Consider the following 53,345-nt stretch of genomic DNA (forward strand, 5'->3'; position numbering starts at 1 on the left):
TATATTCCACATTTTGTTTTTCTCCATAGCCTGCGGGTCTAATACACCACTTTTTATTCTGTTGATTATATGTCCATCCCTCTTTTTCTGCTACCCTAGAGACATCAATCAACGCTTGGATCTGATCTATCCATTTCTTGCCTCTGATTATGCCTTTTTTTTTTTTTTTTTTTCCTGAATTCCTTCCCATTTTTTCCTACTAAAGGCTTCTGCCTTAGTAACTCCAAACTTACTAAAAATCTTTCTCAACCCCTTAGTGGCATCTTCACCACTTCTCTCCTTTATGATAGTATAGATATCTAATTCTTCTGGTTCCGACTTTGTTTGCTTATTCCCCATTTTCTTATCCTGAGCTTTTCTTGCCCTAGGTGGCGTTTGGGTATGAGAATACCTCGTTACCTTCTTCCTAAGGAGCTAGGATGTTTAACGGCTTCTGCGTACCGTGCTGATGTAAGAAAATCCTGATTCCTACACCTATAGCAAACAACACAAATGCAACCAGACAGAGGATCAAAATACAACGTATCTTGTCCCAGGCTAATTTATCTGTCCTGGGCTCATACTATCATACACTTATCCGTCACCAGGTTTTCGTCAAAGACAGGATCAGAGATTGAACATAGGCGCGGAGGTCTCCCCGAAAGGACGCAACCACGTTGCCCAGTGGGACAGTCACTTCTTCTGTTTCAACACCCTGGGCGGCTTATAGGGCTATTCCCAACTTCCACACACCTTCTATTCACATTCACTCTCATTCAATGCCATACTCCGTGAGGTGGTCAATTCCTAAGTAGTTCAAGAACCCGAGCTATAGGTATCCTCCTGTACTAGAACTACCCGCTAAAGGACACGACACAGAAAATCTTACGGACAGTGCAGGGCAGATATAAGAGATCTAACAGTGTCTCTTACCTGGCCAGGTTTTTATTCATCTGCCGTCCATTATCCCAGATTCTCTTTTCGTTCGTATTCTGCCGGTGTTCTTGAAGGAGTACACAGACCTCGGGTCCCTGTTCAGGCGCCAGGAAATGTCGGGACCACACTCAGTCGGAGCAGCCTTTGTAAGTGGGGAATCACCAGAAATAATACACAAGACACGTCTCGTATAGTATATCACTGGGAAGCCTTTGAAGCACGCCTGCCTTCAAGGTGCTATCCCCTCTTTATATAGTTGTACAAGTAGTTTCAGTGGTTATACAAGTTTTGCTTGTTTAAACAAAGAGAGAAAAGAGAAGACAAAAGAAAACAGTTTCGGCTATGTGATAGTTTCACAACAAACAAAGCAGTACAGTTTCGCCTAAGTGGCAGTTTCACAAACAAAAAATAGGATTTCACACTATGGCTAAAATGTCCTTGAATGGACAGGTCAATATTGATCACAAATTCTTTTTGGTTCATTGAGGTAACCATTTTTGTTCCGCTCTTCACACTATATACAGGGGAGATGACATACAGGTATATACTATATACAGGAGATGACATACAGGTGTATACTATATAAGGGAGATGACAAACATGTATATACTGAGGTGAAAATGAGAGGTGTGAGGGAAAATGAAAAGGTGTGAGTGCAAAATGAGAGGTGTGAGGGAAAATTATGGAGTGATTGGAAAATGACAGATGTGAGGTCGAAATGACAAGTGTTAGGGGGAATGAGAGGAGTGAGGGGGGAAATTAGAGATGTGAGGGGAAAAATGACATAAGTGAGGTGCTAAATGAGAGGCCTGATGGGAAAATAAGAGAAGTGAGGTGCTATAACTAACCACAGATATTTACTATGCCCAGGTAACGCCGGGCTCTTCAGCTAGTATATATATATATATATATATATATATATATATATATATATATATATATATACTGTATATATATATATATATATATATATATATATATATATATATATAGGTTAGGTGACACTTACACTGTTTTTTCCCCAAAAACTCAATAACACCAAGTTTGACAACCTGTTTTGTGTCTGCACCAGCTCTTTTTCACCTATGTCCAGTTTTAAGTATGTCCTCAATATGTTTATGAGCGTCTCTCCATCCCATTATTTCATTAGCCTTGGCAGCAGCTGCCTGACACTGGTCAGTAAAGTTGAGTTTTCTGTCCACCTGTACACACAAGTATTTTTAGCGACAGTTTCACATCCTATGAAAATTGCATGAGAATATGGTCCTTGTCACACTTTACGAAGTGGAGATTTGCCTTATGAATAAACCCTCTAGGTGGGGTATTACTGTCACAATCCGGCAGCTGATACCCACAGCACCGACCATTAAGGCTATCCTGTCCTGTTGGGCCCTATATCGGGTGCATGGCCCACTTACTAAAGTTACTACAGGAAAATGTCAAAAAGTTTCTGAAATACTTTTAGCATCATCCCTTAAATGTAACCGAGAGCCGGATACCTGATATTTGTGGGCTGCTGCACTTTATATTAAGGTTGCTCGACAGGAAGTTCAGTTACCGTACTTGCTGCTTTTCTCTTTCCTCCCACCGCAGATTTCAGAGATGGAGCCTCTGCGATCAGTCCGTCCTCTGATGGTTCTGGTTCTCTTGTATCCGGGAGCTGATTCCTCCGGTAAGTGTCCTCTATGTACTATGTACGGATGGGAGGTGGTAAAACTTGTGTCTCATACGCGGGAACATTTATTGCTGTCAATTTTTCTCTTTATTATTGATAAAGTCCTTATTTTATTCTTCTAGTAAATTAGACCTTTTTTGCCCGTGTTCGTCAAACAGTTTTTGGGTAGTTTTCAGGTGAAAAACTGCTAGAAATGTCACAAAAATGCCAAAAATATCAACTTTTGCCATTTTTATGCCTTTACTGGTTTTATAAAAGTTGGTGAGAGGGGCGATGTCTTAGTTCAACTGACAAAACCATCAAACCATCAGAATTTATGTTAAAAATGTGATGTAAGTTATAACAGAAATGTTCTCCAGACCTGGACTCACAGCGGCTGAAAGATGCAAGTTCATTAAGTGGCGCTTCATTCTGAATTAATTTGTGCTTCTTACTCCGGCGCGCTCTTCTTCAAGGCTGGTATGTAGAAATCTGGTCCTAAAGGGGTTGTCCCGTCAAAACTGATAAGACTGCAGTCGCTCTGTGTGACTGCAGACTTAAGAATCCCCCAGTGAACGCACTGTTCGCTGGTGTCAGACACAAGACCAGATGGTATGTATGAGTTATACATATCCCCGGCCAGTGGGTGTGGCCTTGTTCCATACACTTGTATTGAGCCAAGGCCGCGGCCCATCTAGTGACGTGGACGGCCAGTGGGCGTGTCTGACTAGAGTGCACTGCCTCGCTGGCCAATGGGTGTGGCTGACTAGAGTGCACTGCCTCGCTGGCCAGTGGGTGTGGCTGACTAGAGTGCACTGCCTCGCTGTCCAGTGGGTGTGGCTGACTAGAGTGCACTGCCTCGCTGGCCAGTGGGTGTGGCTGACTAGAGTGCGCTGCCTCACTGGCCATTGGGTGTGGCTGACTAGAGTGCGCTGTCTCACTCCATAAACAGAGCGAGTCTACACCCACTTGTAGGGGGTATGTATAACTCATACATACCCTCTGGTCCTGGGTGTGGAACAGCCCCTCTACAGCTTATTTTAATGCTTAGCGAGTCACGACACCTCTGTATGTAAATCGATCTCCTTGATCTTTCGTGTGCGATGTCAGGCTGCGTACATGAAATTACAGACATATGCAGATCGTCACTGTCCTCACTTCTCTGGATAGTTCTGCCTTTCTGTGGTCACTGGCTTCAATTTCCTGTGGGGCTGAAGGAAGAAAGATCGACCATTGGGAGTCATTTTAATATTTGCTTCCTGTTTTTAACAGTATCATTATCACTACAGGTGGGAAAACAATGACTGATAACACCTCGCTCATAACTCAGAATCCACCATTCACAATAGGTAATGTCACAGCTCACCTCCTCCCTCTGTACAATGACTGCTAACACCTCTATATGCAGTACATAACAAAGGATCAACCATTCACAATAGGTGATGTCACAGCTCACCTCCTCCTCCTGTACAATGACTGATAACACCTCCATATACAGTAGATAACACAGGATCCACCATTCACAATAGGTGATGTCACAGCTCACCTCCTCCTCCTGTACAATGACTGATAACACCTCTATATACAGTAGATAACACAGGATCCACCATTCACAATAGGTGATGTCACAGCTCACCTCCTCCTCCTGTACAATGACTGATAACACCTCTATATACAGTAGATAACACAGGATCCACCATTCACAATAGGCGATGTCACTGCTCACCTCCTCCTCCTGTACAACGACTGATAACACCTCTATATACAGTAGATAGCATAGGATCCACAATTCACAATAGGTGATGTCACAGCTCACCTCCTCCTCCTCCTGTACAATGACTGATAACATATCTATATACAGTAGACAACACAGGATCCACCATTCACAATAGGTGATATCACAGCTCACGTCCTCCTCCTGTACAATGACTGATATCAACTCTATATACAATAGATAACACAGGATCCACCATTCACAATAGGTGATGTCACAGCTCACCTACTCCTCCTGTACAATGACTGATAACACCTCTATATACAGTACATAACAAAGAACAAAGAATCAATCATTCACATTAGGTGATGTCACAGCTCACCTCCTCCTCCTGTACAATGACTGATATCACCTCTATATACAGTAGATAACACAGGATCCACCAATCACAATAGGTGATGTCACAGCTCACCTCCTCCTCCTGTACAATGACTGATAACACCTCTATATACAGTACATAACAAAGGATCAACCATTCACAATAGGTGATGTCACAGCTCACCTCCTTCTCCTGTACAATGACTGATATCACCTCTATACACAGTAGATAACACAGGATCCACCATTCACAATAGGTGATATCACAGCTCGCCTCCTCCTCCTCCTGTACAATGACTGATAACATCTCTATACAGTAGATAACACAGGATCCACCATTCACAATAGATGATGTCACAGCTCACCTCCTCCTCCTGTAAAATGAGTGATAACACCTCTATACACAGTAGATAACACAGGATCCACCATTCACAATAGGCGATGTCACAGCTCGCCTCCTCCTCCTCCTGTACAATGACTGATAACACCTCTATATACAGTAGACATCATAGGATACAACATTCACAATAGGGGATGTCACAGCTCAACTCCTCCTCCTGCACAATGACTGATAACATCTCTATATACAGTAGATAACACAGGATCCACCATTCACAATAGGTGATGTTACAGCTCACCTCCTCCTCCTGTACAATGACTGATAACACATTTATACACAGTAGATAACACAGGATCCACCATTCACAATAGGTGATGTCACAGCTCACCTCCTCCTCCTGTACAATGACTGATAACACCTCTATATACAGTAGATAACACAGGATCCACTATTCACAATAGATGATATCACAGCTCACCTCCTCCTCCTCTTGTACAATGAATAATAACACCTCTATATACAGTAGATAATACAGGATCCATTCAGAATAGGTGATATCACAGCTCTACTCCTCCTCCTGTACAATGACTAATAACACCTCAATATACAGTAGATAGCACAGGATCCAACATTTACAATAGGCGATGACACAGCTCACCTCCTCCTCCTGTACAATGACTGATAACACCTCTATATACAGTAGGCAACACAGGATCCACCAATCACAATAGGTGATGTCACAGCTCACCTACTCCTGTAGAATGACTGATAACACCTCTATATACAATAGATAACGTAGGATCCAACATTCACAATAGCTGATATCACAGCTCACCTCCTCCTCTTGTACAATGACTGATGACACATCTATATACAGTAGATAACACAGGATCCACCATTCACAATAGGTGATGTCACAGCTCACCTCCTCCTCCTGTACAATGACTGATAACACCTCTATATACCGTAGATAACACAGGATCCACCAATCACAATAGGTGATGTCACAGCTCACTTCCTCCTCCTGTACAATGACTGATAACACCTCTATATACAGTAGATAACACAGGATCCACAATTCACAAGAGGTGATGTCACAGCTCACCTCCTCCTCCCCCTGTATAATGACTGATAACACCTCTATACACAGTAGATAACACAGGATCCACCATTCACAATAGATTATATCACAGCTCACCTACTCCTCCTGTACAATGACTGATAACACCTCTATATACAGTAGATAACACAGGATACACCATTCACAATAGGGGATGTCACAGCTCACCTCCTCCTCCTGTACAATGACTGATAACACCTCTATATACAATTGATAACACAGGATCCACCATTCACAATAGGTGATGTCACAGCTCACCTCCTCCTCCCCCTGTACAATGACTGCTAACACCTCTATATGCAGTAGATAACACAGGATACACCATTCACAATAGGCAATGTCACAGCTCACCTCCTCCTCCTGTACAATGACTGATAACACCTCTATATACAGTACATAACAAAGGATCAACCATTCACAATAGCTGATGTCACAGCTCACCTCCTCCTCCTGTACAATGACTGATATAACCTCTATACACAGTAGATAACACAGGATCCACCATTCACAATAGGTGATATCACAGCTCGCCTCCTCCTCCTCCTGTACAATGACTGATAACATCTCTATATACAGTAGATAACACAGGATCCACCATTCACAATAGGTAAAGTCACAGGTCACCTCCTCCTCCTGTACAATGACTGATAACACTTCTATATACAGTAGACAACACAGGATCCACCAATCACAATAGGTGATGTCACAGCTCACCTCCTCCTGTAGAATGACTGATAACACCTCTATATACAATAGATAACGTAGGATCCAACATTCACAACAGCTGATATCACAGCTCACCTCCTCCTCTTGTACAATGACTGATAACACCTCTATATACCGTAGATAACATAGGATCCACCAATCACAATAGGTGATGTCACAGCTCACCTCCTCCTCCTGTACAATGACTGATAACACCTCTATATACAATAGATAACGTAGGATCCAACATTCACAACAGCTGATATCACAGCTCACCTCCTCCTCTTGTACAATGACTGATGACACATCTATATACAGTAGATAACAAAGGATCCACCATTCACAATAGGTGATGCCACAGCTCACCTCCTCCTCTTGTACAATGACTGATGACACATCTATACTCAGTAGATAACACAGGATCCACCATACACAATAGGTGATATTACAGCTCGCCTCCTCCTTCCCCTGTACAATGACTGATAACATCTCTATATACAGTAGATAACACAGGATCCACCATTCACAATAGGTGATGTCACAGCTCACCTCCTTCCCCTGTACAATGACTGATAACATCTCTATATACAGTAGATAACACAGGATCCAACATTCACAATAGTTGATGTCACAGCTCGCCTCCTCCTCCTCCTGTACAATGACTGATAACACCTCTATATACAGTAGACATCATAGGATACACCATTCCAATAGGTGATGTCACAGCTCGCCTCCTCCTCCTCCTGTACAATGACTGATAACACCCCTATATACAGTAGACATCATAGGATACACCATTCACAATAAGGGATGTCACAGCTCACCTCCTCCTCCTGCACAATGACTGATAACACCTCTATATACAGTAGATAACACAGGATCCACCATTCACAATAGGTGATGTTACAGCTCACCTCCTCCTCCTGTACAATGACTGATAATACCTCTATATACAGTAGATAGCACAGGATCCACTATTCACAATAGGTGATGTCACAGCTCCCCTCCTCCTGTACAATGACTGATAACACCTCTATATACAGTAGATAACACATGATCCACCATTCACAATAGGTGATGTCACAGCTCACCTCCTCCTCCTCCTGTACAATGACTGATAATACCTCTATATACAGTAGATAACACAGGATCCACTATTCACAATAGGTGATGTCACAGCTCACCTCCTCCTGTACAATGACTGATAACACCTCTATATACAGTAGATAACACAGGATCCACCATTCACAATAGGTGATGTCACAGTTCACCTCCTCCTCCCCCTGTACAATGACTGATAAGACCTCTATATACAGTAGATAACACAGGATACACCATTCACAATAGGGGATGTCACAGCTCACCTCCTCCTCCTGCACAATGACTGATAACACCTCTATATACAGTAGATAACACAGGATCCACCATTCACAATAGGTGATGTTACAGCTCACCTCCTCCTCCTGTACAATGACTGATAACACCTCTATATACAGTAGATAACACAGGATCCACCATTCACAATAGGTGATGTCGCAGCTCACCTCCTCCTCCCCCTGTACAATGACTGATAAGACCTCTATATACAGTAGATAACACAGGATACACCATTCACAATAGGTGATGTCACAGCTCACCTCCTCCTCCTGTACAATGACTGATAACACCTCTATATACAGTAGATAACACAGGATCCACCATTCACAATAGGTGATGTCACAGCTCACCTCCTCCTCCTGTACAATGACTGATAACATCTCTATATACAGTAGATAACACAGGATCCACCATTCACAATAGGTGATGTTACAGCTCACCTCCTCCTCCTGTACAATGACTGATAAGACCTCTATATACAGTAGATAACACAGGATACACCATTCACAATAGGTGATGTCACAGCTCACCTCCTCCTCCTGTACAATGACTGATAACACCTCTATATACAGTAGATAACACAGGATCCACCATATACAATAGGTGATATTACAGCTCGCCTCCTCCTTCCCCTGTACAATGACTGATAACATCTCTATATACAGTAGATAACACAGGATCCAACATTCACAATAGTTGATGTCACAGCTCGCCTCCTCCTTCTCCTGTACAATGACTGATAACACCTCTATATACAGTAGACATCATAGGATACACCATTCCAATAGGTGATGTCACAGCTCGCCTCCTCCTCCTCCTGTACAATGACTGATAACACCCCTATATACAGTAGACATCATAGGATACACCATTCACAATAAGGGATGTCACAGCTCACCTCCTCCTCCTGCACAATGACTGATAACACCTCTATATACAGTAGATAACACAGGATCCACCATTCACAATAGGTGATGTCACAGCTCACCTCCTCCTCCTGTACAATGACTGATAACATCTCTATATACAGTAGATAACACAGGATCCAACATTCACAATAGTTGATGTCACAGCTCGCCTCCTCCTCCTCCTGTACAATGACTGATAACACCTCTATATACAGTAGACATCATAGGATACACCATTCCAATAGGTGATGTCACAGCTCGCCTCCTCCTCCTCCTGTACAATGACTGATAACACCCCTATATACAGTAGACATCATAGGATACACCATTCACAATAAGGGATGTCACAGCTTACCTCCTCCTCCTGCACAATGACTGATAACACCTCTATATACAGTAGATAACACAGGATCCACCATTCACAATAGGTGATGTTACAGCTCACCTCCTCCTCCTGTACAATGACTGATAATACCTCTATATACAGTAGATAGCACAGGATCCACTATTCACAATAGGTGATGTCACAGCTCCCCTCCTCCTGTACAATGACTGATAACACCTCTATATACAGTAGATAACACAGGATCCACCATTCACAATAGGTGGTCACAGCTCACCTCCTCCTCCTCCTGTACAATGACTGATAATACCTCTATATACAGTAGATAACACAGGATCCACTATTCACAATAGGTGATGTCACAGCTCACCTCCTCCTGTACAATGACTGATAACACCTCTATATACAGTAGATAACACAGGATCCACCATTCACAATAGGTGATGTCACAGTTCACCTCCTCCTCCCCCTGTACAATGACTGATAAGACCTCTATATACAGTAGATAACACAGGATACACCATTCACAATAGGGGATGTCACAGCTCACCTCCTCTTCCTGCACAATGACTGATAACACCTCTATATACAGTAGATAACACAGGATCCACCATTCACAATAGGTGATGTCACAGCTCACCTCCTCCTCCTCCTGTACAATGACTGATAATACCTCTATATACAGTAGATAACACAGGATCCACTATTCACAATAGGTGATGTCACAGCTCACCTCCTCCTGTACAATGACTGATAACACCTCTATATACAGTAGATAACACAGGATCCACCATTCACAATAGGTGATGTCACAGTTCACCTCCTCCTCCCCCTGTACAATGACTGATAAGACCTCTATATACAGTAGATAACACAGGATCCACCATTCACAATAGGTGATGTTACAGCTCACCTCCTCCTCCTGTACAATGACTGATAACACCTCTATATAGAGTAGATAACACAGGATCCACCATTCACAATAGGTGATGTCACAGCTCACCTCCTCCTCCCCCTGTACAATGACTGATAAGACCTCTATATACAGTAGATAACACAGGATACACCATTCACAATAGGTGATGTCACAGCTCACCTCCTCCTCCTGTACAATGACTGATAACACCTCTATATACAGTAGATAACACAGGATCCACCATTCACAATAGGTGATGTCACAGCTCACCTCCTCCTCCTGTACAATGACTGATAACATCTCTATATACAGTAGATAACACAGGATCCACCATTCACAATAGGTGATGTTACAGCTCACCTCCTCCTCCTGTACAATGACTGATAAGACCTCTATATACAGTAGATAACACAGGATCCACCATTTACAATAGGTGATGTCACAGCTCACCTCCTCCTCCTCCTGTACAATGACTGATAATACCTCTATATACAGTAGATAACACAGGATCCACTATTCACAATAGGTGATGTCACAGCTCACCTCCTCCTGTACAATGACTGATAACACCTCTATATACAGTAGATAACACAGGATCCACCATTCACAATAGGTGATGTCACAGCTCACCTACTCCCTCCTGTACAATGACTGATAACACCTCTATATACAGTAGATAACACAGGATCCACCATTCACAATAGGGGATGTCACAGCTAACCTCCTCCTCCTGTACAATGACTGATAACACCTCTATATACAGTAGATAACACAGGATCCACCATTCACAATAGGTGATGTCACAGCTCACCTCCTCCTCCCCCTGTACAATGACTGATAAGACCTCTATATACAGTAGATAACACAGGATCCACCATTCACAATAGGGGATGTCACAGCTCACCTCCTCCTCCTGTACAATGACTGATAACACCTCTATGTAGAGTAGATAACACAGGATCCACCATTCACAATAGGTGATGTCACAGTTCACCTCCTCCTCCCCCTGTACAATGACTGATAAGACCTCTATATACAGTAGATAACACAGGATACACCATTCACAATAGGTGATGTCACAGCTCACCTCCTCCTCCTGTACAATGACTGATAACACCTCTATATATAGTAGATAACACAGGATCCACCATTCACAATAGGTGATGTCACAGCTCACCTCCTCCTCCTGTACAATGACTGATAACATCTCTATATACAGTAGATAACACAGGATCCACCATTCACAATAGGTGATGTTACAGCTCACCTCCTCCTCCTGTACAATGACTGATAAGACCTCTATATACAGTAGATAACACAGGATACACCATTCACAATAGGTGATGTCACAGCTCACCTCCTCCTCCTGTACAATGACTGATAACACCTCTATATACAGTAGATAACACAGGATCCACCATACAGAATAGGTGATATTACAGCTCGCCTCCTCCTTCCCCTGTACAATGACTGATAACATCTCTATATACAGTAGATAACACAGGATCCAACATTCACAATAGTTGATGTCACAGCTCGCCTCCTCCTCCTCCTGTACAATGACTGATAACACCTCTATATGCAGTAGACATCATAGGATACACCATTCCAATAGGTGATGTCACAGCTCGCCTCCTCCTCCTCCTGTACAATGACTGATAACACCCCTATATACAGTAGACATCATAGGATACACCATTCACAATAAGGGATGTCACAGCTCACCTCCTCCTCCTGCACAATGACTGATAACACCTCTATATACAGTAGATAACACAGGATCCACCATTCACAATAGGTGATGTTACAGCTCACCTCCTCCTCCTGCACAATGACTGATAACACCTCTATATACAGTAGATAACACAGGATCCACTATTCACAATAGGTGATGTCACAGCTCCCCTCCTCCTGTACAATGACTGATAACACCTCTATATACAGTAGATAACACAGGATCCACCATTCACAATAGGTGATGTCACAGCTCACCTCCTCCTCCTCCTGTACAATGACTGATAATACCTCTATATACAGTAGATAACACAGGATCCACTATTCACAATAGGTGATGTCACAGCTCTCCTCCTCCTGTACAATGACTGATAACACCTCTATATACAGTAGATAACACAGGATCCACCATTCACAATAGGTGATGTCACAGCTCGCCTCCTCCTCCTCCTGTACAATGACTGATAACACCCCTATATACAGTAGACATCATAGGATACACCATTCACAATAAGGGATGTCACAGCTTACCTCCTCCTCCTGCACAATGACTGATAACACCTCTATATACAGTAGATAACACAGGATCCACCATTCACAATAGGTGATGTTACAGCTCACCTCCTCCTCCTGTACAATGACTGATAATACCTCTATATACAGTAGATAGCACAGGATCCACTATTCACAATAGGTGATGTCACAGCTCCCCTCCTCCTGTACAATGACTGATAACACCTCTATATACAGTAGATAACACAGGATCCACCATTCACAATAGGTGGTCACAGCTCACCTCCTCCTCCTCCTGTACAATGACTGATAATACCTCTATATACAGTAGATAACACAGGATCCACTATTCACAATAGGTGATGTCACAGCTCACCTCCTCCTGTACAATGACTGATAACACCTCTATATACAGTAGATAACACAGGATCCACCATTCACAATAGGTGATGTCACAGTTCACCTCCTCCTCCCCCTGTACAATGACTGATAAGACCTCTATATACAGTAGATAACACAGGATACACCATTCACAATAGGGGATGTCACAGCTCACCTCCTCTTCCTGCACAATGACTGATAACACCTCTATATACAGTAGATAACACAGGATCCACCATTCACAATAGGTGATGTCACAGCTCACCTCCTCCTCCTCCTGTACAATGACTGATAATACCTCTATATACAGTAGATAACACAGGATCCACTATTCACAATAGGTGATGTCACAGCTCACCTCCTCCTGTACAATGACTGATAACACCTCTATATACAGTAGATAACACAGGATCCACCATTCACAATAGGTGATGTCACAGTTCACCTCCTCCTCCCCCTGTACAATGACTGATAAGACCTCTATATACAGTAGATAACACAGGATCCACCATTCACAATAGGTGATGTTACAGCTCACCTCCTCCTCCTGTACAATGACTGATAACACCTCTATATACAGTAGATAACACAGGATCCACCATTCACAATAGGTGATGTCACAGCTCACCTCCTCCTCCTGTACAATGACTGATAACATCTCTATATACAGTAGATAACACAGGATCCACCATTCACAATAGGTGATGTTACAGCTCACCTCCTCCTCCTGTACAATGACTGATAAGACCTCTATATACAGTAGATAACACAGGATCCACCATTTACAATAGGTGATGTCACAGCTCACCTCCTCCTCCTCCTGTACAATGACTGATAATACCTCTATATACAGTAGATAACACAGGATCCACTATTCACAATAGGTGATGTCACAGCTCACCTCCTCCTGTACAATGACTGATAACACCTCTATATACAGTAGATAACACAGGATCCACCATTCACAATAGGTGATGTCACAGCTCACCTACTCCCTCCTGTACAATGACTGATAACACCTCTATATACAGTAGATAACACAGGATCCACCATTCACAATAGGGGATGTCACAGCTAACCTCCTCCTCCTGTACAATGACTGATAACACCTCTATATACAGTAGATAACACAGGATCCACCATTCACAATAGGTGATGTCACAGCTCACCTCCTCCTCCCCCTGTACAATGACTGATAAGACCTCTATATACAGTAGATAACACAGGATCCACCATTCACAATAGGGGATGTCACAGCTCACCTCCTCCTCCTGTACAATGACTGATAACACCTCTATGTAGAGTAGATAACACAGGATCCACCATTCACAATAGGTGATGTCACAGTTCACCTCCTCCTCCCCCTGTACAATGACTGATAAGACCTCTATATACAGTAGATAACACAGGATACACCATTCACAATAGGTGATGTCACAGCTCACCTCCTCCTCCTGTACAATGACTGATAACACCTCTATATATAGTAGATAACACAGGATCCACCATTCACAATAGGTGATGTCACAGCTCACCTCCTCCTCCTGTACAATGACTGATAACATCTCTATATACAGTAGATAACACAGGATCCACCATTCACAATAGGTGATGTTACAGCTCACCTCCTCCTCCTGTACAATGACTGATAAGACCTCTATATACAGTAGATAACACAGGATACACCATTCACAATAGGTGATGTCACAGCTCACCTCCTCCTCCTGTACAATGACTGATAACACCTCTATATACAGTAGATAACACAGGATCCACCATACAGAATAGGTGATATTACAGCTCGCCTCCTCCTTCCCCTGTACAATGACTGATAACATCTCTATATACAGTAGATAACACAGGATCCAACATTCACAATAGTTGATGTCACAGCTCGCCTCCTCCTCCTCCTGTACAATGACTGATAACACCTCTATATGCAGTAGACATCATAGGATACACCATTCCAATAGGTGATGTCACAGCTCGCCTCCTCCTCCTCCTGTACAATGACTGATAACACCCCTATATACAGTAGACATCATAGGATACACCATTCACAATAAGGGATGTCACAGCTCACCTCCTCCTCCTGCACAATGACTGATAACACCTCTATATACAGTAGATAACACAGGATCCACCATTCACAATAGGTGATGTTACAGCTCACCTCCTCCTCCTGCACAATGACTGATAACACCTCTATATACAGTAGATAACACAGGATCCACTATTCACAATAGGTGATGTCACAGCTCCCCTCCTCCTGTACAATGACTGATAACACCTCTATATACAGTAGATAACACAGGATCCACCATTCACAATAGGTGATGTCACAGCTCACCTCCTCCTCCTCCTGTACAATGACTGATAATACCTCTATATACAGTAGATAACACAGGATCCACTATTCACAATAGGTGATGTCACAGCTCACCTCCTCCTGTACAATGACTGATAACACCTCTATATACAGTAGATAACACAGGATCCACCATTCACAATAGGTGATGTCACAGTTCACCTCCTCCTCCCCCTGTACAATGACTGATAAGACCTCTATATACAGTAGATAACACAGGATCCACCATTCACAATAGGTGATGTCACAGCTCACCTCCTCCTGTACAATGACTGATAACACCTCTATATACAGTAGATAACACAGGATACACCATTCACAATAGGGGATGTCACAGCTCACCTCCTCCTCCTGCACAATGACTGATAACACCTCTATATACAGTAGATAACACAGGATCCACCATTCACAATAGGTGATGTCACAGCTCACCTCCTCCTCCTGTACAATGACTGATAACACCTCTATATACAGTAGATAACACAGGATCCACCATTCACAATAGGTGATGTCACAGCTCACCTCCTCCTTCTCCTGTACAATGACTGATAACACCTCTATATACAGTAGATAACACAGGATCCACCATTCACAATAGGTGATGTCACAGCTCACCTCCTCCTCCTGTACAATGACTGATAACACCTCTATATACAGTAGATAACACAGGATCCACCATTCACAATAGGTGACGTTACAGCTCACCTCCTCCTCCTGTACAATGACTGATAACACCTCTATATACAGTAGATAACACAGGATCCACCATTCACAATAGGTGATGTCACAGCTCACCTCCTCCTCCCCCTGTACAATGACTGATAAGACCTCTATATACAGTAGATAACACAGGATACACCATTCACAATAGGTGATGTTACAGCTCACCTCCTCCTCCTGTACAATGACTGATAACACCTCCATATACAGTAGATAACACAGGATCCACCATTCACAATAGGTGATGTCACAGCTCACCTCCTCCTCCTGTACAATGACTGATAACACCTCTATATACAGTAGATAACACAGGATCCATCATTCACAATAGGTGATATCACAGCTCACCTCCTCCTCCTGTACAATGACTGATAACACCTCCATATACAGTAGATAACACAGGATCCACCATTCACAATAGGTGATGTCACAGCTCACCTCCTCCTCCTGTACAATGACTGATAACACCTCTATATACAGTAGATAACACAGGATCCACCATTCACAATAGGTGATGTTACAGCTCACCTCCTCCTTTGCTCTTTATAATGACATTTAATCACACAACACACTCATTAGAGGTTTCATTACCTAGTATAGGGTTTACCTATAAAGAGGTTTTCTAGTTCTTCTCCAAAAATCCATTCAAGCTTTTTTTTTTCTTCCCCACCATAATATTTTTCTCGGTCTTTTTATCTGAGAACTTTGAGTTTTGGAGACTTCCTGTGATACCTTTGCTATAAAGAGGCGCTATCTTTTGCCGGCGCCATTGAATAACTGGAGGGAGGAGTGGGGGGATTAGAAAGGCAGCAGTGCGGTGGGATGAGAGGAGCAAATAATTGGCTTAAGATCCAGCACAGGCAATTATGGAATTGCGGCAACTTGAAAACTGACACAGCAAGAAGTGTATCTTATTTGTTCCCACGCCTGGAGCTGTGGCATCTGAATGCAAGGGAGAAAGGCGCAAAAGAGCAAAAAAAAATAAATACTGTTTGGGAAACTTTAAGAAAAAACAACTAATTTTAAAAAATTAGTATTCTTTAAGGGAAGGTGATAAAGAACCACGTCTGGAAATGGAGCAATGATTTCTTTAACTTCCTAACATGACTTTCTTACTTTCAGATGTGGTGACGGTGAGAAGAGGCGATCCTGCTGTTCTGCAGTGTGAGGTTGATCCTGGAGACACGTTACTATCAGTTACATGGAAGCTTCGTCTATATGATTCATCCTGTGTGATATCATATAACATAGAGGAAGATAATAATAAGACGTCATACAGCTCCTGCAGCACAAGGATGAGAAGTGACCATTTATCACTGACCATCAATAACACTGAGATATCGGATGAAGGGACGTACGCTTGTCAAGTGGTGAATGATTTTGCCAAAATTACCCAATACTTTTTACTACAAGTATTAGGTGAGTAAGACCTGGCGCCATTCCTTATACTATAAGGCTGTCGCACATTTTTCCTTTGATAGGATCATTCCTGTACACATCGCAGAATACATCATCATCCGCTGTGTAAATAATATTCTATAACAATTCTTGTCCATGGAAACTTCCCACTGTCATGAGAATAGCGTGAGTATACTTTAGTAATGATGGGCAAACCCAAACGGCAAAATTCGGGGTCCGTACTCGATACTCAGAGTCCGAACACAGACTTTTCCAGGATGCTGTGTTCCTGTTTAGAATCAGCAGCACAAACAAAGCTTGTCAAGTATTAGCATGATTGTGATTGGCTGGCGCAGTATGTAAAAAATAAATAATTAAAAAAAAAAAGTCATGGGGTCTCCTCTATTTTTGATAACAAGCACAGGTAAAGCCGACAAATGTGGGCTGCAGCCTGCAACTGTCAGCTTTATCTCGGCAGGTTACCAAAAATACTGTAGAGGTGTCTCCATGACGTTTTTTTAAAATGATTTAAATAAATAATTTAAAAAAATGTCGTGAGGTCACCTTCATTTTTGATAACTAGCTAAGTGAAAGCAAACAGCTGGGGGCTGGTATTCTAAGGCTGGGAATGGGCCATGGATATTGGCCCTCCCCAGCCTCAAAATTGCAGCCCAAATCTGCTCCAAAAAGGCGCATCCATAAGATGCAGCAATTCTGGCACTTTGCCTGGTTCTTCCCACTTGACCTAGTGCATTGGCAAGTGGGGTAATAGTTTTGGAGTTGATGTCAGCTGTTTTACGTCCGCTGACACCAAGCCCAAGGGTTAGTAATAGAGAGGAGTCCATTAGAAACCCCCATTACTAACCTCATAATCAAAAGTAAGAAAGACACAGAAAAAAGTTCTTTAATTGAACACAACACTCCCCCACAATTACCCTCTGTGATAACACAGTATGTAATCTTAATTATCCTGATGTAAATTCAGTAATTCAGGAGGCATAGACTGTTATCTATATGGTGACTTTTGAATGTTTGTGTTTTTTCTTCAGTTGGTCAAGAACCATACACTGTTGTCATATGATTTTTAAATGTTGATTTTTTTATATATTTGAATGACCGATGTTCGCCTCTTATGTCAGCTCCTACAACTTATTGTCTGCTATCTTTGTAAGACAGTGATGCAGTGTCATTGAACCAAGGATGTTTGAGTCAGCAGAAGGTTGAGACTCTGTAATTTTGCACCATCTTGGATATTTTGCTGGGACTGTTCTATCTGTTATTTGCCGGTTTAATGGTTCAATAAAGTATTACCACACTGTTTTACTCTTACCCTGTATTGTTTAAGTAGTATTACGCCCTCAGCAAAAGGAGAGCCGGCATTAGGTGGGATGAGCCTTGGTCCATGTGGTTTCGGCTAGTGGACTAGGGCACCTGTTGACCCCCCTGTGTCTCCACACCCTCTTTTACCCATTTATTAATGTAAAAATAAAACATCACATTTACATTTATCTGTCTGCCGATAATCCATAATGCTGATGACCCATGATGATTCCCAAAACCATTTCCCCACTTGCCAATGCACTACGGCACATGACAAGAGCCAAGGCTAAGAGCCAGAATTGGTGCATCTAATGAATGCGCCATTTCTGAGGCAGCTGAAGGCTTGTGTCATTAGACTGGGAGGGGGCCAACATCTATTGCCCCTTCCAAGCCATTTAACATCAGCCTGTAGCTGTTTGTTTAGCCTTTGCTGGTTATTAAAAATAGGAAGGACCCAATGCTGTTTTATTTAAATAAATTAAAAAACAACAGTGTTTAGTTCCCACATTTTTTATAAGCAACCAAGCTAATGCAGACAGCTGGGGTCTGGTATTCTCTGGCTGGAAAGGTCCATGGATATTTGGCCCTCCTCAGCCTAAAATTAGCAGCCCTCAGCCATCCCAGAAACAGTGGAGTCCCTATTTTTAATAACCAGTAAAGGCTATGCAGACAGCTGTGATCTAATATTAATAGCCTACAAAGCTTCAGGCCCTCGGCCTCAATAATGACAAATGCACAGTCATGCCTCAGATCTGAACTGTCAATCAGGAGGGCATCGTTTCCTGGCAAGCAGGACATCAGGAGGCAGAGAAGCGGAGTGCTCCTCCAATCATGCTCAGCTGGTTAGGAAAATTAAAGGGGACTGTGTGAGCAGCAGCAGACAATAGCAGAGTTTTAGCTCCAGAACGCATGGGTGAGTCGCTCTGCGGAACAAAACCCAACTTCACCACCAATGAGTGGACCTCCATGCAGGATATGTGTGCTGTGTTGCGCTGCTTGTAATATTCGAGCAACATGACCAGCGTTGATAACACCATCCTCAACATTACGATACCACTTGTATGACTGGTGGTTAGTTCGTTACTGCCGGTCAGAGGCTGTTGTCCCCACGCTGTCACACAGATGACAACATGTGAGCAAACAGCTGTGACCAGCAGTAAAAAGTGCTGTCTGAGAGTCTGATGAGGGCACTACTTTCATCATTCTACACCTGGTCTCGCTGATAGCAGCGAGAGCAGGTGTACAATGATGGGAGTATTCACCAGTCGGCGCATGTGCATTTAATAACTAAATAAAAAAAATATATATCTGCGGGTACCTCGATTTTTGACCACCAGCACAGGCAAAACCGAAAGCCCTCTGCTGTCAGTGTTATCTTGGCAGGTTGTCAAAAATAGGGTTGTTTGCCATGTCGCTTTTTAAAATAATTTAAGTAAATAATAAAATAAATGGCTGATTATGAGGATGACGAGAGTAGTACTCTCATACCGATACCCGATACCAATACAAGTCAATGGGACTCAAGTATCGGACGGTATTCCTGATGGTTCCCAGGGTCTGAAGGAGAGGAAACTCTCCTTCAGGCCCTGGGATCCATATTAATGTGTAAAATAAAGAATTAAAATAAAAAATATTGCTATACTCACCTCTCCGACGCAGCCTGGACCTCACCGAGGGAGCCGGCAGCGTTCTGTGCTTAAAATGCGCGCTTTTACTTCCTTCCGTGACGTCACGGCTTGTGATTGGTCGCGTGCCGCCCATGTGGCCGCGACGCGACCAATCACAGCAAGCCGTGACGTAATTTTCAGGTCCTGGATGCCTAATTCTAGGCATTCAGGATTTTAAAATTGCGTTCCGGCTTGTGATTGGTCGCGTCGCGGTCACATGGGCGACGCGACCAATCACAAGCCGTGACGTCACGGGAGGCAGGAAACGCGCGCATTTTAAAATTACGTCACGGCTTGTGATTGGTTGCGTGCCGCCCATGTGACCGCGACGCGACCAATCACAGCAAGCCGTGACGTAATTTCAGGTCCTGAATGCAGAAATAGGCATTCAGGACCTGAAATTACGTCACGGCTTGCTGTGATTGGTCGCGTTGCGGCCACATGTTGTTTCGATACCGATACCCGATACCACAAAAGTATCGGATCTCGGTATCGGAATTCCGATACCCGCAAGTATCGGCCGATACCCGATACTTGCGGTATCGGAATGCTCAACACTAGTCGTAACAAAGGACCTGACCTAACCGGCCACAGACTCCAATATGCTTCCAAACAGTGTTGCGGGCACATCCCGCTACCTACAACTCTACCCAAAACCACCTGCTTTCCCCTACCCAGCTGATCGGTCTTCGAACGCCTAATCCAAAAAACGATACCACCATCCCAAAAATCAACATCTTCCGCCAGAAGACCACCCGCTTTTTCTTTGCTCGAGGAAACCAACTCCCCCAAACGCAAAGCCCAAAAAAATGCCAACGAAAATGCCAACCGAAAAAGTACTACCTCGAACTGAGAACAACAAATGTCTCCTAAGGCCTCCCCCAACCGCTGCAACATCCCAAAAGAAATGGGCCTGCATTATCAAAAGACACGTTGCCCTTTCGAAAACCTTTTAATGCCTGTCTTATCACAAAATCTTTTATCACGTCCTTCGAACCTTGCAGCTGAAAACCGAAAGCCAATCCTGCAATAAATTTGATCAACTGTGACACAGACCAACCCCATTCAACCACCTTACCTATCAGGGACAATAACGCCAGTGTCCTATTGCTGTCAGACTCGACCGAGCCGCATTGGACCAACCAACTTTCCCACATACCCCATGCTGCTGCATACTCCGACCATGTCCTGCTCGACACAGAAGCTTGGATCAACCGACCTCCCCTTCCACAACAATCTGCCACAAATGGGGGGCCCCCTGAGGAAGTGTTACGAAACGCGCGTCGGGGTTCAGGAACGGTGGCACGGACATCATACCTTATGTGAGTAATGATCCCCTTCTTTTTGATTGCCCGATTATTTGATTTATAGTGCTCTGGCTAAAGATTAAGGAAGCACCGAGCACTTTTGATATACATGCTGGATGGCAGTAAAATTAAGTTTAAGTCTCGTTTAAAGCTTCCAGATGCATTTTGTATATATATAAGGATCCATGGGCATACTAATAATAGGCTGCTATTTATTGTGAGACTGTTGTTGTCTCTCAGAGATAGGGGTGATTTATTTATATATGTACATATTGGAAATTTTTTGCTCACATATAGGTATCTAATTGATGTTATGTGTATGTATCCGTTCCTTTTCTACATTGGAGATTTTTTACTGCTAAAATTATGATTTAATATATGTTATAATTATGAATAAACATCACAATATTTAAATTCAGTGGAAATTGTGTTTTGAGTCTTGTTGCGTTGAGGCAATTTGTGATTCAATTTTGGGTTCTAGATATGGTTCAGGCAGTTTTTCTTGCTGCACAGCTCCTTCTCTCCTCCACCATTCTGCATCACCTTTGTTTGCTGCAGGCGTCAATGTAGGACCATAATATTTTTTTCAACAGTGTTGCTGACTCTAGTTTCAACTTTTATACTACTTTTAGGGTGAAATCAGTAAAAATCATCAGATATCCACACACTGTCTTTCCTCACAATAAATACATTTTTTCTTGGCTTCTAGGATATAAACTTCGATTTGACAATATCTGGATAATAATCATCACAGTTATCTTCACCGCACTCTCCGCGGGAATTCTTCTGTACCTGAAAATCAAGTGCCAGGTACTAATATTATTATACTAAGTATTGATATAATGATGGAACAACCCACAGCTCGCTATATAAATAATGTCACAGTATAGAGGGAATGCTTTAATGCTCACAGTGGTGCTTGAAAGATTGTGAACCCTACAAAATTTTGCATTTTTCTGCATAAATTTGTGCCAAAATTACATCAGATTCTAAAACTATACAAAGAGAACAAAATCAAACAAATGAGCCAATAATTGCAGACATTTTTTTTAAATGAGGAAAATAATCCAAAATCAAATGTCCATGTGTCTATGAGTGGTAAAAGTATGTGAACCTTTGCTTTCAATGTCTGATGTGACCTCTTGTGCAGCAATAACGGAATCTAAACGTTTCACGGTAATTGTTGATTAGTCCAGTACATCGACTTGTAAAGGAAAAAAAATAGACTAAGGGTATGTTCACACTTTGCAGATTTTGCTGCGGATTTTTCCGCAGCGGATTTGGAAAAACCGCATTGAAAAACCGCTGCGGATTTTCCTGCGGTTTCTTCTGCGGATTCCTATGCGGGTTTTCAACCGCACTTTCCTATTGGTGCATGTTGAAAACCGCTGCGGAATCCGCAGAAAGAAGTGACATGCTCCTTCTTTTTTCCCGCAGCAATTCTGCACGGTTTTTAAAGGGATTTTCCGCAAAGTGGGCACAGCGTTTTTTGTTTTCCATAGGGTAACATTGTACTGTACCCTGCATGGAAAACTGCTGCGGATCCGCAGCAAAATCTGTAAAGTGTGAACATGCCCATAAGGTTCAGCTGTATAAAGAGAATTGTTTGCAATTTTATAATAATGCAAATTGCATAAGTCTTTGGGCTTAAATATAGATATTTAGAAAGGGCATTTTATTTATTGGGCAACCTTTTTAAATTCCTCTGACTGTGGATTGCTGGAGTCGAAATTCTTTAGCGATGGCTTTCTAACCAGCCCTGATACAATTCCACAAATATGTGTTCTGAATTTCTCTAGTTCTTTAAATAAAACAGGTCACCCACTCACATTTGATTGAAAATATGAGACTTTAATTTAATCTTCAAACCTATCTACTAATGTCACGGGTGTGTCAGGTGCAACAGACAGTCACTCTACATCTGGCTGCAGAAGATCTTTGTGTTTGGCATTGCAAATGCCTTCTTAATCATTCTGACTGTTGGACCCAGTGCCAACCTCCCTCCGGCTCTAATTGACACACCTGGACCTTGGTGTTTATAAACTCCCAGCCTGCTTCAAGGAGTCCCTGGTGATATTCACTTTTTCCTTGTGAAGGATTGGAGCTGTTCTACCTGTGGGGGCAGCAGTTATCCCTTCTGATAGGATGCAGTGCTCTTTCCAGCCTCTAAATTGCATAGCAGGACCAATCTGTTCATTTTATTCTCTGAGTTAACATCCACTCTTTTAACTCAAACTGCTACAAAGCACCCTTTTTATATGTTACATTTATAACACTGGTGTCTTTTTATGTGACCAAGAGGCCGCTGGGTCCCATTGGGACACTGGGGGCTGGGGAAGACAGTGACCTCAGCAGCCTCATTTTTACACGTCTTTTTGCCTCTGGAACGCCTGCCAGGGCCGTGGGGTACTGGGTCTGGTACTTAAGTGGATGTGTCACGGTGGTGGCAACCCAGTCTGTGGCCCTGGGTGCCCATGTAAAAGGGATAGTCCTTAAAGGGGTTATAAATAAAGTTTGTGTTTGTGATGCCATCCGTGGTTTTCAGTCAGGGATGACCGACGCTGCTTTAAGGGGTCCTCTGGGGTGGTGTTATGGCAGCTGAGATGGTAGGGCTTCCCACAGGTGAAGCTGGGTCCCCAGGGCTCCCGGTGTATAGATGAAGATGGTGAGTAGTGCAGCAAGAAATGGAGGACACGGGTTTGCAATATCTTTACCTGGTTTACTGAAGATCTCAGGCAGCCACAGTCCAGGGCACCGAATCACAGGTACAGACAGGGACCGGCCGGCTCAGAAGCAATTTGGGACTCCCCCTTACCAGGTGGGGTTAGAAGCCTTCCCCTAGCACTGTGGTGTAGTTGCTTGCTACCCTAGGCCTCTCACAAGGTCCTCACGTGTTCACTCTGTCCTTTGTGAAGGTAGGACACTAACCTGTATGACAGGTGGCTTGAGTCTTTTACAGGGTCTCTATCACGACCCGGGCTTTATGTGCCACTGTGTCTCCAGGTGTTAGGGTGGGCAGGTGACAAGTAGTCGAGCTGTCCAGCCGGTTTCTGCTGTGAGTCTTGGAGTCCCTCACAACCTCGGTCTTCTGGCTACTGGTTTCTGCGCTCTGCAGGGAGGTAGCTCAGTCGCAGCTATTCTCCCCAGGTGATAACTTCGCCTTTACTTCTTTCCTCCTTCATGCTCTCTACAAAATGTTCTTTTCCTTTCTCTTCCTTTTCCAGGAGCTGCAGCACCCTCTTGGCTGCACGGCCCCTCTGACTTTCGCTCTCTTCAGACTGCTCCAGTCTGCTGTCTGGCACTAACTAACTCACTTTCCCTTCAGACCAGAAAATATATTTATAGGCAAGCCACCCCTTCTGGCCTGGAGTGTGCACATGTTGCATGCTTGTGATTACCTGATAAAAGAGGTCCTTCCCTGCTTCCAAGTGTGACAACACTCTCCCCGTGAGACCCTGGGGTGTCACACCTCCACACTTGCGGATCTTCTATTCTATTCATATAGAGTGTTCAGAGCTCAGACATTTCTGACATACTTTACTTTTTCACTAATATCTATTTTTGTGCACAAATCTGAATGTTGTTAACATTCTTCTCATTTTATAAAGTCTTTCTTATTACATTGAGTAAATTATATATTTTTTCTTTTTAAAGGGATAAAATATTCCTGGAGATGAAAGTAATGAAGACTGATGATAAGAAATAAGGAATTCTATTCTCTCGAGACATTAAATGATCCCGGATGATCTTTTCTTGATACTCTCATCATTACTAATTTTTCTTTAATTTCTTTACCTGTAAATTTATATTTTCTTCAGTAAAGATTTGTAAACTCTTTTAGTGACGATCATTTATAAAATTGCTGGTCAGGAATCAATGGAATTTTCGGTACAATCTTTACTGCTTGTTTCATGCTAAATTAGAGATCAGCAAATTTATTTAATTGGAACTGAATTTTACTTGAATCTTTAAAAAAATTGTTTTCCTCAGAATGTGAATTTTTTGTACTATGGTCTGCACAAATTCAGCAAAATGGTGACTGGCCAGCAAAAAGCTAAAAAAAAAAAAAGATAAAACAATTATTTCACAGCTCTCCGTTCCGGATACCTCTTCTGCTTGTTTTCCACTCTTCATTTTGGAGCACATCTTGTTACCATTGGCACTCTCTGAAACTTCACCAGGAAATCTGGCCGCAACTCGTTTCTGGACAACACCACAAGAGGGCAGGGTCATCTTGAGTCTATTTGTTGCATAATGTCGCTGCAACTTAACAATGGGCATGCACACTGACATTACGAGCGTAGTTGCACACTCTCAGCTGGGCCTTCCCTCTGCGACATAATGTCACGATATGTGTCACAACTTTACAACAGACTCTCTAGGTCTGGACTTCTGGCTGCCACTAGGCTAAAGATGACCTGTGCTTGTGCAAGGTTTCCCAAGCCTGGTCAAAGCTGGGACTTTTGGCCTAGCGTAAAGATACAGCTCACAGCAGTAAGAAAATGTGATTGAGCCAGGGAGCTAAGTGGCAGATGCCCTAAGGGCTGGTCACCTACTGACTGACTGTTCAGGACCGCCAGGTGCTTCAGCCGTCAGCCGCAAAGCAAATTAAATCAGAATGACCTCATCCATTTAGTAGAGCAGAGAAGGCAGTGTCAATGTGGAGAATGAGACATCTTGATTCCTTAATTCTTGATTTCTTAAGGCATTTTATCTAAAATTTTTCTCACATCTCTTTAATGATAACAAAAACCTGAAAAAATTCAGTGACTATTTCCCTGGTGCGGTTAAGTCTAAGTCGAATTTTTAAAAAGTAATCCAGTAACAAAACCTCTCTGAAGCAGCTGTAATGTAGCGCAAAGTTGGGTCACAATTTCTGTGTTGTGGAATTCCGGCATGCGAAGTGGGATTTCACAACCTAATGTGGCTGCTCTCGTGGTGAAAGAGTGAGATCTCACGTGATCTTGGGTTTTCCACTGATCCAGCACTGCTGCATACATTCTAAACCCCTTAATGAATGGGCTATTTTCACTTTTTTCATTTTAGTTTTTTCCTTCCCTCCTTCCAAGACCCATAACTTTTCTATTTTTCCATCCACATGACCATATGAGGGCTTGTTTATTGTAGGATGAGTTGTACTTTTCATTGATTTCATTATATAATGTACTGGAAAGCGAGAAAAAGAAATCTGCTTTTCCCGCCATTTTACCAGATTCGTAACGTTTAGAGATGAGCGAACCTTTCAAGGTTCGGGTTCGGATTCGGTGAACAGCCCGATGTTCACCGAACAGTTGGCCAAACGGTTCATCGAACATATCTGTACCCCACTGAGTTCAATGGGAGGCAAAATTAAGCGCATAGACCACACCTTCAGGGGGCCAAAAAGCTGCCAAAACAGTTCAAATTAGAGGCAAACACCTGGAAAAGTGGCATCAATAGACCCAGAGTACAAAATAGTATAAACGCTCAGCATGGACGCATAGGACAGGGCCTGGGACAGGGCTTGGAGCAGCATTTCTAACTGAAACACTGATCAGTAACAGGTGGATGAGTGATAGATGTAGGCCTAGTGCTCTGAGAGGTCTGATAAATCCAGGCAACACACATGAAGGAGACCCAACAAGGAGTACAAACATTTCCCAAAATTAGTGCCACATACCACTAAAGTGTCATCAATTTCCCCAGAGTAGAAATAGTATAATTGCGCATTTTTTAAAAAAAAGTCTGTTACTGTATAGTCTACTCGATTCCCTTTCTTTGGCATCAGCATAGCAGTATTATTATTTATTCCATGGCACTTTACAAGTGAAAAGGGGTATAAATCATAAAAACAAGGACAGTAATCTTAAACAATACAAGTCACCGACTGGTACTGGAGGAGAGAGGACACTGTCCGCTAGGGCTCACAATCTACAACAGATGGATGAAGATACAGGAGGTGAGGGTAGAGCTGCTTGAGCAGAAGTGTGGTGGAGCGATGGTTAAGGTAGGTTATAGGCTTGTTGGAAGAGGTGCATCTTCAGGTTCCTTTTGATGGTTCCAATGGTAGGCCAGAGTATGATATGTTGAGGTACAAACTTCCAGAGTAGAGGGGATCTACGGGAGAAAAGGAGTATGCGATTGTGGGAAGATCTTCTAACAATTGGAGGTTGCGTGCAGGTAAGTACCGGCAGACTATGTCACAGACGTATTGACAAGATACATTGTGGAAGGCTTTCTATGCCATGCTTAGTGTTTTGAATAGGAGTCTCTGGACAATGGGGAGCCAGTACAGGGATTGACAGAGGGAAGAAGCCGGGGAATAACGGTGTGACAGGTGGATTAGTCGGGTAGCAGAGTTTTGGATAGATTGGGTGGGTGTGAGAGTGTTAGAAGGGAGGCCACAGAGAAGGAGGTTGCACTAGGCAAAGCGAGAGATGATGAGGGTATGCACTAGTGTTTTTGCAAATTCATGGTTGAGGAATGTGCTTACTCGGGAAATATTTTTGAGTTGAAGTCATCAGGAAGTGGAAAGGGTTTGAATTTCAGATTTGAAAAATAGATCAGAAGATCGGAGTCAAGCTTGCGGGACTGGGGACAGCAGGCATCCATTGATTTTGATGGATAGGTCAGTTGGGGGTTGAATGAGATTGTGGGAAGATAATGAATTTGGTTTTATCCATTTCAACTTTTAGAAATCTAGCAGAGAAGAAAGGTGAACTAGCAGGCAGATGTGGGATTCTGGTTAGTAAGGAGGTGATATAAGGTCCAGAAAGATAGATCTGTGAGTCATTGGCATAGAGATGATACTGAAAGCCGTGAGACTCCATGAGCTGTCCCAGGCTGAATGTGTAGATGGAGAAGAGCAAGGGTCCTTGAACTGGACCCTGGGGGACACCGACAGATAGGGGTTGAGATGAGTAGGTGGTGTGTGAGTGGCAGACACTGAATGTCCTATCTGTTAAGTATGAGGAGATTAAAGATAGGGCTAAGTCTGTGATGCCAAGAGATGATAGAGTCTGTAGTGAGAGCCAAAGGTCCACTGTGTCAAGGGCAAATGCCAGGTCCAGGAGAAGGAGGAGGACAAATTAGCATCGCTTGGATTTGGCGGTTAGTAGGTTGGAAGCCAGATTGTTAGCGGTCAAAGAGGTACCAAGAGGAGAAGTGGGAAGACAGATAAAAATGGACATTTGTTCCAGTAGTTTAGAGGCATAGGGGAGAAGTTAGATGGGGCGATAGCTAGACACAGAGAATGGGTCAAGGGAGGGCTTTTTGAGGATGGGTGTGATCGAGGTATGTTTGAATCATGAGGGGAAGACACCAGTTGTTAGTGACAGGTTGAAGAGGTGGGATAGGCTTGGTATAAAGACTGTTCTAAGGTTTGGAATGAGGAGAGAATTTATTGGGTCAAGTTCACAAGTGGTGAGACGTGACTTGGAGAGTAAAGAGGAAAGTTGATCTTCCGTGATGGTGAACTTAGTTTTGGAGGAGGAGAGTTGAGTACTTATGAGGAGGGGCCATGGGGACTTTAGTTCCTCACCATTACCACATATCAGGAAAAATTGGTAAAAACTATTTATTTCAGATACCCGCCACATGTTGAAACTCAACGGTTATGTGTGAAGATGCAAGTTTTCTTTCTAGACTACATATTTGGATTTTCTAACAACTGGAGAATAATCACCACAGTGATCTTCATCGTACTCATGGGAGGACTTTTGTGTGTAAAGATCAGGTGCCAGGTAGCTGTTAGATTTTGTATTGGTATAATAATAGATATCCTATAGCTTTTTGTTTGCATAAGCTTAATCTGGCTGTACAAATACAAATATGATTGGCCAGATTGAGTCCATAGGATCATTCATACAAAGGATCCACTGACAGATTAGGATGTAGAGTAGATTAGTTGAAAGTGTCCAACCATCAGTCGCATTCGACCAGTCCTGCCATGCTCTTGTTTTCTCAGCCAAAAACAATGGAGAACATGAAACCTGACTAGTGATGAGTGAATCAAACTTGCTTTGAATTTTACAAATTCGGATTCACTAACATTGGGTTTCAATTTGTTCAAGTCCAGCAAAATTGTATTCCCTTTACACTGGCCCTCACCAAAGAGTTGTTTTCAACAATGCATCATAGGATTAATCTCATATTTTATTTTCCAAAGCTTTTTCCAGGTCCTATAAAATAAGAATTGTCTAATACTGTATTTTGTGAATTATATTTTCATCTCTTTTTAAAGGGACAAATTATTAGAACAATCAAATTTATGAAGACTGAAAAATATGGAATTACATGGTAGTGATCATCCAGGGTGTACTTTGCGTTTTATTGAACTGCTCATTATTATTGCCTGATTTTCTAAGTTTTTATTTTGCTGTATAGTTGGTATTTTTCTTCAGTTACGTTTTGAGTTTGATCATTTTTTTCAATCATTGTTGCGCAGGAAGAAATCCATTTTATATAACAATCTTTCTTTAACAATTTGCTCTGCTGGATATGAGCGGTACAATATTGGTATAAGAGCAATAGCAAAAAAAAATATCCAGCAATCCCAAAAGAAAAACTGTTAGGCCATGTTCACACGTTGCGGATTTTACCGCGGATCCGCGGCGTTTTTGACGCTGCGGATCTGCAGCAGTTTTCCATGTGGTCTACAGTACCATGTAAACCTATGGAAAACCCAATCCACTGTGCACATGCTGCGGAAAAAAAGGCGCGGAAATGGAGCGTTGTTTTTTCCGCAGCATGACAATTCTTTGTGCGGATCTGCAGCGTTTCTGCACCCATTGACTTGCATTGAGTTGAGCACATCCACAGCAATACCGCAGATGTAAAAAAGATCTGCCGTTTTGCTGCGGGGGAAATGCTGCAGATCGGGAGGAGGGAAGTGTGTGGGCGGAGTGTTGGCGGAGACCGTGCGTGTATGTGTGTGCAGGCGGGGTCTGCATGTGTGTGTGTGTGCGGGTCTGCAGGGGTCTGTGTGGGGCTGCTGGGACTCTGTGCGGGCTACCGGGGGTCTGTGCGGGTCTGCGGGGGTCTGTGCGGGGCTGTCGGGACTCTGTGTGGGCTGCCGGGGGTCTGTGCGGGGCTGCTGGGGGTCTGTGCGGGGCTGTCGGGACTCTGTGCGGGCTGCCGGGAGTCTGTGCGGGACTGCCGGGGGTTGGTGCGGGGCTGTCGTGACTCTGTGCGGGCTGCTGGGGGTCTGTGCGGGTCTGCGGGGGTCTGTGCGGGGCTGTCAGGACTCTGTGTGGGCTGCCGGGGGTCTGTGCGGGGCTGTCGGGACTCTGTGCGGGCTGCCGAAGGTCTGTGGGGGCTGCCGGGGGTCTGTGCGGGGCTGTCAGAACTCTGTGAGGGCTGCCGGGGGTCTGTGCGGGGCTGTCGGGGGTGTGTGTGCGTGTGTGTCTGTGTGCAGGCATCGTCCGATGGGACTACAAGTCCCATCCGGCTATGCCTGCTACAGTGACAGTGATTGTGAACAGAGTCAGAATAGGGGGCTACACAGGAGCGCCAAGCTGGTGATGGGAGTTTTTTAGTGCAGATAGCACGCTGCAGCTCCGGCCTGATGCCTCAGAAGAGGATAAATTTGAAAAAACTGACCGTCACATCCAAACATAGACTAAGTGTGAACAGGTGCTGAAGAGGATAAGACTGGATGAAGTAAAAATGGACCGGTCATATGGAGCGTGTGCAACACAGTTCAGCTGGTACTAAAAAGTCTTCATTTAATATTTCCACAATGCGTTTCAACGGAATAGTTATCTGTCACCTGAAGAAGACGGAACTATTCCGTTGAAACGCCGTTGTGGAAATATTAAATGAAGACTTTTTAATACCAGCTGAACTGTGTCGCTTGCGCTCCATATGACCGGTCTATTTTTACTTCATACAGTGACAGTGATTGATACATTAGCCAATGATCGGACAGTAGTAGTCCCATCATCCGGCTAATGTGTTGAATGTGAAAAAAAACAAAACACAAACATATAACAGTACATACAACATACAACATATAGCATATAACATATAAAAGCACATACAACATATAACATATAACAGTACATACAACATATAACATATAACAGCACATACAATATATAACATATAACAGTACATATAACATACAACATATAACAGTACATACAATATATAACATATAACAGTACATATAACATATAACACACAATACATACAGTACATTCATACTGTACATTACATACAACACATACATATAGACATACAGTACATACAACATAGAGTACATAAGGTACTCACCTTGTCACCTTGATCCCCAAAGCCATTGTCACCTGTAAAAAATATTTAAATAATAAACAAACACTATACTCCCTGATCCACAGATATCCAATTAAAACGAGTGCCACACGACAATCTCCCGTGGAGAGCAGCCACATCAGCTGATGCGACCACTCTCCAGGGGCTCCAGAAATACAATGATGGAAGGTATCCTTCCGCAATGTATTCCTCCGCCACTGTAAAAAATAGTCCCTAGTCTCACTTGTTACCTTACATTAGCAAGGTGACATTAACCCCTTATTACCCCATATCCCACAGCTACTCGGGAGTGGGAAGAAAGGAGCTAAGTGCCAGAATTGGCGCATCTTACAGATGCGCCATTTCAGGGGTGGCTGCGGGCTGGTATTTATAGCCAGGGGGGCAAATATCCATGGCCCCTCTCTAGGCTATGAATATCAGCCCGCAGCTGTCTGCATAGCCTTTCTGGCTATAAAATAAAGGGGGACCCCACTTCAATGTTTTGGGGGGTCCCCCTATTTTAATAGCCAGTAAAGGCTACGCAGACAGCTGTGGGCTGATATTCATAGCCTGGGAGGGGGCCATGTGTATTACCCCCTTCCCAGGCTACAAATATTGGCCCCCGGCCGTCGGCTTTTCCCTTCTGGTGCAGAAAATTGCGCAGGAGCCCACGCCATTTTTTTCCTTTTTTTTGTTTTTGTTTAATTAAACGTTAATTAATAAACATCGGCCTTACTATTATATATCTATGGATATATCCATAGATAAATTTATATATCTATAGATGGATAACTATGGCTATATCTATCTATAGATATATTTATAAATAGATATATCTATAGATACATAGATGTTTCTATCCATATATCTATCTGGCTACTTTCACACATCAGGGTTTTGGCGTCAGGCACAATGCAGTGAGTTTTAAAAAAAAACCGGATCCGTTTTTTTTCCGCTGGATCTGTTTTTTTTCATAGAGTTGTATTAGCGCCCGATTGCGCCTGATGGCCACACGTTTCATCTGTTTTTTTCCGGATCCATCAGAAAAGCTGTTTCTGGCAGACGGAGAAAACGTACAGAAGAACGGTTTTTCTGTCCGGCGAAAAAACGCACAGCGACGGATCCGGCGAAAAACATGAAACTGAGATGTGAAATGATGAATTCGGCCTCTGAATCCGTTTTTTCATGCATTTTTAACATTGAAATCATGCACATTTTCCGTTCTCTCTCTAAAAAAAAAACGATCAGTTGCATGAGTTTTTCACTATTTGCAACGGATCGTTTTTTTTTAGAGAGACAGAGAGAACGGAAAATGTGCATGATTTCAATGGAAAAAATGTATAAAAAAACGGATTCGGAGGCCAGATTCATCATTTCACATCTCAGTTTCATACGTTTTCGCCGGATCAGTCGCTGTGCGTTTTTTTCTGTCCGGTGGAAACAGTTTTTTTTACGGATCCGGCAAAAAACGGATGAAACGTGTGGCCATCAGGCACAATCCGGCGCTAATACAACTCTATGAGAAAAAAACGGATTAGGCGAAAAGAAAAACGGATCCGTTTTTTTCAAAACTCGCCGGATTATGCCTGACAGCAAAAACCTGATGTGTGAAAGTAGCCTAACTATCCATATATCTATCTACATCTATGTATCTATCTATCTAGCTATCCTTCTATTTATCTATCTATCTATCTGTCTATCTATCTATCTATCTATCTATCTATCTATCTATCTATCTGTGTGTGGGTTGGACAAATGTAAAAGAGGAGGTTGGACAACACATGACATCACAAATCTTTTTTTGTTTGTTCAATAATACATCTTTATTTAGCTTTCAAAAATGCATCAAAAACGCACCTGCGTTTTCTGCCAAGAGCTGCGGATTTAGTGCAGAAAAATCCTCAGGGAAATCTGCAACATGTGCACATATCCTTACATATCAAAACACATATAATGAAAATCAATTCAAAACATATTGAAAAGGAATTAGAAAAGGGGACATGAAAAATTAGAGGAAGAACGACGCGTTTCGAACCAGCATGGTTCTAACTCTGCTGGATACGAGCGGCACAATGTTGGTGTACGTATCAACATAGTTGTGTTGTGTGGTGATGGAATAACGCCATCATGTAATGCCCCCATATTTTACCAGCTATGTACCTAGACCAGCCTCTACCACGTGTGGTATCTTCTGAACCCCCTCTATACATGTGGATCCCAGCCTTAATGTATATTTATGTATTTTTGTGCTGAGGGGTTAATTTTATATTAGTAATATGGTTAATAGTAATATTACTTACTAACGCTAACATCTTTACTGTAAAAACTACTAATACTCACTGTATATCATTCTTATAACTGTACTGCTATACTAAAATTGTATTATTCCTTACATTATGGACACCACCAGGACTTCACAATGATCATTATTATTATTAGATTATTATTATTATTATTATAACTATTATCACTGCAATCACTAATACTGCTATTACTATGTCTCCATTCTGAGTTAGACGGTGGTACCTCTTACCGAGCACCGAGTTTGATGTCTGAGTTGGAGGTCACTCTTTAGTTATGAATAGAGATCAGCGAATTTGTTCGGAAAATGATCGCCAAATATAAATTCGGCATGAATATTCGGATTCGTGATAGTAAATCCGAGCAAAATTTCATAAAATCGGTAAAAAATTTGTAACATTCGGTAAAAGTGCGGGAAAATATTTGTGTTGCCACAAAAATGTTTTCCGCACTTTACCAATGATAATGGTGGTGTATGATGAGCGTTTGGCACGTGTTTGATGAGAGGAGGGGGTTTGCAGAGCTCAGAGGAGCGGTGTTCTTGGAAGCACAGCGGTCATTTTTTTTCCTAACTTTACGTGTGCACATTGCGGCTAGCCAATCAGGGCGCAGGAAACACCCACAATGTCCTGACACTACGGCTTGTGTCATTGGCTGCTGAAATCACATGTCCCTCTCCATATAAATAGCGGACATCTTGTTTTAGCACCATTTTGACACTTATACAGCGCAGAGAGGCTGCTCCTGACGCTGCCACTGTTAAGAGCAAGATTTCGGCTAGTTAGTTAGGCGGTTGTATATCAGTCAGATACTGTAGCTAGATAGTGTCCAGTGTGGCTGTACAATTTACCTTCCTTAATTTTTTTTTGTGGCATTACTGAGGTTCTCAGACAAAGTCAGCAGGCACATGTCCTACAAGTGTGTTGAGCACTGCTTCTATAATGCTCCATGCACGAGTATAGCATTCTAGATTATATTATTTCAGTAGCTAAATGTGAAAAAGCCTGCTGTATCCCACAATTCAGCTAGTTAGATAGGTGGTTACATATCAGTATCAGTCAGATATTGTAGGCATCTAGTGACAAGTGTGGCTGTACAATTTACCTTCCAGCACTTTTTATTTTTTTAGCCATACTAAGGTGCACAAACAAATCCAGCAGTATACGCATTGTGCACTGCTTCTATTATGATCTATGTACGAGTATAGCATTCTAATTCAAATGTACCTAGTGAAAAAATAATAAACAGCCTGCTGTATCCCACCTTGTCATTTAGTGCTGCGGTGAAATAAAACTGTCTGCAGACCTAAGGCACATTAAAAAAGTTATAATTTTTTCTGTTGCTAAATGTGAAACAAAATACTGAATAATTCTACCAATCCAAAATATTGATTTGCCAGCAAGGTAGTCGTGGTAATGAATAATAATAAAAATTAACTTTTAATGATAATATTATTAAAAATCTAGTTAAAGACAAGAACAACAAACCGACATAAACAACTGGAAGACACCCAATAAACCCAATTAATTACTGGTAAGTATGGGCATAAAATATTGCTTAATCAAATCCTAATTATCCCTTGGAGGATAACTTGATCTATACTTGATTATCTCTAAGCAATATAAGAAAAGTGCTCTTTTTATCATGCTGATTCTCACTGAACCATGTGTAAATCATACCAGATGTCTACAAATAACTACAGATGTCCGATATCGCCCTACACAGGCCTTATGTATAATGCATCTGTAACACACTGCTAGATATATAGCCGCATGATGATTTCAAAAAAAGCATCTATAAAAAGGAACAATCTCACCCGGTTCTTATGTTAGACAGACTCTCCCGGTCTTGAGAGATGCTCCATACAATTCCTCTGTTTGTCCGTAGATGGGGGATGGACGTGCACACCATCAAACTTTCAACCCACCAGACCGGTCCTCAACTCGAGGTAATTGTTAACCCCCTGGCCTCCCGACGCGTTTCCTTTCATCATCAGGGGAGGATTAAATAAACTGCCAACTCGGGGAGAAGGTGATTTCCTCACAAGGAATAAGCAACCTTCCTTGTGAGGAAATCACCTTCTCCCCGAGTTGGCAGTTTATTTAATCCTCCCCTGATGATGAAAGGAAACGCGTCGGGAGGCCAGGGGGTTAACAATTACCTCGAGTTGAGGACCGGTCTGGTGGGTTGAAAGTTTGATGGTGTGCACGTCCATCCCCCATCTACGGACAAACAGAGGAATTGTATGGAGCATCTCTCAAGACCGGGAGAGTCTGTCTAACATAAGAACCGGGTGAGATTGTTCCTTTTTATAGATGCTTTTTTTGAAATCATCATGCGGCTATATATCTAGCAGTGTGTTACAGATGCATTATACATAAGGCCTGTGTAGGGCGATATCGGACATCTGTAGTTATTTGTAGACATCTGGTATGATTTACACATGGTTCAGTGAGAATCAGCATGATAAAAAGAGCACTTTTCTTATATTGCTTAGAGATAATCAAGTATAGATCAAGTTATCCTCCAAGGGATAATTAGGATTTGATTAAGCAATATTTTATGCCCATACTTACCAGTAATTAATTGGGTTTATTGGGTGTCTTCCAGTTGTTTATGTCGGTTTGTTGTTCTTGTCTTTAACTAGATTTTTAATAATATTATCATTAAAAGTTAATTTTTATTATTATTCATTACCACGACTACCTTGCTGGCAAATAAATGTGAAACAACCTGCTGTATCCCACATAGTTATTTTTTGGCGGTGATAGTAACCTGTCTGCAGACCTAAGGCACATAAAAAAAAATTATAATTTTTCAGTTGCAAAAAGTTAGACAAACCGCTGTATCACACTTCGTCATTTGTTTGGGTTGAAATTAAGCTGTAGAGGTCTGATCCAGAGGTCACAAACAAATTATTCTGTTATTAACGTCATACAGTAAGGGACTTGACTTGAAAAATAGTTTGTAGCATCTAGTGTGTTATAAAGGCCTGATACATAGGCCACAAAAAAATTCTTCTGTTATTAATGTCATACAGTAAGGGACCTGACTTGAAAAATAGTGTGTTATAGAGGCCTGATACATAAGCCACAAAATAAAAATTAACATCATACAGTATGAATACTTTCAGTACCCACTGTAGTAGCATGTTTTTTTGTGCAGGTTGCGCATCCTAACACACTACGAAATAATGTCATGTCTGTGCCAGCTTTGACTCTGCATCATCAAAGGCGGGGAGATCCAGCAATCTGATCATCTTCAGGGCAGCGCTTGCAAGCTATATAGCAAACAGCTAGCAAGCGTGCACTCCTTATATAAAAATTGGCCACACGTTGTAAAATATAACATAACAATACTTTCCTTTTTTGAGAATGGAAATTATTTTTATTAAAATGAAAAATTGGTTGCTTATTTTTTACAAGCACAATTTTACCAATAACTTGAGGCAACCCTATAATTCTATATGATGTTTTGTAACGATGATTGAATCATCGTTGAAATTTTCAAAAAATATTTGATTCTGTGTGATTTGACTCTAGACTTTTAATCTGTCAAAAAAGTCTAATACTGTAATGTTTTCAAGAACTGTGTTGAACACCTTTTGAGCTCTATAATGCAAACACAGCCTTAGCCAACACATCTAGAGGGTTGGATACTGGAGGTAACCAACAGTCTGTTCAATTAAACACTCCACTAAGATGTTTTAGGCTTATTAAATTGAAAAAAAAAGTCAAAAAATTATAGCTTTGGGAGACAGATGCCTGCCTTTTTGATGTTTATATATATAGACTAGATGGAGGCCTGATGCTATCGCATTGGGAGGGTGGTAATGTCACGGTGGGGGCGGGCATGCGGTGCTGTTGTTGCCTAATGGCATCCTGTGATAATCTAATGACTTTTGCATCAGGGGACTCATGTGCTTGACACCTACGCTTATATGCATGTCGTTGCTCTTCAAGAGTCTCATTTGCCCTTTGTTGTCTTTGATGTTGTGCCTTTGCTGCTTTCCTTTCATTGTCATTGGTGTACTTTTTAGGAGGAGCCATGTTGGTGTTGATATTTGCTTTTTAAAGGGGTTTTCCCATCAACAAAAGTTCATTTTAAAAATTGTCTGTGTCTGACCATGTGTAAAGAACATACCACAGCTCCTGGGCAGAGGAGGAAGCAAAAGACAATATTGACATTACAGCAGGAGATCGCAGAGGATACATTTTGCGAGGTAAAATATTTTTTAACCCCTTCCCGACCTGTGACACAGCGTATGCGTCATGAAAGTCGGTGCCAATCCGACCTATGACGCATATGCTGCGGCACAGAATGATCGCGTTCCTGCAGATCGGGTGAAAGGGTTAACTCAAATTTCACCCAACCTGCAGGGACAGGGGGAGTGGTACTTCAGCCCAGGGGGCGTGGCTTTGCCCCCATGTGGCTACGATCTCTCTGATTGGCTGTTGAAAGTGAAACAGCCAATCAGAGCAATTTGTAATATTTCACCTATGAAACTTGGTGAAATATTACAATCCAGCCATGATCGATGCTGCAATATCATCAGCCACGGCTGTAGACCCCGATCTGCCCCGCCACCGACTGATGGCGGCGGTCTGCCGCCGCTGTCAGTCTTTCCTCCCATCCGTCCTGTCCTTTGCTGCCCTCCCCTCCCCCCACTGTCCGATCCCACCCCCCCATACTTACCGAGTCCCGGTGTCCTTCCGTCTTCTCCTATGGGCACCGCCATCTTCTAAAATGGCGGGCGCATGCGCAATGTGCCCTGTTATGACCCCAATGGCAGAGGGTCTCAGAAGTTATTACCAAGTCTGCAAACACAAAAAACAAGCTCATAGGGCAGTGGTAACTAGGCTGACCGTATACCTGATCCTAGCACCACAAATAGCAGCAGCCGGGGACCGTACCTACGTTGGTTCTAGACGTCTCGCGCCAGCCGGAGAACTAACTAACCCTAGAAGGGAAAAGATAGACCTTTCTTGCCTCCAGAGAAAAGACCCCAAAAGTTGGATACAAGCCCCCAACAAATAATAACGGTGAGGTAAGAAGAAAAGACAAACGTAAGAATGAACTAGGTATTTAGCAAAGAGAGGCCCACTGACTAATAGCAGAATATAGTAAGATGACTTATACGGTCAGCAAAAACCCTATCAAAATTTCCACGCTGAATATTCAAGAACCCCCGAACCGTCTAACGGCCCGGGGGGAGAATATCAGCCCCCTAGAGCTACCAGCAAAATCAGGAATCACATTTAGTGCAAGCTGGACAAAAAATAAGAGCAATGCAAATAACCAAAAAAACAAGGAAGCAGGACTTAGCTTATTTTGCAAGAACCAGGACCAGCAGACAGGAGCAAACAGAAATGAACTGATTACAACGATGCCAGGCACCAGACTGAAAATCAAGGAAGCTTAAAAAGCAACACCCCTGGACTAACGAGCCAGGTGGGTACCAAGCTGGGGAAAGAAACTCAAAGTGTCATGTCGCTAGTGACCACAAGAGGGAGCCAAAAAATCCAATTCACAACAGTACCCCCCCCTTAAGGAGGGGTCACCGAACCCTCACCAAGACCACCAGGACGATCAGGATGAGCAGCGTGAAAGGCACGAACCAAATTGGCCGCATGAACATCAGAGGCGACCACCCAGGAATTATCCTCCTGACCATAGCCCTTCCACTTGACCAGATACTGAAGCCTCCGTCTGGAGAGACGAGAATCCAAGATCTTCTCCACCACGTACTCCAACTCGCCCTCAACCAACACCGGAGCAGGAGGCTCAACAGAAGGAACCACAGGTACAACGTAGCGCCGCAACAAAGACCTATGGAACACGTTGTGAATGGCAAACGACACCGGAAGATCCAAGCAAAAGGACACTGGATTAAGGATTTCCAAAATCTTATAAGGACCGATGAAGCGAGGCTTAAATTTAGGAGAGGAGACCTTCATAGGAACAAACCGAGAAGACAGCCACACCAAATCCCCAACACGAAGTCGGGGACCCACACCGCGGCGGCGGTTGGCAAAACGCTGAGCCTTCTCCTGTGACACCTTTAAGTTGTCCACCACATGATTCCAGATCCGCTGCAACCTATCCACCACAGAATCCACCCCAGGACAGTCAGAGGGCTCAACATGTCCCGAGGAAAAACGAGGATGAAAACCAGAGTTGCAGAAAAATGGCGAAACCAAAGTAGCGGAACTAGCCCGATTATTAAGGGCAAACTCAGCCAATGGCAAGAAGGTCACCCAATCATCCTGATCTGCAGAAACAAAACACCTCAAATAAGCCTCCAGAGTCTGATTTGTTCGCTCCGTTTGGCCATTAGTCTGAGGATGAAAGGCAGACGAAAACGACAAATCAATGCCCATCTTAGCACAAAAGGATCGCCAGAACCTGGAAACAAACTGGGATCCTCTGTCAGACACGATATTCTCAGGAATGCCGTGCAAACGAACCACATTCTGAAAGAACAAAGGAACCAGATCGGAAGAGGAAGGCAGCTTAGGCAAAGACACCAAATGGACCATCTTGGAAAAGCGATCACATACCACCCAGATGACAGACATGCCCTGAGACACCGGAAGATCTGAAATGAAATCCATGGAAATGTGTGTCCAAGGCCTCTTCGGGACAGGCAAGGGCAAGAGCAACCCGCTGGCACGAGAACAGCAAGGCTTAGCTCGAGCACAAGTCCCACAGGACTGCACAAATGACCGCACATCCCGTGACAAGGAAGGCCACCAAAAGGACCTAGCCACCAAATCTCTGGTGCCAAAAATCCCCGGATGCCCTGCCAACACCGAGGAATGAACCTCGGAAATGACTCTGCTGGTCCATTTATCAGGAACAAACAGTCTGTCAGGTGGACAAGAGTCAGGTCTACCAGCCTGAAATCTCTGCAACACACGTCGCAAATCCGGAGAAATGGCTGACAAGATTACTCCCTCTTTAAGAATACCAGCTGGCTCTGAGACTCCAGGAGAGTCAGGCACAAAGCTCCTTGAAAGAGCATCAGCCTTAACATTCTTTGAATCTGGTAAATACGAGACCACAAAGTCAAAACGGGAGAAAAACAATGACCAACGGACCTGTCTAGGATTCAGGCGTTTAGCAGACTCGAGATACATCAGATTTTTGTGATCAGTCAAGACCACCACACGATGTTTAGCACCCTCGAGCCAATGACGCCACTCCTCAAATGCCCACTTCATGGCCAACAACTCCCGATTGCCAACATCATAATTCCGCTCAGCAGGCGAAAACTTCCTAGAAAAAAAAGCACATGGTCTCATTACAGAGCAACCAGGGCCTCTCTGCGACAAAACGGCCCCTGCCCCGATCTCAGAAGCATCCACTTCAACCTGAAAGGGAAGTGAGACATCAGGCTGGCACAAAACAGGCGCCGAAGTAAACCGGCGCTTCAGCTCTTGGAAAGCTTCCACGGCTGCAGGAGCCCAGTTAGCAACATCAGAACCTTTCTTGGTCATATCCGTCAAAGGTTTAACAACACTAGAAAAGTTAGCGATAAAACGACGGTAGAAGTTAGCAAAACCCAAGAACTTCTGAAGACTCTTAACTGACGTGGGTTGAGTCCAATCATGAATAGCTCGGACCTTGACTGGGTCCATCTCCACCGCAGAAGGGAAAAAAATAAAACCCAAAAAGGGAACCTTCTGTACTCCAAAGAGACACTTTGAGCCCTTAACAAATAAAGCATTCTCACGCAAAACCTGAAACACCATCCTGACCTGCTTTACATGGGAGTCCCAATCATCAGAAAAAAACAGAATATCATCCAGATAAACAATCATACATTTATCCAGAAACTTCCGGAAGATATCATGCATAAAGGACTGAAACACTGAAGGAGCATTAGAGAGCCCAAAAGGCATCACCAAGTACTCAAAATGACCTTCGGGCGTATTAAATGCAGTTTTCCATTCATCTCCTTGCTTAATGCGCACAAGGTTGTACGCACCACGAAGATCTATCTTGGTGAACCACTTGGCACCCTTAATCCGGGCAAACAAGTCCGACAACAGAGGCAAAGGATACTGAAATTTAACAGTGATTTTATTCAGAAGCCGATAGTCTATACAAGGGCTCAAAGATCCGTCCTTCTTGGCCACAAAAAAGAATCCCGCACCAAGAGGGGAAGAGGATGGACGGATATGCCCCTTCTCCAGAGACTCCTTGATATACGAACGCATTGCGGTATGCTCAGGTACAGACAGATTAAATAATCTTCCCTTAGGAAATTTACTACCTGGAATCAAATCTATAGCGCAGTCACAGTCCCTATGAGGAGGAAGAGCACTGGACCTGGACTCGCTGAATACATCCTGATAATCAGACAAATACTCAGGAAATTCCGAAGGAGTAGAGGAAGCAATAGACACCGGCGGGTAATCACAATGAATTCCCTGACAGCCCCAACTTGACACAGACATTGCCTTCCAATCCAAGACTGGATTATGGGTCTGTAACCATGGCAGACCCAAAACGACCAAATCATGCATTTTATGCAGAACAAGAAAACGAATCACCTCCCGATGTTCAGGAGTCATGCACATGGTTACCTGTGTCCAAAACTGCGGCTTATTTTCCGCCAATGGCGTAGCATCAATACCTCTAAGAGGGATAGGATTTACCAACGGCTCAAGAACAAAACCACAGCGCTTGGCAAATGACAGATCCATAAGACTCAGGGCAGCACCTGAATCCACAAACGCCATAACAGGGTAGGAAGACAATGAGCAAATTAAAGTCACAGACAAAATAAATTTAGGTTGCAAAATACCAATGGCGACAGGACTAACAACCCTTGTTAGGCGTTTAGAGCATGCTGATATAACATGTGTAGAATCACCACAGTAAAAACACAACCCATTCTGACGTCTATGATTTTTCCGTTCATTTCTAGTCTGAATTCTACCACATTGCATTAAATCAGGTGTTTGTTCAGACAACACCACCAGAGGATTAGTGGCTTTGCGCTCCCGCAAACGCCGGTCAATTTGAATAGCCAGCGCCATGGAATCATTCAGACTTTGTAGGAATGGAGAAACCCACCATCACATTCTTAATGGCTTCAGAAAGGCCATTTCTGAAATTTGCGGCCAGAGCACACTCATTCCACTGAGTAAGCACGGACCATTTCCGAAATTTTTGGCAATACACTTCAGCTTCATCCTGGCCCTGAGAGATAGCCAGCAAGGCTTTTTCTGCCTGAATTTCAAGATTGGGTTCCTCGTAAAGCAACCCGAGCGCCAGAAAAAACGCATCAATATTTGCCAATGCCGGATCTCCTGGCGCTAACGAGAAAGCCCAATCCTGAGGTTCACCCCGCAAGAAAGAGATAACAATTTTAACTTGCTGAGCTGAGTCTCCAGACGAACGGGGTCTCAGAGATAGAAACAATTTACAATTATTCCTGAAATTCCTAAACTTAAATCGGTCTCCAGAGAACAGTTCAGGAATAGGTATTTTAGGTTCAGACATAGGACTACTGGTAACAAAATCTTGAATGCCCTGCACACGAGCAGCAAGCTGATCCACACTAGTAATCAAAGTCTGGACATTCATGTCTGCAGCAAGCTCAAGCCACTCAGAGGTAAAGGGGAGGAAGAAAGAGAGAAAAAAAAAAAAAACTCAGAATTTCCTTTCTTATTATCCCACTTCTACAATGCATTAAACATTCACCTTCGGCCTGGCATACTGTTATGACCCCAATGGCAGAGCGTCTCAGAAGTTATTACCAAGTCTGCAAACACAAAAAACCAGCTCATAGGGCAGTGGTAACTAGGCTGACCGTATACCTGATCCTAGCACCACAAATAGCAGCAGCCGGGGACCGTACCTACGTTGGTTCTAGACGTCTCGCGCCAGCCGGAGAACTAACTAACCCTAGAAGGGAAAAGATAGACCTTTCTTGCCTCCAGAGAAAAGACCCCAAAAGTTGGATACAAGCCCCCAACAAATAATAACGGTGAGGTAAGAAGAAAAGACAAACGTAAGAATGAACTAGGTATTTAGCAAAGAGAGGCCCACTGACTAATAGCAGAATATAGTAAGATGACTTATACGGTCAGCAAAAACCCTATCAAAATTTCCACGCTGAATATTCAAGAACCCCCGAACCGTCTAACGGCCCGGGGGGAGAATATCAGCCCCCTAGAGCTACCAGCAAAATCAGGAATCACATTTAGTGCAAGCTGGACAAAAAATAAGAGCAATGCAAATAACCAAAAAAACAAGGAAGCAGGACTTAGCTTATTTTGCAAGAACCAGGACCAGCAGACAGGAGCAAACAGAAATGAACTGATTACAACGATGCCAGGCACCAGACTGAAAATCAAGGAAGCTTAAAAAGCAACACCCCTGGACTAACGAGCCAGGTGGGTACCAAGCTGGGGAAAGAAACTCAAAGTGTCATGTCGCTAGTGACCACAAGAGGGAGCCAAAAAATCCAATTCACAACAGTACCCCCCCCCTTAAGGAGGGGTCACCGAACCCTCACCAAGACCACCAGGACGATCAGGATGAGCAGCGTGAAAGGCACGAACCAAATTGGCCGCATGAACATCAGAGGCGACCACCCAGGAATTATCCTCCTGACCATAGCCCTTCCACTTGACCAGATACTGAAGCCTCCGTCTGGAGAGACGAGAATCCAAGATCTTCTCCACCACGTACTCCAACTCGCCCTCAACCAACACCGGAGCAGGAGGCTCAACAGAAGGAACCACAGGCACAACGTAGCGCCGCAACAAAGACCTATGGAACACGTTGTGAATGGCAAACGACACCAGTGCCCGCCGAATCTGCTGGCCGGCAGATTCATTCCAGGTACATTTTGATCACAGTGTTAGGTTCTATCACAATGATCAAGATAAAAAAAAATAGTAAATAAACCCCCCCTTTATCACCCCCAAGGGTAGGGAACATAATAAAATAAAGAAAATATATTTATTGTTATTTTTCCACTAGAGTTAGGGTTAGAATTAGGGTTATGTGCTGCGGATCTGCAGTGGATTGGCTGCTGCGGATTCGTAGCAGTTTTCCATCACGTTTACAGTACCATGTAAACCTATGGAAAACCAAATCCGCTGTGCCCATGGTGTGGAAAATACCGCTCGTTATTTTCCACAGTATGTCAATTCTTTGTGCGGGTTCCGCAGCATTTTACACCTGTTCCTGTACAGGTGAAATCCGCACAGAAAACACTGGAAATCCGCAGTAAATCTGCAGGTAAAACGCAGTGCGTTTTACCTGTGGATTTTTCAAAAACGGTGTGGAAAAATCCACACACAAATCCGCAACGTGGGCACATAGCCTTAGAGTTAGGGTTGGAATTAGGGTTAAGATTAGGGTTAGGGGTGTGTTGGGGTTAGGGTTAGGCTTGTGGTTAGGGTTATGGTTAGGGTTGGGATTTGGGTTAGGGGTGTGTTGGGGTTAGGGGTGTGGTTAGGGTTGGGATTAGGGTTAGGGGTGTGTTGGGGCTAGTGTTGGAGTTAGAATTGAGGGGTTTCCACTGTTTAGGCACATCTGGGGGTCTTCAAACCTGACATGGTGCCACCATTGATTCCAGCCAATCTTGCATTCAAAAAGACAAATGGTGCTCCCTCCCTTCCGATCCCCGATGTGTGCCCAAACAGTGGTTTACCCCCACATATGGGGTACCAGCATACTCAAGACAAACTGGACAACAACTTTTGGGGCCCAATTTCTCCTGTTACCTTTGTGAAAATAAAAAATTGTGGGCTAAAAAATAATTTTTGAGGAAAGAAAAATGATTTTTTATTTTCACGGCTCTGCGTTATAAACTTCTGTGAAGCACTTGGGGATTCAAAGTGCTTACCACACATCTAGATAAGTTCCTTGAGGGGTCTAGTTTCCAAAATTAGGTCATTTGTTAGGGGTTTCTACTGTTTAGGCACATCAGGGGCTCTGCAAACGCAACATGACGCCGACAGACCATTCCATCAAAGTCTGCATTCCAAAACGGCGCTCCTTCCCTTCCGAACCCCGACGTGTGCCCAAACAGTGGTTTACCCCACATATGGGGTATAAGCATATTCCGGAAAAACTGGACAACTTCTGGGGTCCAATTTCTCCTGTTACCCTTGTGAAAATAAAAAATTGCGGGCTAAAACATCATTTTTGAGGAAAGAAAAATGATTTTTTATTTTCATGGCTCTGCGTTATAAACTTCTGTGAAGCACTTGGGAGTTCAAAATGCTCACCACACATCTAGATAAGTTCCTTTGGAGGTCTAGTTTCCAAAATTGGGTCACTTGTGGTGGGTTTCTACTGTTCAGGCACATCAGGGGCTCTGCAAACGCAACGTGACGCCCGCAGACCATTCCATCAAAGTCTGCATTTCAAAAAAACGTCACTACTTCCCTTCCGAACCCCGACGTGTGCCCAAACAGTGGTTTACCCCACATATGGGGTATCAGCGTACTCAGGACAAACTGGACAACAACTTTTGGGGTCCCATTTCTCCTGTTACCTTTGTGAAAATAAAAGATTGCGGGCTAAAACACCATTTTTGAGGAAAGAAAAATGATTTTTTATTTTCATGGCTCTGCGTTATAAACTTCTGTGAAGCACTTGGGGGTTCAAAGTGCTCACCACACATCTGGATAAGTTCCTTGGGGGGTCTAGTTTCCAAAATTGGGTCACTTGTGGGGGGTTTCTACTGTTTAGGCACATCAGGGGCTCTGCAAACGCAACGTGATGCCCGCAGAGCATTCCATCAAAGTCTGCATTTCAAAACATCACTACTTCCCTTCCGAGCCCCGATGTACGCCCAAACAGTGGTTTACCCCCACATATGGGGTATCATCGTACTCAGGACAAATTGGACAACAACTTTTGGGGTCCAATTTCTCCTGTTATCCTTGTGAAAATAAAAATTGCGGGATAAAAAATCATTTTTTTGAGGAAAAAAATGTTTTTTGGTTTTTTTTCACGGCTCTACGTTATAAACTTCTGTGAAGCACTTGGGGGTTCAAAGTGCTCACCACACATGTAGATTAGTTCCTTGGGAGGTCGTTTCCAAATGGGGTCACTTGTGGGGGAGCTCCAATGTTTAGGCACACGGAGGCTCTCTAAATGCGACATGGTGTCCGCTAACGATTGGAGCTAATTTTACATTCAAAAAGTCAAATGGCGCTCCTTCCCTTCCGAGCCCTGCCATGCGCCCAAACAGAGGTTTACCCCCACATATGAGGTATTCGTGTACTGAGTAGAAATTGCCCAACAAATTTTAGGATCCATTTTATCTTGTTGCCCATGTGAAAATGAAAAAATTGAGGCTAAAAAAAATTTTTTGTGAAAAAAAAGTACTTTTTCATTTTTACGGATCAATTTGTGAAGCACCTGAGGGTTTAAAGTGCTCACTATGCATCTAGATAAGTTCCTTTGGGGGTCTAGTTTCCAAAATAGGGTCACTTGTGGGGGAGCTCCAATCTTTAGGTACACAGGGGCTCTCCAAACGTGACATGGTGTCCGCTAAAGATTGGAGCTAATTTTTCATTCAAAAAGTCAAATGGCGCTCCTTCCCTTCCGAGCCCTGTCGCGCGCCCAGACAGTGGTTTACCCCCACATGTGATGTATCGGTGTACTCAGGACAAATTGGACAACAACTTTCAGCATACAGTTTCTCCTTTTACCCTTGGAAAAATAAAAAAATTGTTGCTAAAGTATAATTTTTGGGACAAAAAAGTTAAATGTTCATTTTTTCCTTCCACGTTGCTTCTGCTGCTGTGAAGCACCTGAAGGGTTAATAAACTTCTTGAATGTGCTTTTGAGCACCTTGAGGGGTGCAGTTTTGGCATGGTGTCACTTTTGGGTATTTTCTGTCATGTAGAACCCTCAAACTGACTTCAAATGTGAGGTGGTCCCTAAAAAAAATGGTTTTGTAAATTTTGTTGTAAAAATGAGAAATCGCTGGTTAAATTTTAACCCTTATAACTAGTGTTGAGCGATACCTTCCGATATGCAAAGGTATCGGTATCGGATTGGATCGGCCGATACCGGCAAAATATCGGATCTCGCCGATACCGATACCCGATACCAATGCATATCAATGGGACACAAAATATCGGAATGATTCCCAGGGTCTGAAGGAGAGGAAACTCTCCTTCAGGCCCTGGGATCCATATTCATGTATAAAATAAAGAATAAAAATAAAAAATATTGATATACTCACCCCTCCGGCGGCCCCTGCTCTTAGCGGTGCCTCCGTTCTTAAGAATGCAGCAGAGTTAAGGACCTTCGATGACGTCGCGGCTTGTGATTGGTCGCGTGACCGCTCAAGTGACCGCTCACGCGACCAATCACAAGCCGCGACGTCATCGCAGGTCCTAAACTCACTGCATTCTTAGGAACGGAGGCTGCCGGTTACATCGCTAAGGTCCAGGGTCCACCGGAGGGGTGAGTATATCCATATTTTTTATTTTAATTCTTTATTTTTTACATGAATATGGATCCCAGGGCCTGAAGGAGAGTCTCCTCTCCTCCAGACCCTGGGAACCATACACTGGGAACTTCCGATTCCGATTTCCGATATCACAAAAATATCGGAACTCGGTATCGGAATTCCGATACAGCAAATATCGGCCGATACCCGATACTTGCGGTATCGGAATGCTCAACACTACTTATAACTTCCTGGCAAAAAAAAGTTTGTTTACAAAATTGTGCTGATGTAAAGTAGACATGTGGGAAATGTTAGTTATTAACTATTTTGTGTCACTTAACTCTCTGGTTTAACAGAATAAAAGGGACACTGGTCAGAATTGCAAAAAATGGCCAGGTCATTAAGGTCAAAATAGGCTGGGTCATGAAGGGGTTAAAAACAGTCAGTGAAATATTTTACCTCACAAAATGAATCCACTGTGATCTCCTGCTGTAATGTCAGTATTGTCTTCTGCTACCACCCCTGCCCAGGAGATGTGGTATGTTCTGTACACGTCAGACACAGTCAATTTTTAAAATGAAATTTAGTTTGTGGTAAAACCCCTTTAATGTGACCGGCTTCCTCTGCCTGTAGACACGTTGCGCATCTGCCACCGGGATCAGCCTAATGATTCTCTGCACCTGCGCATAATTCGCGCAGGCGCCGTAAATCAGACCGCCACCATCTTTTTGTAGACAGATAGCGGCGGTCACATTAAAACTGTGCATGCACTTCTCCTGTACAAAGATGGTGGCAGTCAGTCAATTATTCGACTGATAATGGCGCCGGTGTGTTCACAACAGTGTTCCACTGGTGGTACCATGCAAGAGGCTGCGTGAGAGTGTGAGTGTGTATGATTGTGTGAGTGTGAGTGTGAATGTGAGTGAGTCTGAGAGTGTGAGTGTGTGAGAGTGAGTGTGAGGTGAATGTGAGTGTGAAAGTGTGAGTATGTGATTGTGAGTGTGAGGCCGGAGTCACACTACAGCGAGATACGGCCAAGTCTCGCAGGTTAAAAACAACCTCTGGCACCGTGCAGCTCCATGTATTGCTATGCGGCCGCACGCTCCGCTCTGGAGTGCCGGTGCCAGAGCTTGATTTTAACATGCGAGACTCGGCCGTATCTCGCTGTGTGTGATCCCGGCCTGAGAGTGTGAGTGTGTGAGTGTGTGTGTGTGTGTGAGTGTAAATGTGAGTGTGTGTGTGAGAGTGTGTGAGTGTCTGTGTGTGTGGTGTGTACGGTGTATAGTGTGTGTGTGTGGTGCGACGGTGTTCCGCACAATAGGTTGGTACCAACATCAATTTCTATATTGAGACACCCATCACTTGGGTGTCCCAATATGGCGGTCGGTGAACTTTCTCCGCTTGGAATTCTGGGATTCGATGACATCCAGACGGAAGTGGATGACATACAATTTAAGGTAATTATATAAATAGATTCACATGGAAGAAGCTGTGACTTTTTTCCTAGGGTGGAGCAAAATTTATTTCCAATTGGATAGGAGCAAGACGTTTGTTGTTTGCTAAATACAGAAGTTATAACTGTTTCGCAAGCATCCAAACATTGTCCCTATTTTATTATCAACAGAAAGAAAGAAAAATGGTGTTTTGTTAAACCATGACAAAATTATCCATTTATTTAGGGCGTAGGAGCAGGTTTCATATTTTAAAATGATTTGGCTGCTCCAGAAGCCATGGAAAAATTATCCCTATTACGGTATTTTAGGATCAGCAACAAATTTGTGGTTGCAAATTAAAGCAATAATAATAATCTTTATAATAATATTTATTTTTATATAACGCTAGTGCAGTGCCCCAGAGTCCTGGTCGTTGCAGTACTGTCGCTCTTCCACAAGGGGGAGTGATGTTACGTCTGATGGCACTAAAGGAGTTCACCTGACCAGGTATCACAGTCACACACTACACTTCACACTCAGGCCACCAGGGGGAGCAAAAGGTTCTATGTATTAGGCCACTCCTCACACTCTGGTAAAATTGGGAGTCGGATAGGAAGTTAGAGAGAAGCTGACTGGGTTTTGCCCAGGTAACATCTAGTGAGAGAGAGCGTTGCTTGGGAAGATTCAGGGAGGTCCCTGTCAGGGGTGGCATCCTGGCAGTGGCCTAGCACAGACAGATCGTTACGGAGCCGCGCCTGCACCTCATTGCGGCAGCATCTTAAGAAAGGACATGAAGCGACGTATATTGTGGAGAAGTGAGAAACGAGATCACAGCACAAAGGCGAAAGAACCAGTAGGAGTCGTTCCCCCGAGATCGGCAACATCCAACTGAGGCGCGTAGCCGGTGGCCGGAACGCCGAGGAAGTAATAGACTCTACGCATTACTTTGAACTACGGCCGGGCAGTTAATTATAGGTTGGCTGTCTCACCTTTACACCTAACGAAGACAACGGAGGCAATTGTGGGAGAGGGGCGTCTCTAGGGTCCCTATAAAATAACTCCAGGCCTACCCCGTCGTCATACGGGTGCATCCTATCCATATCATCTGGGGGATGGAGAGAGAAAGAACATCAGAAACATACACGACAGTTGTGAGGACTATCCCGTGGTGCTCAGCAGGGAAGTACTACAACACCCAGGCGCTAGTAGGTAGGCAACTGATTTCCACCTGCAAAGGGAACTCTGGATGTGCCTTCGGACCGGCCAGTCTCAGCCAGCCCTGTTAACCATACTCTGGATTGCGGATGCCGAAGCCTTCAGTAAAGAGGTAAAGAGACTGCAACCCTGTGTCCTCGTCATTTACTGCGACCTACCATCACCATCTACTCTTCAAGGGAAGCCCTGGGGACATACTTCACCTGTGGGAAGTTATACCATCTAGCTGCCATGCCATCACCCCAGCGGACCCCTAGCAGCGTCGGTCACCCTGACCGAATACCACAGGTGGCGTCACGAACACTTGACAAACTCTCACCTACACCTTTAATTGGACGCCCCTTAGCAGGGCCACGGACCGGGTCGGGCCACCGTGACACCCCCAGAACTGAGACCGAGGGACCCGGTACCGAGTACCCCGCTGCCCTGCGTTTGGGGGCCGCTCCACTAACATATTCCGCAGCGCTTTACAGACATTATCATCACTGTCCACAATGGGGCTCACAATCTAAATTCCCTATCAGTATGTCTTTGGAATGTGGGAGGAAACCCATGCAAACACATCTTTGCAGAGGTTGTCCAAGGTGGGATTTGAACCCAGGACTCCAGCGCTGCAGTGCTAACCACTAAGCCACCGGGCGTTTTACCAAGCTGTCTCAAAATTATACCTTTTGCTAACTGAAGAAAAATGGTGTTTTGCTAAACTCTGTAAAAATGATCCCTTTATTTAGGGAGGAGGAACAGGTTTCTTGTTTTAAATTTGAACCCATTGGTAAAATTATCTCTATTATGGTATTTTAGGATCGTCAACAAATTTGCAGTTGCAAATGAAACAAATATTGGCTTTTTATCATGCTGTCTAAAAATTATACCTTTTTTTAATGAGAGCACGAAGAAGTTTACTGTTTCAACAGCAATGTAAAAATTGTCCTTTTTGGGGAGCAGAAACACATTTGCTTAAACAGACAGGATATACTTTCCAGCAGCAACTTAGTTTAGTTATGCAATACTTAAGTAGCAGAATATATTTGTGTCAACAAATGATTATTATTATTATTATTATTTATTAGGAACAGTTGAATGTTATTGCATCTAAACTGTTCCTCTTCCCCTTTTTAAGCCATTTTTAATCTTATTTCCTTTTGTCTTATTTTTTAAAAATTTTTCGATGTTCAATTGTTTATTAATAACGTTTTTTTTCTTTTAACATGCCAACATTTTTGTCTATCTTTCTGGTTAGTGTTCACTTTTTCTTTGCGTGCTAGTTGATTGTGGGTTTTTCTATCCTACGCTCACTGGCGTCCTTACATTCTAAGTATTTTCTTCTAATATAGATAGGTTATACAGTATATGTATGTTTCAGTTGTAGCTCGCCTATACAAACAGGAAGCCAAAGACTGCAGTGTGAAAATAGGAACCAGTCCATGGCGCAAATGAAAGTAGGTTTACTATTTCAAGAGAAGTATTAACGTCGCAGATCCCGAGCAGAAGAACCTTGACATGCAGCTTTTACCATGAGCATGCTTCTCTTACTGCTCACAGTGCCGATTCTCAGCACTATGGTCCTCAAAGCAGGTAAGATAATGAGCTTTTGGTGACTACCGCTCTGTACTGACTCCTGTACAATCCAGGGCTCACATATACAATAGCACAAGATTTAATTATTATTACAGTATATTGTATAAGCTTTACATTGTTTTGTGTTGTATATGATATATATATATAGTAGACATGGCGGAGCTGAGTATGTTGGTGTGAGGTTGTCAATTTCTCAGAGCTCCATCAAGAATGTATTGCATTAATAACCCAAAACATCCAAATGATGCTGATCAAAAGTTCACATACCCCATTTCTTAATACCGTGTATTGCCCCTTCTAGCATCAATGACAGCTTGAAGTTTTTTGCGGTAGCTGTTGATGAGATTCT

At 43.2% G+C, this 53,345-nt stretch overlaps 1 protein-coding gene across 1 annotated transcript; it reads left to right on the forward strand.

Annotated features, from left to right (window-relative positions):
- The first annotated feature begins 2,500 nt into the window (after positions 1-2,500).
- LOC143817905 (uncharacterized) lies at positions 2,501-25,815 on the forward strand. The gene is made up of 4 exons (XM_077299374.1): positions 2,501-2,587; positions 17,209-17,505; positions 22,488-22,588; positions 25,433-25,815. Exons 1-4 carry the CDS (start codon positions 2,518-2,520, stop codon positions 25,436-25,438), a joined length of 474 nt encoding a protein of 157 aa, XP_077155489.1. The 5' UTR covers positions 2,501-2,517; the 3' UTR covers positions 25,439-25,815.
- The last annotated feature ends 27,530 nt before the right edge of the window (positions 25,816-53,345 follow it).

This window comes from Ranitomeya variabilis, chromosome 3 (assembly GCF_051348905.1).
Source record: "Ranitomeya variabilis isolate aRanVar5 chromosome 3, aRanVar5.hap1, whole genome shotgun sequence".
Taxonomy (NCBI): domain Eukaryota; kingdom Metazoa; phylum Chordata; class Amphibia; order Anura; family Dendrobatidae; genus Ranitomeya; species Ranitomeya variabilis.

Excerpts from the sequence above, each read along its gene's own strand:
- LOC143817905 (XM_077299374.1), top strand. The coding sequence starts at position 2,518 with ATGGAGCCTCTGCGATCAGTCCGTCCTCTGATGGTTCTGGTTCTCTTG. Across the intron at positions 2,588-17,208 it reads TCCGGGAGCTGATTCCTCCG|ATGTGGTGACGGTGAGAAGA; the intron begins GTAAGTGTCCTC and ends TCTTACTTTCAG. Across the intron at positions 17,506-22,487 it reads CTTTTTACTACAAGTATTAG|GATATAAACTTCGATTTGAC; the intron begins GTGAGTAAGACC and ends CTTGGCTTCTAG.